At 40.7% G+C, this 72089-nt stretch overlaps 1 protein-coding gene across 1 annotated transcript; it reads right to left on the bottom strand.

Annotated features, from left to right (window-relative positions):
• Positions 1–39879: 39879 nt before the first annotated feature.
• On the bottom strand, positions 39880–61622 carry ANXA1 (annexin A1). The gene is made up of 13 exons (XM_067568649.1): positions 61501–61622; positions 57029–57108; positions 54167–54260; positions 53240–53334; positions 51298–51411; positions 50304–50394; positions 49668–49747; positions 48601–48657; positions 47067–47160; positions 45792–45887; positions 44188–44246; positions 43100–43222; positions 39880–41342 (listed from the first exon to the last, which is right to left on the bottom strand). The coding sequence occupies exons 2-13, from the start codon at positions 57092–57094 to the stop codon at positions 41283–41285; spliced, it is 1029 nt and encodes a 342-aa protein (XP_067424750.1). The 5' UTR covers positions 57095–57108; positions 61501–61622; the 3' UTR covers positions 39880–41282.
• Positions 61623–72089: the final 10467 nt, after the last annotated feature.

The raw sequence follows: 72089 nt of genomic DNA, 5'->3' as shown, positions 1-72089 counted from the left end.
CAAGCTATGTAGAGTAGATTACATATCTCCCATCAACTTACTAGCTTTTACTTACTGCAGCATCTCCACTGCACTGCGCCGACAGGAAATGCCTTCTGGTCAATGCAGCATTACTCCTCTTACAGGGGTGGATGTATGCCGTCAACCCGAGGGCACTTCTGAGATCAATCCAGCGGCGTCGACAGTGCCTCCAGCAGTGTAGACAAACCTTAAGAATGGAACCACAGTATAAATCTTTAACTTTTGTATTCATACTTGTACATTCTTTCCTTAGGGCACAATTGGGACTCTGGCTATGTACCTGCACAGAGAAATGAATGACTTAAGACAGCGTTTTCCTTCCCTGTGCAAGTTACAAATATCTCCAGTAGCAGTGCTGGGGATAGAATAGCCTATGGTAGGCCCACTGCATGGGTGAGAAGTGGGTGAAACCTTGTCTGTGCCTGATTCCTCTACAAACCAACCAACACTAACCTGGGAAATTATCGGACCCAGAAATAGGGCTGGCGCAGATTACTTCTCCCCTGAAGCAAGGGGAACTTGGGAGTCTGGGACCAGATCATGACTCTGTGTTAGAATCTGGTCCCTGGTCTGCTCTCAGAACAGCATAACTGTCTGTTGCTGCTTACTTGGGGTTTCTGGCAAAGTCATAATTGAGCTCATAGTTATGAAGTTAAGTCACTTCATCTATATACTTCTGAGCTGTGTGTCTATGTACTTCTAATCAAGCAGTTAATAAGACATGTCATTCAGTTCTTATCACTCTTATTGATTGGATTGACCTTAAAGATTATTTCACATTGGCTTTTCAGCACATCAGTTACATGTTTTGCCCAGTCTCTGATATAATATATCATTTTCTTTGTGTTAAATGTGTTCATTAATCAGCATTTCCTATTTATAGTAAAAACACATTATCCTGACACTTTGTGGTTACGGTGTCCTAGGTATGGAACTCCCTCTTAGGATAAGCCTTGTCATTTGTGAAGGTCTGAGTCCACATTGCTTTAAATACTCTTGATTATCCATATAGTTTTTCAAGCATTATTAATTTATTGTCTTTATATAAGTATGATTTCTTATCAAAATGGTTTATTCCCTCAGTCTCTCAATAGGGTAATGATAAAGTACAATAGCATTAAACCATCATTCTATAAATTAATGTGAAATCAGATCCCATGAAGGTAAAAGTAGCTCCTTGTTCTCAAATACCCCAGAAGTTTATGGTTAGCAGGCTAGTTCTCAGCTTGGAAACTTATCTACTGTGGAAGATAGAAAATACATTCTCTGTGCTGCATCAGGGGTTCATTCCCCATAGTTGATTAACTTTCAAATCCACATTTTATGGGTGTTGTAATCACATAACTCTAACCATGATCACACTCTGATACCTCAGATAACTTTCTACCTGAAGTTCTCATAAACAAACAACTGTACATGTAAGGGTTAACATCTTGACCTTACCAGTTCATCTATGCTCTCGAATGAGAAGGGGTCTCTTTGCCCATTTTGCTGCTATAAGCAGCAGCTAATCATTGATGAAACAGAGTGACATTTTACCAATCTCAATAACACCTGGTAAGTGCCTCCTGTTGACAGTAGTACTGTGTTTTAATGAACAAATAAATGGCTTATCTACCATTCTTGGCAAGAAACCCCAGCTATTGAGGCAAAACACCAGCTCTCCCAGTGTTACTTGGGCTAATTGACTCCTTGGATGAAGTTAAATCACACTATCCCCAGTGGGATGTATGTTTGTCAGTAATCAATAGCTCAACAAGATCCACATGGCAGGTAATTAAGTGGAAAGTAATTAATACCCCTCAAATGTTTTATTAACTGCCATTCCTTCACTCAAAAGTCCAACTGTACTGTAAATAAGGTTGTAAAGAAAAGAATAAAAACTGGGTGCATTTTGTCACAAGCTAAATACACTTGTTAAATTCCTGACTGGTTTGTCTAGCATGCAAGCATGGCATCATCCCACAAAGGAGTATATGAGTATATGCCATTCTGAATCAGACCACGATCCCTCTAGTTTGGTGTTTCTCAACGTTTTTGTCCTGGAGACCCCATTTGAACTTTTAAAAAAAATCACAATCCTCTCCCTCCCCCCCAGTTAGAAAAAATTTCAACCCTCTACCTTCATCTCCATGGGGCTTCAGCCCCACTCAGGGCGAGGGGCTTCAGCCCAGCTGGGCATGGGGGTCTGAGTTCAGCCCTGCTGGAGGTTCCAGGATTCAACTCCCCACTCAGGGCTTCAGCCCCCTCGAAGTACGGGATTCTGGGCTTCAGTTTGACTCAGGACTCAGCACTTCAGTCAAGCTTGAGGCTTTAGCCCTCCTTGGGGCTCCAGGCTTCAGCTTGGCTTGGGGCTCCTGGCTTGGGTTTCAGTCCCCTGCTGCCTGCAGAGCTCCTCCCTGCAGCTTTCTGCCCTGGCAACCCCATCAAAAAGAAGCAAGGATCACAACCCACAAATTGAGAACCGTTGCTCTAGTCTAGCCTGTGTCCGACATTGGCTAGTATAAAATGCTTCAAACGATGCCACAATCCCCCTAAACGTGTAATTATGCAATAACAGCTAAGAGGCAAGTTTCTTCCTAATCCCAGGCAGTTAGCGGTTTCCTTATAGCCTGAAGCATATAGAATTTTATCCTAGATAGCATAACTGTGGTCACCCTTTATTTTTCATACAAATGTCTAATCCTCTATTAAACCTTACTGAACTCTAAGGCCCAATGATATCTTGAGGCAGTTATAGGAGTGAAATATGCATTTTCTAAATAAAGGATATTTCCTTTTATCTATTGTAAATATTTCCTTATAATTTAAGTGGATGTGCCTTGCTCTTGTATTATAAGAAGGGGAGATATTCTATACTTCTCATTATTTTGTGTATTTCTATTATGTCACCTTATTCCTCTCTTCACTAAAATACACAGTCCTAATAATTTTTAATCTTTCCTCATACAGGAATCTTTCCATGTCACTGATCATTTTGATTGCCCTTCCTTGGACCTTTCTATTTCTGCTATGTCTTTCTTGGGATAGAATGACTAAAACAATATTCCACATGAGGGTGTATTACTGATGCATATAATGGCATGATTATATTTTGAGTAATATGTTCTGTTCCTTTATTAATACAAACTAACATGTTTGCTCTTTTAAACACAGCAGCACATTGAGTGGATATTGAGCTGTCCACAATGACAGCTAAATCTATTTCCTGAGTGGTTACAGTTAATCTAGAATTTATCAGTGGGTATGAATAGTACAAATTGCTCTTGCTAATATCCATTACCTTCTATGCTGAATTTCATCAGCACTCATGATGTGAATTTTATCTGTGTGATGACATGATACAAGTATATAAAATAACAGATGGTCAAAAGTGAGCATCGTTTTCAAGTATAATGGGTTCCCAGTGAAATTAAAAGGCAACATGTGATTAACTGACTGGACTGAGACTCTGGAGATCTTGGTCCAGTTCTTGACTGTCACAGATTTCTTGGCTGACCATAAGTAAGTCACTAGATTTCTCTGTGTCTGAATTTTCCATTTATACAATGGGAATAACAATTCCTTCTTTCTCCTATCCTTTGTCTTTTTTGTCTCAGTAGATTGTAAATTCTCTTTCCAAGTATTTGTATAACACTGAGCAAATGGGACCCTGATCTCATCTGCTACATCTATGAACTATTGTAATAAAATAATTTCATAAGATTAATGCTATGGATTGATATAAATATATTGAAGTACTTATATAACATATTGGTGATGAGTGGAATATATATACCAGAATAAAAAAGATTGTATCCCAGCTGAGGATCTTAAAATCTTCTCTACACCAATTAATCTAAATTTTGTGTCAGCTACAAATTTTGCCATCTCAGTGCTTACCCTGTTTTCTAAATAATTAATAAAATATATTAGATAATACCTGTTCAACAGTAGGTCCCACTGTTTATTTCCTACCATCTGGAAAAATTACCCTTTATTCCTACTCTTTTCTGTCTTAGTCAGACAGAATGTTTTTATTCCATAATGGAATTTTGCCTCTCACATGGTAAGTGCTTAGTTTGCTTAATAGCTTCTTGTGAGATTTTTCAAAATGTTTTTTTAAAGTCCAGATCACAGTGTGGTGTCCTCAACTCCATAGGTCAGCAGCAGTGTGGGAGATGGCCCTGTTCCCGGTGCCCTGACTGGCTAGGAATGGATAGACAGGAAGAGTTGACTTCCACACCCTATTAGATTAGAGATCTGGCAAGAAATCTGCTGTTGTGTCTCCTCCAATTTGAGGATGCTAATGCTATTTCAGAAGTTCCGGTGCAGGCGAGAACAGGTGCTACTGCTGCAGGGACACAGCAAACCAAAATGGAGATTAACCTCAGCTGTGGGGGATGCGATTGAGTGTGTTTTCCCAGTGAGCCTGCACTGCATTTAAGAACTGGCCACTTCCCAACGGACTGGGCTTTAATCCAAAACTAAGGATCTGAGGCTGGATGGGCCACCAAGACTGTGACTGCTGGAAGCGGCATTCTTTTGAGGCATTTTGGATATTTGTTATACTCCTACTGACTGATTTCAATAACACTGGGGCTCTGTCCATGCTAACAAAGGTGTTGGGATAGATCTGTGCATTGGAGTGATTCCTGAGTGGGTTCCAGCCTCCCAAAGGTTATCTGAGTTTGAAACAGTCTAGGAGAGAAGGAAGATCCCACCACCATGACATTGCCTATTTCTTCTTTATCCATTGTTCTGACTCCCTCAGACAAATTACGGAAACACATTTGCCTTTATAGAAACTGTTAGTTATTTCCTACCATATTATGCTCATCTAGGCATATTATACCTCTCTTTAATTCTTGCTTCAGTTAATTTACATTTACGTGAAGACAAGCTCACTGTAATTCCGAATTCCTAGAAATTTACTTTTTAAAGATAGGCTACCCTGCAGTCCTATGGCATGTTAGCTGATTTTAATGATAGATTATATACTTTTGCTTAGCAGTTCAGCCACTTTGTTCTTAAGTTTCTTCAGAACTCTTGAATGAATACCACCGTACCCAAGTGATTTAATGTATTTTACATGATCACTTTGTTCCACCACCTCTTTTGACATGAACTCTTCCTTGTACAGTGCCTCATCCTTATGACTGGCCAAAAGTAGCTGTGCATTAAGCATCTCTCCATCATCATTCAAGCTAGTTGGTATTACTGAAACCTGGTGGGATGCTTTGCACAACTGAAATGTTAAAATCAATGGTGATAACCTGTTTTAGAAGGATCAAGTGGGCAAAAGGGGAGAGGGAGTGGCACTTTGTCAAAAACGCCATTACTTGTTTCCAAGCCACTGATAACGTGGAAGAAAATGACCATGAAAAAGCACAAGATTGGGGTATTGGTTGGTATCTGCCATAGATCACCAAGTCATACTAGGGAACATGATGACTGCTTCTTTATGTACCTATCTATAGGTAGGGTGTAGGGAGAGAAAAGTTGTGACCATGGGGGACTTCAATTTGAGTGACATTTGCTGGAGGTCTTATGTTGCTCGTATGAAACGTCCTTGGAATTTCTAACTATTATAGATGACAGTTTCCTAACTCAAAAAAAGGGTTACAGCCAACAAAGGAGAATTGTATATTAGACTTTGTCCTAACAGATAAAGAGGAACTGATCACAGAACCAAAAATTAATGGTAACTTTGGTACAAATGATCATGAGTTGATCACATTTACAATGTGCAAGCAGAATAAACCCTAGACAATTATATATGTACACATACACACACACACTGGGTGCTTTAACAGAACCAATTTCACAAAGCTGAAAACAATCATGAGCTAAATCAGCTGGGAAGTAGAATTTAATCAGAAAAATGTGAATGATAATTGGGAATCATTTAAGAACACTGTACTAGATTCCCCAAAACCCACAATCCCACAACTGAGGAAGAAGGCTGTGCTGGTTTGGAAAAGAGAATGGTTTAGAGGGGAAGTGTAGACAGCAGTTAAAAAAAAAAAATATATATATATATATATACACACATCGAAGGGAAGAAAGGAAAAGTTGGTAGTAATGAATATAAATGAGAAGAAGTTAGGAATTTAGAAAATTAGTAAGGAAAGCAAAGGGATACCAGGAAAAAGTATGGCCAGTAGAGTTAAGGACAATAAGAAAGAGTTTGAAAAATATATAGATATATGTAAGGAACAAAAAGGATCATGACAATGGTAGTGGTGCATTACTAGATGTAAATGGTAGAAATAGAAATGATAATCAGAAAAGGCAGAAGTGTTCAATATATATTTCCATTCTGTATTTGGGGAAAAAACAGACATAGTCTCCTCTGACGGCAGTGATAACATTCTTTCCACTTCACTAGTTTCTCTTTAGGATGTTCAACTGAATCTACTATAGTTGGACATTTTAAATCAGCAGATCCAATTAACTTGCCTCCAAGAGTTTTAAAAGAGCTGGTTGAGGAGATTTCTGGACCATTAATGTTGATTTTCAATAAGTCTTGGCACACTGGAAAGTTCCAGAAGGCTGGAAGAAAGCTAATGTGTCAATTTTTTAAAAGGGTAAATGGGACAACCTTGGTAATTATGGGCCTGTTGTTTCTGCAAGTTAAGGAGCTAAGGCTGAAATCCACTAATCTCTGCAACAATTCACAGAGCAGCTGTTGCTAGCCTGGCTGAACTGCCAGCAGTCACAGACCTTTCCAATCCATGCAGAAAGCCAAACAAAACCTATACATTAGTATGGTCATTTTTTAGCACATCGCTAAAACATCTTAGTTAATGGCAGAAAGAGGGAGAACTGAGATATCTTTGGTAAATGCAAAGTAATGCACACTGGAAAAAATAATCCCATCTACACATATATAATGATGAGTTCTAAATTAGCTGTTGCCACTCAAGGAAGATCTTGGAATCAACATCGGTAGCTCTCTGAAAACTTCAGCTCCACGTCCAGCAACAGCCAAAAAAGAAAATAGAATGTTATGAATTATTAAAAAAAGAGATAAAATAAGACAGAAAATATCATAATGTTACTATATAAATCCATGGTGCACCCACACCTTGAATACTGCATGCAGTTCTGGTTGCCCAATTTAATAAAGATATAGTGGAACTGGGAAAGGTTCAGAGAAAGGCAACAAAGATGATCAAGGGTATGCGATGGCTTTCATACAAGGAGAGACGAAAAAAGGTTAGTGCCATTCATCTTAGAAAAGAAAGAACTAAGGAGGATATGATAGAGGTCTATAAAATCATGAGTGGTGTGCAAAAATTGAATAGGAAAGTGTTTACTCTTTCTCACAATACAAAAACCAGGTGCCACCCAATTAAATTAAAAGGCAGCAGGTTTAATACAAGCAAGAGGAAGTAGTTTTCCACACAACACATAATTAACCTGTGGAACTCATTGCCATGAGATGTTGTGATGGCCAGAAATATATCTGAGTTCAAAAAAGAACTTGATAAATTCATGGAGGATAGTTCTATGATGCTGGCAGATCAGATGCCAGCTCATGCCAAGACCCAGGGCCTTACAGACAACTGAAAATGCATACCTGGAAACATGTGGGTTAGTATGACAAATGTATAGTCTAGCTTACCTGTGCATTAGTATAGTTAAAATAGATATTAGTGTTACAAGAATGCATTTAGTCTTTATGGAATACTTGTAGCATGCAGTGTGTATTAATCCTACTTATAATATCTGTATCTCATAGTGCAAAGTTATACTGAGTGTTTGCATTGTAAGTCTCTGTAACCATTTAACTCACCAAGCAGGAAAAGCAGCATTAATTAAGATAAAGTGCTTGTCCTGCACACAGGATGGCCCAATGAAGGAGAATGAGGCGCTGTGTAGCATGAAAGGATAGAGACCTTGTTGATTGCAATCCTTACTTCCTTCATGAAGGAGAGGCCTGCGCATAAACTCAGCCAACCATCTTGGATTCTGAGGTGAAGGGAATAAAAAGCCCTGACATTGAGAAACTGGGACTCTTCATGCTCTCTGGATGCTAAAAGTGGCAACTAATAAGCAAGAGATCCCCATGTTATTTGGCCTGGGTCAGCTCTTAAGGACACATAGAGCTGTTTATTATAGAATCTGATATTACCTTTTCAAATCTAAGACTGCAACTCATTTGTGTGTGTCTCTTTTCTGTTTTCACCTTGTAAATAACTCATTTCTTTTCTTAATAAATCTTTAAGACAAGCATTGTCTTTGATTAGTGATATAAGGTTCAAATTGACATTTTTAAGTTCACTGTGATATTTACCCTGAATTTTCTATAATGTTGTGTATCACCTATCAGAATATGAAGAGGTGGCACCTGAATCCATCAAGTCTGTGGTGCTCGCCATATCATAGACTATATGAGGTCTAATATAAAATTATAATATAAAATTAACCTGGAGTAAGTGACTGGTCTTTTGGGACTGGAAGTAACCTCAATATTGTTATGATTTCTGGTGTAAAGTCACCATCTATCACATAGTCCAGTTTGCCTGAATGGAAAGATAAATTGGATTGCCCAAGGGGATTATTTGTGACTCCACGGTAAGACTGTAATAGTGCTTTAGGAGTTCAAACATTACTGGGTTGGTGAAATCTAACACTAGAATATATAACCAATTTGGGGTTTTCCCCTATTTTTTGACAATCTGCACTGAGGATGGCACACATGGTCATGGGCCACTCCAGATAATGTGACAGATTCATCAATGGCTATTAGCCAAGATGGTCAGAGATGGAACCCCATGCTTGGAGCAACCCTGAACCTCTGATTACCAGAAGCTGGGAGGGGAAGACAGGGTTGGATCATTCAAGCTGGACACTCCCCCTGAATTTCTGGCACTGGCCACTGTCAGAGATGGGATACTGGACTAGATGGACCATTGGTCTGACCCAGTGTGGCAGTTCTTATGTTCTTATCTGTTTGGCTTTTTTTTAGAGCAGAGTCAGAAACGGCAGCTCAAGCCCCAGATGAGAATTTGGCCAGATTACCAGGCCAAGAAGGCTGCTCTTTGGGAAAGATTGAATGTCTCAGAGGGGCAATACTATCAGAAATTTCAAAGAGAAACCTGTTCCTCAGGGTTAAAGCCACGCACCTTTTACCTGGAGCATGATAAGCTGGGTGGCTTGTTGGCTCAGGCTCAGGGTTCAGATGATAGAGATGCTACTAGACATACTAATAACAGAGCAGAACTTGAACAGTCTGCCTAGCAAGGTGCATATTTGGGTATTCCATCACCAATCGCCCATGGTGGCAATAAATCAAAGACTAAAGGCTGTGCTGCCAAGCCCTAGACCTGCAGGACAGTCACACGTACAGAAGAAAGAGCCACCATATAGAATAACAAAGGGACTATGGAACTCCTGGAAAGGAGCCAAAAAGGACCGCGTCATTGGCAAAGTGCTCAAGCACTCCAATGAGCAGTGGAGTTAGGAATCCATGGAGTCAGGTTTCTTAGAGGCTACAGACCTGTGGTACAAGTACTCCACTCAAACCCATCCAACCCATTCCATAAATTCACCAATATCCCATTAATGTATTGGGAGAATATAACAAACAGCAGAGATATATAAACTGTTTTCCTGTGGAATTTTCTGCAGGAGGGGATAAACAGGGTCAATGTCATTTTTATTTGAATAAACCCGCTACCTCATTTCCTCAGCATTTAGTGGTCAGTAGCCACCACTAAAACTGCTTAAAAGAGACTCTCTGCTGCAACTGCCACAGGACAGGGTGCTGAAATCTCCATTCCAGTGCATTGGTTCTGCTCTCTGTAGTTCAGCAAAGGCAACTTCATTTAATCTGCTTTAGTGACGCTACACAAGAATACTAAATGATGATTACTTACCCTGTAACTTAATATACTACCAAAGAGGATGTCTTAAACAAATTTAAATACAAATCCTTGACTCTGAGAACAGAGGACTTGGAATGTTTTGACAATATATATTACTTTTCTTAAACCCCATCCTCAAAGTTTCCCTGTCGAAGGATAAAAAGTTAAAACTCTATCAATTCAGTGACGCCAGCAAACTTTTAGTCCAACTATACAGAGAAAATGACAATGACTGCCGAGGCTGACTGCCCCATCTGCCAGGGGAAATGTTCATAGGCAGCTGTGTTGCCCAACATTTCTTTAAATGAATTAACCAAGTACCATTTAGTAGCAAAATGGGTGCCTCAAGTATATTTTTTGTTTCTGCTCCAAAGATCATGAAAATAGTTCCTCATAAAAGACCTGTACATTAACAGCAAATATGGTTTTGTGTTGGCTACCTGTGTTTCTACACCTATATTTCTTAACGTCAGAGCTGGGACTACTGTGAGAAACAGGAGGCAACTACATGCAGGAAGCAAATACAGAGCAGCCACTAACAGGAAAACTATTCAAGATTTAAACTATTCTATTTTGGTGGAAGAGCTCTGTGAGGGGGGTCAAGTATATCAAATAGTGCTGGATCTGTATCCAAATTCGCTTTTAGCAGCATGAAACTTAAGCAACTTAACGAATGAATAGGAAACTCTATCTTAGGCAGAGGGGAAGTCAAGATGAATGGACAGGGTTTCAAGTAAACATTATCATGTGTGTGAAACTGTAAGACAGGAATTCTTAGTCTTTAGGAAGATTAAATAATCCTCTGCATGTTGCTGTTCATGACTGTTGTTTAAGAGGAAACAGCATGTCACTTTTCTGCAACATTGGAAAGCACATAGGGGAATAGAAGAGTGGTACAGTAAATGTATGTGTCCCCCCTTTTTTACAGATTAAAAACATAGGGCCAAACACTACTTTCAGCTACACCACTTTAAATACAGAGTGACACCCTTATCTTCACTGAAGTTATCAGCACTTACATTGGTGTATTTGAGAGCAGAAGCTGACCCCTTAGTGAAATGCAAGTACTGTACTGTATCTGGGCACATCGTATGTGATCTGAACAATTTTACTACAGAAAAGTAGAGGGAAACCATGCAATTCAATAAGCTAATGCTTGAATCCATCTAGTTGTAAAGGAGAAGATTCCTATTACATACCGTAGGTTTAGTTTCAAGTGCATTGCTAGTACAAGGGCGTTCAACTGAGAAACTGGTATCACTTGCTCTGTAGCATTAAAAAAGAATGTGTTTCAGAATACTCCTCTGCATCATTACCAAGCTTTCTGTTTTTTAGACTATTAGCTTTATGGTAATAAGGATCTGCATTGTCCGCTCCAATCAACAATAAACAGGAACATAACTCTCTGCAAGCTGGGTAGTGAAAATGCAATCCTTAATTGAGAAAATGCTTAAAATATCTTGAATTGTTTAATTCTAGCATGTCCAAAGTGTCCTGGACAGAAAAGATTTGACACCCAGGAGGACTTGTAGGTGTACATTTAAAAGCTGATGAAACAAATGAGGCACAAAAACCTGCAGCACAATTAAACCTGTAGCCTCAAGTGGACACACTATTTGTGTCTGACATTTTTAAGTTCACTGTGATGTTTCCCTGAATTAGCTATAATGTTGTTGTGTACCACCTATGAGAATATGAAGAGATGCATCTGAATCTGTCAAATTGGTGGTGTTCTCCATAGACTATATGGGGTCTGATGTAACTGTGATGAAATTGGCTAAGAGGAAATTGGCTAATTTAGGATGACTACTGATGGTGCAGCCTGACACCTTGTGCCTGAAGAAATTCTCCTTAAAAACTTTGTCAGTGGAACTGTCAAAGAACTGCCCTGGCTCTCCTGGCTACACCCTCTGCCCAGTCAGAGCTGCTCATTTATGGGGGATATACTGGTTGCCTGCAATCCCCCTCCCATACTGGCTGCCTGCAGACCTCTCCAGACTGCCCAGCCCAGCCCAGCCCTTCCACTCTAAGGGTATGTCTTCACTTACGGCGGCAAATTTACCGCCACTGGATCAATTCTCCAGGATAGATTGAGTGGAAGTGAAGACCCATTCAATCGATCTAGAAGTCGATTCAATAAATCCAACCCTGGAAAAAGAGTAACACTGTGTCGACAGGAGGGCATATTTGCTGTCAGCACAGCACAATGGGGACGCCGCGCTAATTAGAATTTAGGAAGTCGACGGGAGATACGCAAGATACTCTATGTAGCTTGTGTATCTCCCTTCGACTGCCACCTAATTGTGTGGTAAGTGTAGACCAGGCCTAAGAATGACACTCACAACCCTGACGCCCTCTTCTACCCCTAACCCCTTTTGATCCCAAAAGTAGAAATTAATAAAAAATCTTTTATTTTAAAAAAAATCACACCCCCAGCAGAATTTTCCCCTTGAAAAAGGAGAAGGGCAGAGATTCCATGAAGTCCACTAGGGACTTCGTTACTGCTATTGATTTTACATGGAAGGTGCTCAAATACTACAGTGAGGGGTGACAGCATAAAACTCTAAGATAGAGAGATAACATGGTTATAGCTGAGCTTTATAATAACATCTATCATACAGAAGTATCCCAAAAGGACATCCAAAATTAGTCAGATACTGTGGGCTACAGTGATTTTAAAGGTGGGCCATAGAATGATCCGGGTAGGCTCCTCCAAAACTGCGGAAGCCTGTTGAATCAATCACAAAGAACACATGTTGTGGGAGACCATTGTCATTGTGTATCATGAACATAGGTGATAACACATTGTGGAAATCCTTTAGAGCCAGATTCTGCCAGACGTGTGTGGTACCTTACTACACCAGAGGTCCCATTGATTTCACAATGCCTCCTAATGGGGTACGCCAAGCACCAATTACATTTACTTGATTCTCAACTTTATCTATTTCAGAGTCCTTGAGGAGGGTGGAGGGAAAAAGCAGGCTGGCCTCTCAGCTTTCTTGATGCTTAGGAGCCATCAGTGTTTTTCAAAATCAGGCAGTCAGAACTGACACTTGATTTTCAGGAGGGCTGTGCTTTTGGTAGGCAGTTTCCCAGTAACACGGGGCATAGCAGCAGAAGCCTGAAAAATGGGATCAAATTCTAGTTCAGATTTGCTTGATGTTACAAAAGCTGTCTGGATTTTTACATGTAGGCTGTGGCCCATTTTCTCTTTTTTGTGATTTCCTCTTAGGAATCTTAAGTCTTCTCACCTAGTCAGTGGTGGCTTGTCCTTTAAGGATTGGAGGTCCTCTGGCTAACCCTAAGCAATATTAGATGTTTTCCCTACCAGGAGCAACCGGAAGCTTCATGAAGAGGAAGGAAGCTCAGGAAACTGTAAGGGGTGATAAAGGAGCCAGCAGAAAAGACCCTGGGGACATAAGGGGAGTTTAAAGTCCAGAGCCAAGTGAGTTACTGGCTCCTGTGGGAAACCCTGTGTGAATTTGGACCTAGAGACCAGAGACAGAAATCTGAGCTCCAGGTAGGAAGAACTGGGAGGACTAGCTGTGAGAACAAACTGGGACAGAAGAAGAGCTCTGGTTGTGATAGAAGATGCCAGAGATGAGTGTGAATTCTTGTGTTCTGGTGGGTAACGGCACACCTTCACACTTGTCCTCTTTCCCCACAGAAACTGCCCAGACTCCACCAGTTTTGCATTCACAGTGCCATTTATTTTGCATTCTCTGTTTACTCCCTACACGCAGTCACAGACTGACTGACTTCATTGTGAGACCCATAAGAACATAAGAACAGCCATACTGGGTCAGACCAATGGGCCATCTAGACCAGTATCCTGTCTTCCGATAGTGGCCAGTGCCAGGTACTTTAGAGAGAATGAACTTTAGAGAGCAATTATCAAGTGATCCATCCCCTGCCATCCACCCCTAGCTTCTAACAAACACACGTTAGGGACATCCAGAGTTGTATCCCTGATCATCTAGGATAATTTCATATGCCAGCAATCTGGTTCCATTTTGGTTTAAGTGGATTCCATCCTGCCTGTATAGGTTCATCCTTTCCCAAAAGGTTTACCAATTCATAATAAACCTAAACCACTCCTCCCTACACCATCATCTCACCCACACATTAAGATCACGCAGCTCTGTTTGTCTAACTGGCCCTGTGCATGGAATGTCAAGCATTTCTGAGAATGCTACTATAGAGGTCCTGGACTTCAGTATCTTACCTAGCAGCCTAAATTGGGCCTCTCTGCTACTTTTCCCTATGTAATTGGTACGTACATTTACCACGACCACTCCTCCTCAGAACTCTACAAACGCCCGTCTAGATGCCTGGAGAGAACCTTCACTCCTGGCAGACAATTCACCATGCAGTTCTCCCTGTCATCACTAGCCAGCTATCTATATTTCTAATGATTGAATCTGCTACTACTATTACCTCTCTCTTCATAATAATTGGGATTCCCTCCCATGGAGAGGTATCCTCAGTGCAAGAGGGTACTATGACATCATTTGGAAAGAGGGTCACAACTATGGAATCATTTCTCTCCACTCCAATTTGATGTTTTCCTTCCTCAAGACTTTCATCTTCCTCAATAGCACAGAGACTGTCAGACTGGGGTGGGACTGCTCTACTGTGTCCTCATCTGTGCATTTCTCTTTCTCCCTTAGCTTCTCCAGTTCAGCCATCCTGGTTTCCATACTCGGGCTCGGAGGGGCATGATTTCCTTGCACCAAATGCACGCATACACTACTTGCCCACAAAGAAGACTGATTTGAACTGTTTCTATTATTAAACCAGCCCCAGGAAGGGATGATGTTAACCCAGACAGGAGCCTAAGTTCAGTTCTTAAGGGTCCCTGAAGAGGGGGAAACAGAGGCAGGGTGCTGCAGAGTAATCTCTGACTATGAGGTGGTATTCAGAAGATCTAAAGGATGATACAGCCTAAACAGTCCTCCTGTATACTTGAACGTGAAAGAAAAAGGGGCATGGGATCCAGAGCAATAACAACAACAAAAGGAGATGGGCAAATCCCAAACGAAAGAAAGAGGAAATAGGAAGAGGTGAGGATGAGGAGGGAGAGGAGAAAAGCTGTGGGAGGAGGTTTAGGATGGAAATATTTCAAAGCAAAGAAGAGAGATGGGATGTGGATGGGAGTTTAAGACATGGGCAACAGCTAACTGCTAATGAAATAGTTTGCAGGATTTTGTCTTAGTTGTACAATGGCTTAACATTTAAATTAAAAAAGCCATCCTGGCAGCAGGGCCAGGCAAACAACAGCAATTTCAAAATCTCTTTTTATAATGATGTGTATTGTAATCCAAGCCTGCTTGGGGTAGCACTATGTCCTCTTCTAGTGGCAGCTAGATCAGCTAGAGATTGACAAGCCTGCTACAGGCTTGGCAAAGAGACATGTGTCTTTTAGCTCATGCAGTAGAAAAGTGGTTCTCAACCTATTTACCATTGCGGGCTGCATATGCTGCTCTCAATGTGTTATGTGGGCCACATCCACACAATATATATATATATATTGCCAGATTTCTATGGCATTAATAACCCAAAGTCACTTAAAAACTAGTCCCAAAGTTGCCCAATTTGTTTACTGAAATAAAGGGGTTTTTTTTGATTAACACATTGGTCTATCCAGGTGTGGCTGAGCGGGTGTGCATGTGTACAAGAATGAGCGAGTGTGTGTAGATGAAAGTTGTGTGAAACAGACAGGAAGTGTGAGTGAGAAAGAGCCAGTGTGAGAGTCAGGGGAGACAGATAGTACCAGTGCCCATGATATATAATACTTGGGGGGGAGGGGTGAATCAACCGGTTTCTGTACAATAGTTAAGATTGTTCTGGCCTCTTGATCCCTGCAAGATAATTGTGAATCCCTGAGCTCAGCGCTTAAAGTGTCCTGGAAAAAGCATTTGTGGAGGCAGAGGGGAAGGTGTATGATAATTTATGCACTTTGTAGGGCAGCGCTTAAAGTGCACCATTCAGTAACTTGACTCCATTTTTAATTCTTCTTTTGCCTGGACTGTGATGCCTGGCAACTCTGCCCACTTTAAACCATGCCTGAGCTGGGCCCACAAAACAGCTGCAATGTCAGCAGCGTCCCCCACTCTGGGCTGCTGTGCTGTAGTGCGGGGGGCACCATGCAGGGTGTGCGGCACACAACAGCTCTGTGCCTTGGGCACCGCTCATCCAGAGCTCGTCTGAGACGGCGGCAGAGCCCTGGAGGCCACCCAGCTGCTGACTCTGTGAGTGGGTGAGTGGGCCCTGACCTCCAGCTAGCAGTAGTGACTGTGGAGGGGGTACAGCTGGGACAGAGAGGGCTGCAGGCTCTGAGCGCTGCTCAATGCAGTGGGCACCAGAAGCGTGCACTCAGCCCCATAGGGGCTCAACACTGGGGCACTGTCCAAGCCAGAGAGGGTCACTGTTGTGGAGGGCATTAGAGCCCTGGAGCAGAGATTGCACAGAAGGGGGTGGGGGAGAGGGCTCCTCCCAACCGTGCCTGCTATGGCATGCCCAGTCGGGCACATGTCCCGCCACGCCTGCTCCCAGACAGTGAGTCAAGGGCAGGGTTAATTCCACCCACCGAGCCATGGGGGTCCCTATCTGGGAAGCCAGCCATGGGACAAATTTCCAGCCTACACCAGCTGGCCCCGCTCAGTCACATGGTGCAGCCGGGCCCTCTCTCTGCATGGCAGCTGCTGGAGCTGGCAAGCTGGTAGCAATGACCAGGGGCGGGAAGAGGCACCAGTGGCAAACAGCTGGGAGCTGCAGGGAGGGGACCACTGCTTGAGCTCCACCACTGGCGGGAAAGGCAGCAGCAAACAGCTAGGAGCTGCGGGACAGCTGCTGCTTTTTGCTGCCTCTCCCCATGGAGCTAACACCTGGGAGCTGCAGGGCTGCTGAGGGTAAGAGGGGTGGCGTGCTGAGGAGACGTGACTCAAGATGCTGGGGGGGCCAAACTTTCATATTGTGCCTCCTCAGTCCCCTAATCACCTTCCTCAGCAAGCACCAGTCGTCTGAGGCAGACAGCCCAGGACGCGCTGCAACCCGGAGCATGCTAATTTCTCCAGGCAGGGCAGGGAATGATCTAGCAGGGCTCTGTAGCACTGTCTCCCATTCAGCCCTCAGCCAGCCTCACCCCAGCCAGGACCCAGGAGTAAGGCAATCGGCATGGCAATCTTTGAATTCTTTTAGCACACAGCTCAGCCATTGCAGTAGAGGCTCATGCAATAAGCTCCAGAGGTCCCAGATCCCAGGCGATGACAACTGGGGTCTGTCAGCATTACATTATCTCGAGCAGTGGTTCCAGATTTACTGGTTCCTGGACCCACTTCTTGAAAAATTAAAAAAAGATGTGTGAAGTGCTTCATACAATTTTCTCCTTTTTTGTGCTTATTTATTTTAGATTTTAGAGGCTTGAGTATTTATAGGCACATAGTAAAATAAGTTTTTAATTTGGCTGGTGGAGATCAGTCTGAAGGAAGTTAAAAGAGAAGGGAGTTTGGCTAGGAGGGTTAGAGGACATAAGGTTTAGAGCTGGTCGGGAATTTTTTGACTAAATGGTTGGGAAATGCCATCTTGTCAATACTAAAATTTGTCACGGGAACATATTTGTTTTGACAATGCTTTCACTGGGAAAGATTTCAGGGCTCCAGGATGGAATATTTGGTCAAAACCAAAGAGAGAAAGAGACCCACCCCAGAATAGCCTGGTAGTCAGGGCAATCACCTGGCATCTTTCAGACCCAGGCTGAAGTCCCTAATCTGTCAGGGAGACACTGGGGTTATGGCAGGCATTACTAACGGACAACAATAAAAGCAGCAAAATAAAATCATACAATGAAATAATCAGTATGACAGTAGGGTGTGTGGGGTGGAGAGAGGCATGGGGGTGGGTGAGAGCATGGTGAAATGTCGTTTCAGTCTGACATTTAAAAAGGCTGTAAATTGTATTAGCTGCAGCTTCCAACCAGTGTTTTTGTAAACCTGTGAGCACTTGGACAATACAAATTTTGACATTTCTTATAATATAAAGTGGCTCAAACGATCATTACAATCAACAATCATTACAATCAACTGCATGAAATTGATGGAAGATCCTTAAATGACTTTTCTGCCAGCTTATCATTCACTGAAGCAGACCACAGACCATTTTTTACCACTGATTAGACCATCTCTTACTATAACCAGAACCCTGATTTGATACACAAGAATAACAAAATAATTCATTGTTGTTGGTGGTTTTGTTATTCTTGTTGTTCCAGACATCCAGGATTTTACCAACATGTCAAGAACATAGCTCAAAGATGCCCAGGGTGTTTAGCCATGTTGGGGGTATTTCTCTTGTAAGTGGTTTGCTCTTTTTCCGCTGTAATTCAACACCCTGAAAAAAGACACAGGCAATGGTTTTACACAAGCACGTGGACACTCAAAGTATCTAATTTTCTCAATGTGACCTCGTACCCCCTGTGACTATTTCCAAACACTTCTGTTGTATCTGAAAATACACACTGGGGTCAGATTGAGCTGCTATTGGCCTGGATGCTGTACCAGTAACAGCTTCTGCAGATTTTAGAGTTTCATTTTTTCACAAAGGTTTTTAACCTTTATAATACTGTGAAGATAATATTCTAAATAATGAATCAATGTTGTGTTGTCTTCATAATTCTATGAAAAGATAGTCAGAAACAGTGGGTCTAATTTTCCTGTCAGTAACAACAGTTTTACATTAATGCAATTCCCTTGACTTCAGCAGTTACTTCTGGCTTCTCTCAGTGGGAGAAGAGAATTGGGACCTTTGGCTTTAAAAAAAAAGTAAGCTTCTCAACCTGCACATTCTTCACCACAATGTGGTATCTCTAAAGCCTAGTGGCAGCAGTTTAAATGTTAATGTAGCCACCTGTATCTCTTCTGACCATTTTAGAAGAAACGTCCAGCTATTCTGGGAGAATGGATGGCGTTTGGGATCATGGACTGAAGTCTTGCTGTCTGAGGAATAGTCTGTTTTCTTAGTGCTTTGCCAATTATTGGATTGTCAATGGATTGTGACATCAGGGTGGTTTGCTCCTACATCTTTCATTGACTTTAGGGTAAGATGAGAGTGCTCAGGTCTTAGGATCAGGGCCCAATGAAAGAAAAATGTGGAAAGAAGGGGTTGTAGACAGTTGCCTAAGCACTGTGAAGCATTTAAGCATACAATGTTCACCATCCCTATTGCATTTAAGAGTCTGACAGGTTTATATTATATATATTAAAACCCAAATTATTTCTCTATTGAAACTTTATGGTTCAAGCTCACCATTACCAAATTAATTGGCTTTTACTTAGTATACACTGACTTCAATTGAAGCTTTACTGTGCAAGGACTGAGAAAAGTCTGAATAAGGACCTCAGGATGTGGCGCTATTTCTAAACGTTACTATCTTACATTTGATGGATAACACCCAGTGCAATAGGAGCTATTAATCTAAGTACAAAATGAGACATGAAGAGACGAGGGAATGTATAAAAGCTCCCAGCCCTGACTGCCCTCCACAAAGCAACCCCACAGCATACCTTAAAGGGTCCTCTACATACCTCACTCCAAATGCTCATTCCCTCCCTCTGCAGGAAAGAGCTGCTCAGCACTGATGTCTGAAAGGGCAATAAGGATTATAAGGATGTGCCACCAGAGAATGTTTCACCTCCCAGGCTTCAGACCCCTGCAAGGTGGAGGGAGTTTCTGCCCCACCTGCCTGCCTTGGGCGGGATGGGATAGTTGCTGGGGCTTCACCTCAGATACTTGGGGATGAGAACATGATGGATTCCTCCTAGGTGGTGCTGCTACTGCAGCAGCCACCCCAAAGTCTGTGTTTCCTCCCAGAGATCAGCCTCCATACCTAGGTGGTGATAGGAGCTTCTGCCCCACTGCTGGGATTTTCAAAAGAACCTAAGGAAGTTAAGCACCCTGTCCCGCTTCAATTCAATGGGAGATGGGTGCCCAACTCCCTTAGGTCTGGTCTTCACAACAGTTTTGTTGACAAAAGTCAGCTTTTGTCGACAAAACAGTGGAGGTGCACACGCTGAAATTCTCCTATGTAATTCCCATGCTAGGCCGACATAATAAAACCACCTCAACGAAAGGTGTAGGAATTATGTCGGTGTAATTAGGGCAACGCGGTGTCAACAGGCTGTTGACTGTCATTCTTGTCAATCGTGAAATTGACAAGAAAGCCGGTCAGCTAGAGCCCAGATGCCTCCCGCCCCCCTGGAGAGTTGAGTGGCTGGACCCTACTACTAGGCAGGAGCAGGGCGAAAAGCCCTGAGTGGCTTCCCCTAGTTCCCAACTGGAAAGCTTCATTTTTTTTCCCAGTAGAGATTGGCAAGGGTGAATTTAACTCCTGTTTGGGGGTCCAATATAAGGGCTATGCACCACTTAAGTCTCACAGAAATCTACCAGAAGTCCCAGTTAAGTCCTCCTTTACAGAAGGAGCAGACACAAATCCCAAGTAAATCTGAATACATATACTTAGATTGTACCTACTCTGAAGGACCCTCAAATTCTCAGCATGTCAGTCAGTGGTGCATGTTTTCTTCTCTTTTTTACCACCACAGGAGTGTTTTGTTCACCCCATAAAGATTAAATGAGACATAAGTAGTGTAATACAGTGGTTCCCAACCTTTTCTGTGCCATGGCACAACCTGATACCTTTAATTATTTTGAGACACCACCATATAGTCTCCAAATGAATTCATGAATATTCATGAGCCAATCCAGAACTCTTCAAGTAGTTTTTCAAAAAATTCCATGGCACACCTGCTCAGGCCTGACAGCACACTACCATGTCGCAGCACACCGGTTGGGAACAGTGGTGTAATAAAGTGGTCATGACAGAGTTAACTGGGTTATCCAGAGCCTTATGGGAAGAGGCCATGATCCAGCCCCTCCCTTACTTCCTGTTTACTTAGTGGCAGTTTTCCCCCATTCTATTGTGATTCAGTTAAATGAAGTAGCTAATTTTCATCCTGCAGTCCTGTGAGTAGACTTATTTTTGTTGCACTGAGCAATCCCTTTACAATCACTAGTACAGTAGGCCTAATGCTTGACCTCTGCATAGGACCAGATTTCACCACAAATAAGTATTCCATAATGTAAGCTCATCCAATTTTATAGTTCAATATTTGAAAATGGATTTAGTGTCAATGAAAGGTGTCAAAAATGTGACCTAGGCCTCTGTTTGTCCACAAATCAGATGCAGCACAGAAAATGGTAATGAAAATGTTCCCCACTCTGTCCCTCCTGAACAGGGAGTGTGACTAGGAGAAAGATATGGTTAATACATCTCAGGGATCCCAGCTTCTGGAATGGTTCAAATGTTGACAATCTAGCATGTTTCAAGGGCAATTTTCAATCAGGCATCCATGTGTGCACATGCAAAATTGTGCATGCACATAACTGTACCCAGACTTCACAGGTGCAAATATCTGCTAAACATTCCAATTGTATGTGTGTGATTTAACACCTGTAGAATGTTAGAATTTGCCCCCATAAAAACCCATTGAACTCAAGGATTCATATGGTCCCAAAGCCATTGGAGATTGCATGCCCTGTAATGGAGGCTACATTTTGAAAATGCACCCCTCACTGTATCTGCTCCTACACAAAAAATGTTTTAGAAAAATAGATGCCAAGTCCCTGTTTCTGATACATTTTGTCAACGCTAGTAACTTATTGTGTGTGGTTTATTCATCCTGAACTTGCCTTGGGAGAAGGAGTATACAAATCTAAGGCAGAAATCAGCATGAAGAAAAAGAAAAGTATGACATATTGTAAAGCAAGTTACAATGATTTAAATAATAAAAATTCAAATGCATGCAAGCTTATGCATACAGTATCATTCCTATCTATTTGTCTGTTGTTGGCACCATGCAAGCGTGAGCTGTGCATATTTTTCATAACAAAAGCTGAAATCAAGCAAAACTCACTGCTCATATTTTGTTACAAACTTGAACCGATATTTTTTAAGAATCTGTGTGAATTGATGATTGTCGGCAGATGCTATAGATTATTATTTGTATTGTGGTAAAGTCTTGGAGCCTCAGTCATGAACCAGCACTCTATGATGCTAGCTGCTCTGCAAACACAGAACAGAAAGTTTACAAATCTAAGTATAACAGTAGAATCTAAGAGACAACAGCTGGATACAGACAGCTGGAGGGAGAGTGCAAGGAAACAATGACACAATATTAGTCAGCATGATTGGCTGTGGTCTCAGCACACTGGCTGCCTAATCATTGTCAATTTTTTGGTAGGCATCACAGCAAAGGAGAATTTTAAAAAGGGATTGGAAAGAAGACAATGAAATATCTTTGTGAATGTTTACAGGAAACTCCTCCCAAGCATGGAGAGCAGTGTGGAAGAAAGCACAGAAGTGCTTGTTTGAAAATTTAACAAGGGGATAATGAAGGCTGCCATGACTGGCCACTCGGGGCTGGGAATCAACATCTTGACAGTGAACGAGAGATGACAGGTAGGATAGGGATTGGACATGAAGGGTCTTGAAAGTGAAGACAAGTAGTTTGTGCTTGATGCCACGGGGAAAGCATACAAAGAAGGGGTGACGTGGTCAAAGCAACGACTTAGGAAAATTATCTTTGCAGTAGCATTCTGAATGGATATGAGTGGGGCAAGACTGTATTTGTCAAAGCTAGAGATGAGGATGTTGTAGTGAGATGATATGAGCACAGGGAAGAGTTTTAGCTATGTCAAAAGATAGGAAAGTTAACATCTTAGAGATGTTGTGCAGAAAGAACAGCCAAGATTTAGGCATAGCCTGGAAATGTGAGGATGTGGAGAGACGCCTGAGGCAGATGATGCCCAAGTTATGGGCCTTAGTGACGGGGAGGATGGTGGTGGTATCTGTAGTGACTGAGAAAGGTGAGACAGGGGAAGGTTTGGAGAGACAGGTTAAGCTTTGATCTTAAACTGAGGGCTGGACATCCGCAAGGAGATATCAGAGAGACAGACCAAGATTGTATTTAAACAGAAGGAGACAGTACAAATTGAGTAGGTAAATCTGTTAGTCATCGGTACAGAGATGACAGTTTAAATTATATTTATGAATGAGATTGCACAGTGTCAAAGAGTAATGGGAGAAGAGAAAGGATCAATGAAGAAGCCTGTGGAACTCTCACAGAAAGTCAATGGGAGGATTAGTAGGATCCTCTGAACAACATGCTGAAAGGTAGGAGGAGACCCAGGTGAGGACCAAGACATGGAAACCAAGTGATGACAAGATTTCAAGAAGAAGAATATGATCAACAGGTGGCTGACATGTGAAAGAGAATTAGGATGATTCTGAGATTTGACTTACAATTTTTAAAGGATGCCTTTTTGCTTCTAACTACTTCTTTTACTCTGCTATTTAACCATGTGTGACAGGGTGTACAAATCCTGCACTGGGAAGGCAGGAGTTAGCCAACTGCTTTAGGCCCAAGAGGACACACCCCCTCGCCCTTGCAGGGCATGCTCTCAGTGGAGGGAGAATATAAAAGGAAGCAGCTCAGCTCAGTCATGGCAGACTGAGGAGGAAACCAGACGTGAACTGCAGGTTCCTGCAGAAGAGCCATCAAGATTCCAGACTGGTGAAGCTGAGGACTAGACCATGGAGAACTAGTTGACCACAGGAACCAAAGGGGACACCACGCCACTGCCAGCAGAGAAGATGTCCGAGGCGAGCCTAAGGGTAGGAAGCGACCCAGGGAATGTGTTTGGAAACATGAAGACCTAAAACCTGCCATTGGGGTAATTGGTTTCATAGGGCCCTGGGTTAGAACCCAGTGGAGTATAGTAGGCCTGGGTTCCCCTACCCACCCAATCCCACACTTGCTGTTAGGCATTGCTGCCCCAGAGAGAGGGCAGACATGTGGACTCTTGCCACTAGGCATTGCTGCCCAAGAGAGAGAGAGGGCGGTTTTGTGGACTCTTGTCATTAGGCCCCACTGCACTCCTTGACACCATAGTGTTATTTTTGGTCCTCTTACTATTTTTCTTTTTTGTTTGCTTGGGGTATACATTTTGTCTGAGCTTCTGTGATGATGTTTTTAAATACTGTCTGAGCAGTTTACAGGCATTTCACCCTTGTAACTATTCCTTTTAATTTCCTTTTAACTAGCTTCCTCATTTTTGTGTAGTCCCCCTTCTGTGGTGGGCTGCGTTGCCATTTTCCCCCTACAAGGATGTTGAATTTAATTTAATTTTATTTTATTATTATATTTTAATTAATTACATTAATTATATTAATTACGTTATGCTTACTATTATGGAATGGATCAGCTATATTCATCTCTTGGACCAGAGCCTGCATTCTACTTAGAACTAAATCAAGAATTACTTCTCCCTTTGTGGGTTCCAGGACAAGCTGCCCCGGAAACAGTCATTTATTGTGTCTAGAAATTTTATCTCTGCATCCCTTCCTGAGGTGACATATACCCAGTGAATATGAGGTAGTTGAAATCTCCCATTATTATTACATTTTTTGCCTTTGTAGCCTCTCTAATCTCCCTGAGCATTCCACAATCAAAAAATCACCATCCTGCTTAGGTGGTCAGTAGTATATTCCTACTGCTACACTCTCGTTGTTCAAGTATGGAATTTTTATCCATACAGATTCTATGGTACATTTTGATTCATTTAAGATTTTGACTTTATTTGAGTCTATGATTTTTTTCACATATAGCCACTCTCCCACACCCACACACACTCTGTCATTCCTATATATTTTGTATCCCTGTATTACTGCGCCCTAAACCTCATTCCACCAAGTTTTCATGATGCCTATTATATCAATAGCCTCATTTAATGCCAGGCACTGTAGTTCACCCATTTTAGTATTTAATCTTCTAGCCAGATGGGAGCCAGATTGGAGAGGATGTGGGTTGGAACTGGAGTTGAAGAACTCCAGACAGTAACTGTAAAGAGCATGTTCAACAAGTTTAGAGGCTGAAGGGAGAAGGGAGCTAAGTCAGTAACTAGAGATACAAGTGAGATCAGGGTGGGTTTTTGTGAAAATGGGAGAGAATAAAGCAAGTTTGTATTGTGAGGGGAAAGAGCCAGAAAAGAGTGAGAGGTTAAGGAGGAGAGTAAAAGAGGGGATGGGAGCGGGCATAAGAAATGGGATGGAGTCACTGGGACAAGAAGAAGGACTAAAGGAGAGCAGATGAGAAACTTCTGTATCTGTTACAGGAGAAGAAAGGCAGGGAGATGGGGAAGGGTAGGTGAGCTGAGAGGAGAAGGCAGGTCACATCATATTTGGTCAATTTTCTCTTTGAATAGATTGGCAAAATCATGTGAAGAGAAAAGTGGAGGTCAGAGGGTTTGAGGAATAAGTCAGAGCTGGCAAAATGATGTGTGGGGGGTGGACTCAATTAAGTTGGAGAAGTAGAGTTGTTTTGCTAAGGCAGATGGTAGAACTGAAGGCAGAGAGAACAAATTCGTAGCAGAGAAAGTCAGCCTAGGAGATTTCTGCCAGAGAGACTGTGCAACCTGGGAGCAGGAACAACGCAAGCGGATGATGGAGATGCACTGGGGGTTGGCATGGGCAACCTCGCCATGGGCCAGAAGCGCCAAAGGGTCTAAGGTGGAGAAGAGTCAAACATGGAGAGAATCAAAACTATATCAATGGAAGGAAAGGAAGAGAGGGCAGGGAGAAGGGGACTGAGATCAGAAAAGAAGTCATCAGCAGTGATGGACTGGAAGTCATGGAAGAGCTGGGCGAGAGGGCAAAGGGTGATGCTGACAGAGACCAATGATGGTCAGAGAAAGGGAGCTGAGCAAAGGAAAGATCAGATAGATTGGTGAAGATCACATTAAGTGATCAGCCCTTTTGGTGAGTAGGAGAACTGAACCACAGCTTCAGGTCAATTGAGGCGGTGAAACTGAGGAGGTTTGTGGCTAAAGAGTTGGAAGGTGATCAGCATAGAAGCTGAAGTCATCAAAGATAAGTGTGGGAGATTGTGATGAAAGGAAGAGAGAGAGCTGGGAGTCAAAATTAGAGAGGAGGGCTGCAGGAGAATCTGAGTGGATAGTAGATGATAGCGGTAGGGAGAGGGAGAAGAGAGACGGGTTGGATGCTGCAGTGCTATTCAAAGGAGCAGAAGGAAGGAGCTGTAAGAAGCAGGACTGGGGGAAGAGATGCCCAACACCCCAATCACAGAGTGATCCAAGACAAGGAGTGTTAGACAAGGGGAGGCCTCCATAAGAGAGGGGTGCTGCAGAGCCAATGTCAGATGCAGGAAACCAGGTTTCTGAGTGCCAAGACCTGGAGAAAGTAAGATATGAAGAGGTTGTGGATAGCTGTGATCTTTGGAACTCCCACTCCATTTCTCAAGAGACAGCAAGAGAAAAGGAAATTAGGGGGAAAAGGCGGATGGGTGTGAGGTTAGAATTGGTGGCAATAAAGAGGTGAAGAGAGTAATGGGAAATGGCATGGGAGGTGGAGTTGGAGAGAATGCCATAATCGGGACAGAGGTCACCAGAGGAGTGGATGTGGTGCCCTGGATTTGTCTCCTGGTGGGAGGAGAGAGGAGACAAGGATGGAGATAGGAGAGAGCAGGTAGTTGGTGGGAACTGTAGGGATGTGGGTAACAAGAAGGGGAGATGGAACCAGTGAGGGGAGAAGAAGGAACTTGACAAGGAGGGTTGATGCAATGTTGCAGAAGAGGGATATGGTGAGAGCCCGGGGTGACATGATTTATAAGTTCAGCAATGGAGGAATACATGGGAATCAATAGCAGTGAGCTGACAATCAATAAATCAATCAAATGAGCTATGAGGTGAATCAGTTATCTCAGCAGACAGACGTGATGAATGGAGATACAGTGAGTAGCCGGATTAGTGGGGCTCTGGTAATGGTGAGGGGAAGGTATTGAGATACTCATGGGGCAGCTCAGTGAAAGCAGGAGTGGGACAATGTCAGCAGTCACACAGAGTAGTGCATGGAGCTGGGGACTCAGCAGCAGAGGCAGGTGTCAGTGAAGGATAATTAGAAGGTCCTGACCATCGAGGATAGTAAATAAAACAGCAGAATTTGAAAAAGGCAAAGATACGACTTGCTGGCTAGGCAGCTGGAGAGTGTTGCTGCATTCCAGAGGGAGAGGAAGATGGCAGATGGACTTGTGTAACTCAAGTATAAACTTGGTGGTTTGGGGATGAATTTTACTTTGAGATCTAGGGTTTGCCACAGCAAAACTCCGGGGACCAAATTCTGTTCTAATTTACACCCCTGCAATTCCTCTGAAGCCTATGGAGTTGCAAAAGTGTAACTGAGAACAGAATATGTCCCCATGGATTTGTGTAACAGTAACTGAACAGAATGGATATTGGTCCCTATCACATGAAGTGGTATTAACCATTGTAACAAATGACTCAGATCAGGCCTCGGGACAGTAAATAAATTTAATTCACTTTTATGAGCACTCCTATGCAGCACACCCTTTGCTAATAAAACTGGAAAAAGATTTCCACTAACCACTGAACTAAAACTGCCAGTCTTCACAAATCTGTACCAGCAAACATTCGTAGATATTCCAGCAAGTATATACTTGTCATTGATTCAACATTAATGTAGTGTATGTTAGCTGTTACTTTATAGCAGTTTTTATGCCTGTCAGTTAGAAATTAGAATATGCCACTTGACCCATTGCTTCGGTTCACTACCATTCTCAGGTCATCGTTCACATATGAAAACAAAAAAGAGCATTATTCAGTCCACCATCTCATTCATTCTCTGTCTCTCTCTCTCTACACATGAATTTCCGAGTTTTATATTGCTTCCCATCACTGCAGTATGAATCTAGATGTATGTACATACAAATATACTTCATTATTGCGGGTACAAAAAAAAGCAATACTATTTGGGACTTCACAGCATTTTCATTGCTAAGAAATGTCATACTTTTAAATGTTGTGTTGTAAGAGTTAAACTATTGTAACAAAATATATTTAAAAGACGGAGTGCCACTATTAATTAGGTTTTTTTTCATTTTTGCTATAGTTGACTTAATTGGAACAAAGCTTAAAAGGTAATATGGCAAAATCAGCCTTTTTTGGAAATGTGTTTTACATGAAAACAGTAGCACTGAACATGGGAGCATTTGTGGAACTCTCTAATACAAACAGAATTTCATGACATGTTTAAATCCAGTTCTGCAACTATTCCCTGATTTGTTGCCAGATAGTCATTGAATTCAGTTATCTAGACAGATTACATAGGGCTTCTATTTTTAGGGATCCGTCTGGTATTGTGGCAATTGCAGCTGATCGGATTACTGCTATATCCGAGCCATGTAAAATGCATTGATGCTGCAACAGAAACCTGCACTACACTACTGTAGTTACAATGTCAAGCTGATAGCTGGAAACTTATATCCTAATTTATTTTGAAACACCATTGCATTGGACTTCATAATTAATTCATGAGAACTCATGTCAGGCTTAAGTTTTGCACTTTACTTTTTGACATCCTGTTTTTTCTTATTGGGAGTGAGGGACTGGTAAATGCAGGTTGAGTGGTTTACTTAGGAACATTATGGAGCCCCTCACACAATTCCTGAAGCCTTGCTAAAGGGAAAAAAAAGTGTTTTCTAGTAACAAAAAAGACTCTCCTTCAAGCATCAACAGCTACATCTAGTGGGTATATATCATACAATCAGTTTCTCTTCTAAAACCAATTGTCTCTTAAAACAACCCTCATCTAGGAACACGCTCTTTACTCCACATTAGGAGGAAAGGGAGAAATATTTTCCTAGGCTGAAAAGGTGCCAAATTAACAACCTTGGTGCTTCAATGAAACTACCCTCTGCTGTAAAGTTTACGAATGTGCTTAAGTGCTCTGTTGGCTTGGGTTCTTATTATTTTTGTATGTTTTTGTGTTTTGTGTACTTGTACATGTCTTGTATTTTTCTTATTAAAAACTTTCAATAAATATAATATATGAGAAAAAATTGGCATGATAAATTCCCAGTTTTAAAATTTAAATTCCAGCCATTGGGGATTAGATGTTGTAATTCTGAGTTGGATGTTTTAGGCTTCTTTCTTTTTATGTGAGAGTTGTTTAGTTATGTTTGTTTCTATGCTATAACCTGCAGATTAAGGGCTTTAAAAAAAGTAATTTAGTCATTGAAAGTCAATGGGACTTTAGGCTCCTGACACTTAGACTCCTAAGGCCTAAGTCTATTTTGAAAATATGATTTAGGCTTCTGAGTCACTTTGGTGCTTTTGAAAATTTTACCTATATTCAGGAAGTATTAATTGAGGCACCAGCTCAGCAATCAGATCTTGCAGACTGAGCCTTGCCCCTATGCAAAGTGCCACTAAATTCAATGGAACAACACTCAAGAGTAATCACATATTTATCTCTCTGCAGGTCAGGAGCCTAAATTTGTACATGTGCATCAATATAAATACATAAACTCTTGATTAAGCTAACATAAAGGAACCTTTTTGTAGAGTGTAAATATTACATACAGTAAACTGATGTTTATTTGTAAAAGTGGATTCACTCCTAAAAACTTTCTTATTGATTTATATCCAAATTTGCTTTGTATTCATTAATTAAGCTCTCATAATTATTATCATTAATACTAACATTAAATAGTACATACAAACCCCATTCAGGGATCAGTACTCCAAGGTATTAAGTGATGACTTAGAGATGACTAAGGGGAGATATGATAAAGGTCTAGAAAATCATGTCTGTTGTGGAGAAAGTAAATAAGGAAGTGTTACGTATTCCTTTTCATAACACAAGAACTAGGGGTCATCAATGAAATTAATAGATAGTAGGTTTAAAATGAACAAAAGGAAGTATTTCTTCACACAACGCACAATCAACCTGTGGAATTCTTTGCCAGAGGATATTGTGAAGGCCAAGACTATGATAGGATTCAAGAAAGAACTAGAGAAGTTCATGGAGGATAGGTCCATCAATAGCTATTAGCCAGGATGGGCAGGATGCAAAACCATACTCTGAAGTGTCCGTAGCCTCTGTTGCCAGAAGCTGGGAATGAGCGACAGAGGATGATCATTAGATGATTACCTGTTCTGTTCATTCCCTCTGAAGCACCTGGCACTGGCCACTGTTGGAAGACAGGATACTGGACCAGATGGACCATTGGTCTGAGCCAGTATGTCCATTCTTATGTTCTTATGTTCTCAATTAATAATAATTAATTAATAATTCTTAATTAATAATAAATTGGCAAATTTCAAAGTTTATTATCCTAGATATTTCATCACATCCAGGGTGCAATTAGTCAGGCTGTATCCATTTTATAAATTAAAAATATATATATTAATCATTCCCATTTTAAGGCAAATAATGGTTTAGTAATAATAATCTTTAATCTCTGCATGCCTTAATAAAAGGCAGAAGAAGGCTCAGTGTGGGAACTAAGTCTACAGGGAAGAAGGAAGACTAAACAAAACACAAACAAGCATTAGGATCTGATCCTGCTTAGAAAGTAATGGGAACTCCAAAACTAGAAAGGAACCACAAATTCTTCAATCTAGAGATACAGAATGCCACCACTATACTTTAGCACTGGGATTTCCAGAGCCACAGGCCATCAGCAGAACAGCTTCTGCCTCCCATCTTCTGAAAACTGTAAAGTAGGATGACTAGCCCTTCCAATGTCACTGATCTCAGTTGTCACAATAGTGTAGTGTAATGACAGTGCCTTGCGTGTTCAGGTCCTGTATTATTTATTATTTTAAATATTACTAATAAAACCTGAATCTCATTCTCTAGGCAGCTAGTGCAAAACCTGGCCATTGGTGAAAAGTCCTGCTGTCACATTCCCTGATAGTTGTAGCTACTTAGAAAATTATTTTGATCTGAAAATATTTTCAGCAGGAAATAGGAAGACATTTCTGACAAACTGTTTACCCCATTTTGTAACTAGCTCTAAGAGTGATTTTTTTCACCCAGGATAGACACAAATAAATTATGTATACAGTCACCCAACACAGAAAGCATAGAGCACTATGGCAAATAGTACAACCTGACGAGAAGAAGGAAATTCCCAAATAGCCCAGAGAATAACATAATTCAATCAAACCATCCAGAAGCAAATATCATAATTTCAGGTAACAACCAAACTCCAATAAAAGTATTATGCTGAAAACTATGAACCAAAGTGGTATCTCTTAAAATATGATATTGATATAATAATTTGCACTGGTATGGTTTGCTCTCTAGGAAAGAGGAAGTTAAGACACAATCAAAATATCCCAAGTTTGAAAAATTACTACAACATATGCAGTAAATTAGCTGAAATGATCATTAAAAATAGACTTATAAAACACCAAATCAACAACACATGATAGGGACAAACCTACATGACTTCTGCAAAGGAACTATATACCTCTCTCATTTACTAGAATCATTTGTATGTGTCAGTAAAATAGTAGTTGAAGGAGAAGCAACTGACATAATGTATTTGAACTTTCTAAAAGCCTATGACATGGTCCATCTCCAAAGACTATTAAAGAAACTATATTGTAATGAGGTGAGGGGTAAGGTTCTGTCATGGATTAGAAAATGGCGAAGAGATAGAAAAAATGTAGGAATAAATGCTCATTTTCAATATAGATAAAAATTAACAGTGAGGGATTCCAAGTTTCTTCACCAGGACCAGGGTTGTTTAGCATATTTATCAATGATCTGGAAAAGTGAAGTGGCTAAATTTGTAAATGACCCAAATATTTAAGGTAGTTAAGGAGAGGAGCCTGTGTGGAATTTCAGACAGACCTAGCGAAGCTGTGTGAATGGACAGCACGACTGCAGATGCAATTCCTTGTTTACGGAAATAATTGGAAGGAATAATTTGAACTATTCACACTCATTGGTAGGTACTAAACAACTGTAACTGCTCAGAAAAAAATATCTTGGCATCATTGGGAACGGTTCAGTGAAAACTTATACTCAATGTGCTTTGATAGTAAAACAAAACACCCCCACACAAACAAACAAAACAAAAAATCCACCAACCACAAGCCCTCATTCCTGCAATGAATTATTCACAGGAAGATGCATAAGCAAATTATGCTCGCTCACAACTCATTGCAGGAACGGAAACCATATGTTAAAGATGCAGAAAGAAGGGGACAGAAAATAATGCTGAAAATATAATGTCATACCACTCAGCGGAAATACTATATTAAATTCTGGTCACCCAAATGTATATGGCCCCATTCCTGTAGTATCTGAGCACTTCCCAGTCTTTAATATGTTTATTCTTGTTTTAGATAGGGGAACTGAGGCACACAAAGACTCAATGAGTTGGTCGCACAGGAAATTTGTTGCAGAGGATCCGAAGTGCCACGCTAGTAACAGAACTAGTGGCCCATCTTTCTTCTCCATCAAAAATTATGATGACAGAAACAGAAGGGCTTCAGAGATGAGCAATGAAAAATTACAGGCTGGGATGGTTTAGTTTAGAGAGGATATGAATAAGAGGGGGGATGAAAGAGGTATACAAAATATTAAGAGAATATAAACTAGACATTCTGTTTACCTTTTCCCATTATACAAGAAGAGGAAGGGGATATTCAAGGAAACTGTGAAAGGCAACAATTTTAAAACTCATAATAGAAAATACATTTTTCCACAATACGTAATTAAATTGTGGAATTCATTGCCACAAGATATTGTTGAGAACAAGAGTTTAGTGGGATTCGGAAAAAAAGATTAGATATTTACACGAGAAACAAATACATCCACAGCTATAGTAAACAGGAAAAAAACTGTTTGAATGATTGTAAACTCTCGTGCCGATACAAGGCATAGGCTAACCATTAGTTGCCAAGGATTAGAAAGAAACTTTACCAATACACAAATTATTCTATAAATGTGTCACTGCACGGTTTCTTGTATTTTCCTCTAAAGCATCTGATACTGGCTGCTGTCAGACAGAGTACTGGATTAGCAGGACCACTGATCTGACCCCATATGGCAATCCCTATGTTTCTATATACCTGTGCTGTTCCCCAATCATGAGAAGTCAGTATCACAATAGTTTCATAATAATACTAATGATAGTCTATACATACCCACTTATATAATGCTATTGTCGCTCATCTTTTAAACCCACAAAGCTATTCAGGGTTTCACCATATAAACCAAACACCATGTCACCTGAATGCATAGCCCCAGCTGGCAGATGATCTCTAGTCAGCTCTTAGCTAGGGACTAGAGCTCAGGGGGAGCCAGGCAGAGAATCAGGGAGCTTTAATCGCCTTACTGACAGCCACAACATCTGCTGTGGAGGCTGGTGACACAGGAGCTCTGCCTATTGGAGACTCTCCCCATTGTGGAACCTCCAGCCGGAGAGATACAGACAGTTTATGCTCCTTTTGCACCTCCTGAGCAGCACAAAGGGAGCAAAGCAGGACTATGTCTTTTCCCTAGTGACCAGATTCTGGCTACCCATAGTGAACATTCTTTTGAGCCAGGATACGTTTACACTGGGTGTTGTCGTACCATAACCACTTTTTCCAAACCATTTTCTCTTTTCCTGACAAGTCCTCCTATTTGCATAATAAGTGTAACACTGTGGGGCACAGCAATATGTGGTTTACTTTGCTAAACACATTTTCCATTTGATATGCAAGACCAGGCTAGCAGGTGCAAACTGTCCTAAGCAATATTATTTAACCACCCACATCACAATGAGTGATTGTATTTGAAATAATGGTTGTATATGAAATAATGCTCATGTAGGGTAGACAGTTTGCAGAGGGGAGGAATAGGCCCTTTTAGGATGGCATGAATCTAGTTACATCTCCCCCAGAAAACGTTTTTGGAAGCATTTGGCATCTGTGCATCCAAAAAGGTAACAAAAAATCATTCTTCATAGTTATATTTCTGAGGCGGAGAGGAAAAGATGGTTTAGTTTCCAGAAGGGAGTTGATCTCCATTCATGCACTCAGCACATATGCACACACACCACTATTTAGGTGTATTTTGGCATTATCTTGACATTCAACTTTCTATTAAGTTGATTAATAAAAATTAACTCTTTCTTACCCTTATTCCTACTATCCCAAAATTCTAGTTACAGCTATCTACACATCTCTCCCTAAAATCCCCCCCAATAATAACCTCCTTCCCATAATAACTTAATTCCCAAACACACACACGCCACATCTCCGTCTCTCATATCTTCAGTGTCTCATGTGGCTGGGGATTCTCTCCATTTAGTTACAGTGCCAAATTCAGCCCTCGTGTGAGCACAGCTCTACTAAGATAGTAGAGATACTCCAGGGCATATTTTGACCCACAATAATCTGTAATTTCCACGGCAGTTATCTCTCTTTGCCCCAAAATTGGATGCTGGCTATATTTTATTTATCTAGTACTAGTTCACATTTTTTCTTCTTTCCTATTAAAGTTCATGACTATAAACAAAAGTACTGAAAATAATACAAATGAGTTACAATTTCTACAATATACTAAATATTTTAGTTGAATCTATCACTCAGATTGTATAGAAAACAGTGTCTGAATCAGATGTACAGCTCTCCGTCAGCCCTTTTGACTTTTAAAAACACTTGTATTTAAATCTCTGCTGTAATATAGCATTTTCTTTTCTTATTATGAAGATACCCCACTAGATGGTAGTACAGTACAGAAAATGGGGAATAGCTATTTGGAAAACCCTGGGCCTGACTCGCTGTTGCCCTGCACCTTGTCCAGTCATTTAAAACAGTGTAGAGTGCTACCATTCAGGTCCAGTAGTGTTTTGTGCTGATGTAAATGACTATTTAGGGGTGCAACACAGTGGTGAATCAGGCCCACTGAGTCCATAAAAAAATGAGCTAAACACATTTCATTACCACTGTCATTGGCTAATTAATAATGAATGAATTAGACAGTGCTATTCCAAGACACATTTCTCTATACACTATATCTATTAAGAACCTTTTTCTTCTAGATAATCAAAAATTCCATTTCCTTAACATAGTTCTCTTTGTCCTGCAGCCATCTGAGACAGACTAATTCCCTTCCTTCATTTATATGTTGCTCCAAAGCTGTGACTGTCCTCTTGCATCTTTCCTTTTTTAGACTAGAAACTTACACTGATGAATAAATGCAGATTGAGATACCTTTGTTTCTTTTGCTCCCTTCTTTACGCTTGCTAATGGTTTGCTTCCTTAGTTCATCCTCATAAATCTCCTCCTCATCTTTGTTGTCTGCTATTCTTTCAGTTTTTTTCCTCTGCTCTCCTCATTCACTCCCTTTTAACTCCCAAATACCAATGATTGTTTCACTTCTTTTCTGGACCCTTAGAGTTACAATATGCCTTCCAGTCTTCTCTAACGATGTCATGCTGCCCCTTGCTCGGGGTTTATGAAAAAGCCATGACTGGGCCTTCAGTATGTTTAATCTTACATACACACTTTCATGAGAGAATGACCACTTTAAACCAGGATTTCTTCTCCTGCAAACATGAGACCAACACTTAGGCCATGTCTACACTTACAAGTGTACAGCAGCACAGCTGCACTGATTCAGCTGTGTGTAGCCATGTTATGCCGGTGGCAGAGAGCTCTCTCATTGACATAATAAATCAGCTCAATGAGCAGTGGTAGCTATATCAGCGGGGGAGCAACTCCCGCTGACATCGCTGTGCACATGAGCGATTAGGCCAGCAAAACTTATGTTGCTCCAGGGGCTGTTTTTTTCAGACCCCTGGGCAATAAAAGCTTTGCTAACATAAGGGCTAGTGTATATACGGCCTTAGTTTGAATTATTTTTTTACTGCCTTAGCCGAAGGGAGATAAGAAAATATGTGCGGTTTATTCTAGTGACATTTTATAATAGCTTTCCTCTTCTGGCTGATCTCGGTGCTAAGATCCTTCAATAGCAGAGTAGACTAATACCATAACATTGATGGGAAAACTATTTGCAGAAAATGTGCTAGCACACTGACTTATGGGGAGTACTCACAGGTTTAAGGTTAGGCACACACTTGAGCATCTTGCTGAATCAGGGCTGTGACAATCTGACAAATTCCTGTGATACCTTGAATGAACTTTATTGAATTAAATTAAACTTTATTGAATTAGGTGAATGCCTTTAGGGTCCATTATATCAAAAAGGCAATTATGTATGTGTTAGTGTGCAACCATATGTATTTCCATGGGAAGGCTAAACAGGAGAACTGCAGGACGTGATTAGGCAAATTCACTCAGAATCCAGAGAAGCCGCCCCCTTGGAAAGGTATGCATAGACTAGTTCGGACTAGATTCTTCAGGAACTGACAGACAAAGAAACAGTTTTTTGAAAAATACCCTGGGTTTAAACTCTCTCCTGGCCTTCTTCCTGACCCAGTAAGTGGATAGGACCCATGATCCATGAAAGGCCCCAGTCCTTAGGGTAGGACTGGAAGACTGGGCCTTCCAGAATCCATGTTAGGGTTGGGGTTAATTTTAGTAAGCTTATTAGCATGAGTGCAGGTTCTTTTACTGTTTTTAGTATATTTTTCTCTATAATGATTTTTATCTTAAGAAGAAAGTAGGCTTGCATAGGAAGTGCTGCGTGGTAACTTATAACTGTTGACAATCATTCTGTTATCAATCTCTGAAGAGAAAGCAAGGAGGTGTCTTTGGGCAACCCATCTGTGCTGGGAAAATACACAGTGAAGGCAGGGAACTACGCAGCCGGGGAATACCCTCGTCAGAAGGGAGGGAGACATGGCTCTCCCACCCAGAAAGGCAACTGCTGGGGAGTTGGAAGCTGAGAGTGGGTGCTCTTTCTGGACCACTGAGGGGAAATACAGATGCAATTGCCCTGGACTGCAGCAAGGGCTTAGATGTTAACATTACAAAATCATGGGCAGTGAATAAATAGATGAATCTACAAATACCATTTTTCCCCTTTGGCAGGTGGAAAGATTGGAGTGAATGGGATTTGAAATTACTTGTGTTTGCTTGGGCAACAATGATTGCCTTAGAAAAAGAGAGTCCTTTTTTAAAATCCACTTATGTCATGCTGCCAGTAAGGGATCGTCTTAATTTGTACAGCAAATTCTTTCTTGCTTTGTCCTTCTCTTACCCTTATCTACTTGTCTGTTTGTATATCTGTGAAGGTGAGCTCCTCAGGACAGTGGCTGTCCCTTCTCAAATGTCAGGAAAGCATCTAGCAAATCAGGAGTGCTACCACAAACAAAAATAATAAATAATAATACATCATTTTAGAAACAGCACCCCCAGCAAAATAACCCTTGGCCAGCAAAATGGATATTATAATCATCTCTGTTATGTACCAGTAATCTTACCCTTTACACCAGGGGTCCCCAAACTGTCAGCTGCAAGGGCCACTCCACTCAGTCTTGCTCTTATGGTGGGCTGGAGCAGCTGGGCCTATGCCACGTGGGAGACGGGCAGGGCCGTGAGGAGGGACCAGCCACTGTGCAGTGCTGGTTGGGGCCAGGAGTGGCTCCTGGCCAGGGTGCTGGGCCCATGTCACATGGAAGGGGGACGGGAGGATGGGGTGGGGCCGGGAGTGCAGAGCAGCCACCGCACAGCACGGCTTGGGGCCTGAATAACAGGCAACAAATCCTATTGCTTTAGCTGACCAAAAGTTACACATTTTGTTTGGCAAGAGAGGAAGTGGGAGAATCCTAACAAAAAGAAAAAGAACAGAACGCTACCTTTAGTTCTTTGAGTTCATTAAGCAAACCATTTCCTTCACATGAACCTGTTGTTTACTGTCAGATGCAAAATGTGTCACTTGCTGTATGTATACTGAAAGATTTGAGCATCTGATATTTTAAAAACGGTGTCTTCTTATGAAAAAGCAACTTTGCAAAGACACATTTGTGTGCAAAGACTTTTTGTGGACACTCCCACTTGTTCAAGTGGGATTTTCATGTGTAGCCTCCATCACCTACATATACAAGGTGTATGTGCAGGTGCGTGTGAAGACATGTTCAGGAATATTTGGTATTTGTTTCACCAAACTATTCCAGCCCAAAATCTTCCTGCCCACCTTTACAGAAAAGGATAAGGTTCACCAGCAGACCAAAATATTGGCTTCTCTGCAGCCTAGGAAATAAATCTGTTTCTCTAAATAAATTTTTTGGACAGTGTCACAAGGGCTAGCTCTCTGAGGGGTCAGGCACCCAGCCTTCCTGTAACAGGCTCTGTTAAGGAGACCGAGCCACTCCAGATCCATAGTTAATGGATAGTTAATGGCTAAGTAGCTGTGCAGTAGTTAATTACTTATGGAATACCTGAGCCTTTTGAAGGATTATGACATAAGGCAGGCAGGGACCCCAAAGAGGAAGCTTCTAGTGAGAGTGCTCTTGAGAGGAGTTGAGTAGGATGCCACTCCTGGTGGTGCTCTGTCTGGAGAACAGAGGCTCCTGGAGAGAGGAATCATATCCAGGACACAGCAAGACACTACAAAGGTCTCCAGGCAGGGAGGCCGAGTGATACTCTGAGTTAGCAGGGGAAAGATGAGCTGTCCAGGCAGAGAGGCATGGAGAGATACCCTGAGTCAACAGGGTAGCGACTGCAGAGCTCTAGGCAGTGGCGATGCCTGGGGATTTATAGCGAAACAGTAGAAGGAGAAGGCTTGTTTACATGCCACATTTAGTGATTGTTTAAATAAACTAGACCCCTGAAGGAGTATTTTTCACTGTATACAACCCCACTGAATTTGTTGAAAGCCCATTAACGGAACCTCAGGCAGTAACGTAACTGTGGCTCCACACCGGGCTGCCAGCGGTGCTCCTGGGGTGAATGCCCACCATTACTGACAGAAATCCATGTGGTTGAATCCATGGCACCATGAAGTCAATTGGAGTATTGCCATTGTCTTTGATGAGGCCAGGATGTGTTTCTCTTTACAGGCAGTCCACACTTTGCTGAAATCTAGTTCCATTATATAATTTAATTCCAGGACAACGTTAATGTGCTTGCAACAGGGATTTTGAAACACTGCAGATTCTCTGTATTTCATAGAAGGAATGAGTCACCATGACTTTTTTTTTTTAAATACTTACTGTACTATTTGTATGTTTTCTAAACCACAACAGGAAGCACCCTTTTTTCATCACTAGGAGCCAATATCAGCCCGTTAGAGGCAATGCCTACATTTCCACACCCAAATTCATAACAGCAGCCCTGTAATGAGTACTAATTGCTCTGACAATTCAGAAACATAAGCACTTAAGATTGTTCAGGTTTGCAAGAATAGACTTGAAAGTGAAAACAGAGCTGTAGTTATTCATGACTAAACACGGTGTGTATAAACTGTAAGATGGGCATAGCATTCCAAAACACTTGTTTTATTGCTGATCACTGTGTGGGTGCCAATGTGGGAGAGAGGGCCCTTCTCCTTCCTGCTCACCCAAACAATGTCAGGGTCCTTCCATGTGGGGGTATTTGATGGACTCTCCCTCCTACTATTGACAAGGAGGGACACAAAGGGGATGGGGAAGGTGGGTTGGCTTTGCCGCTCCTTTACACAGGCCTATGGAACTGGCTGGTGCACTTATCCTGCCACCCACGATCCTCTGGGCACTCCTCTGGGCACTTCCTCCTGAGGCACTACCCCTAGCGTTCTCTCTGGGACACTGTGGCTCTGCATTGCCTTCAGCATACGCTGATGTTCTGTGAAGCCGGCAATCATTGTCCTCAGTATCTGGCTTGGTTTGATCTTGTTACTCAAGAGGACCAGAAGTGGATTCATGGATAGATTTTGTTCACAAAAACGGGCTATTTAGGACAAACTGGAAGCTCTATATTTTGCATGTTGGGAAAACTCTGGAGAATCATTGCTTTATTTATCATCTTCCCTTAACATTTTTTCTGCCTGCTAGTCTAGTCCTGACATTTTTGAAGAGGGAGTGAAAGCCACCTTTGTCCACACCTAAAATGCTACAGAGAGTGCAGCTTGACAGACTGGAGGATCCAGTCCTAGTAGTTTGTTCCCCCATTGTGTTTGGAGGACCCCAAATCCCTTCACTTACTGGTGTCTCTTACAGGCCTGCTCCCTAATAATAATAATAATAATAAAAAAAAATTTGGGCATGATGCTCCATGCCACCACGTTTATGGAAGGGAAAGCTCTGACTTCCAAAGGCTATTACCTAAACGGCTTCTAGCTGTTCCTAACACTCCCTCCTGTGGCTCAGTGGCTCATTGGATATTGGCTTCTTGATCATGAATTGTCTACAGCCACTGAGGTCAGTTTCATCAAACATTTTCATAGGGACAAACATATAAAGCAGTGTCAAATCCTTCCTGTATAACCAGTCATACTAAGCCACTAGAGGGCCTCTAAGTGTACAGCAGGGTCTGCACTGAGTGTGCACATGGGGATGGTGACCAGAAGAGGTTATCAAGCCCAGCAATGAAAACTTTGGGTTTATTATTTAGATTGTAAGGCCCAGATCTTCAAAGGTATTTCGGTGCTTACTCCAATTAATGTGTGCACCTAGATTCTTTTGAGGATCTAGGGCTACAGTTTTTAGAGCAGAGCCATCTCTTATGTTTGTCAAGTGCTTCACACAAAGGGGGTGGGGCTCTAAGCACTACAAACAACAACAATACATATGTCACCACTGTGGAGTTATACCAGTGTAAAACGGTGTAGTTTAACACAATGGAGAATCAGGCCCTTCATGGGCTTTATGTTCAGCCTTGTGAGTTGCATAGTTGTTTACATGTGAAAACTTTGCTCAGTGCACAATTTGATATTTATTCTGAATTTTGAAAAATAATCTGAATATCACTCCCCATGCCCAGCCTTCACCATTGATGACAGCAAGACAGAAACAGCATTAGGTTTTCATGATGCTAAGAGCCTTCATTTTAAAACCAATACATTGTGTTGCTAGTTACCCTTATGTTCTGCTTTTGGAGGCTGATCTATATAATCCCATTCAGTGCTGGTTTATCTAAACTGTGATTTTAATTGTGCTGCAGGAAGCTGTTAAATTCTCCAAATTTATTTTCCTATGCAACAACAGCAGGCATAAAATGTAAAGCAGCCACAAAGGGCATACTAGACTTCTTCACAGGTTAATTTTATTTGTAAAGTTACACTTGCGTTGCTCAGATAAAAACTGTACCTTTGTATATGCTTAATCTTTCTCATGCAAATAGAACCTTTGAGTACACTCTTTGGCTTTGGATAAGTAGAAAAGAAGGATTAATAATGACACACACAGGATAGTAATATGAAAATACATTTTCCAGGCTACACATTTTCCAGATAGCCTGTGTCTGGACCATAGTCCAAACCAGAGATCCCTCTCTGTTTACAGCTTACATTATATTTTGTAAACAGATGAGGTGAAGGGAATGATAACCTCGATGACAAGGCTGGAATGCATCAGAAGAACGTGAAGCTTAGTTGTCACCACCACACAAAGCCACCAGAATGGTTTCATAATCTCCTTTGGTTTCATCCTGTCAATTTAAGAACACTAAAATTATTATTACAGTTCTTACTAAAGACCCCAGCTAAGATCAAGATCCCTGTGTGTTACTAGATATATCCATAGTAAGAGACAGTCCCTATCCTAAACTAAGGCCACAATTCTGCAAAGATTTTACAAACTTGATTAACTGAATGAACTCTGAGTAGTCCCCAAGTTAATGGGACTATACGAAGTGCATAAAATTAAGCACATGCATAAATCTTCAGGATCACAGCATTCAAATATGAGCTAGACAATGATGGATTATAATAGTTTTACAGATGGGGCACTGAAGCACAAACAGATTGTTATTTGCCCAAGCTCATGTAGGGAATCTGTGGCAGAGCTGAGAATATGCTGAGTCCTGATTGAGTGTACTGTCTTAACCTCCCTACAGTGGGTGAAATGAAAAATCCCCCTTTACCAATGAACATGAATGTTCATTGAAACTATCGATCTTAATGTGTTAACATAGCTATTCCTAACTTGTGTTAATGTAGGGTTCTTTTGAAGTAATTTTAGATGTACTAATACTTAGTTTTACGATGGGTGGAGGGCGCAGGACTGGAGGCTGAGGGGCAGCTACTCCCACTTCCGCTCCTGAGGCCCTTTTCTGCCCACGTGTGATGAAAGGCCACGCTGGGCCTCCCTCCCAGGCTGAGGGATAAGGCCGCCCCCCCATCCAAGCCAGCGACAGGCTGCAGGGTTGGAGCAGCGGGTAAGTGCGGGGAGGGGGGCGCCAGGCTGGCCCTTTGCAACAGGTGAGGGGCGGGTGGTACAGGAGGCTCTGAGTGGTACCCCTCAGCACCTCCCCCCACAGGTTGTGAAGGGCCAGCCCAGCCCCCCTTCCTATGCCAGGGGACTGAGGCCACCCCATCCAAGTCAGCTCTGGGTTGCAGGGCTGCAGTGGGAGAGGCGGGCACCATGCGTCAGGTAAGTGCAAGGAATGGGGGGCAGTAGAGTCAAGCCTGCATTTGCACCCCCCTGTGCCTCATGCCCCCCCTGCAGGTACAGACTGGGGGGGTGGCACTGGGATCACTCCTGCCCTGCACAAGGGGAGGGGGTGAGGCCCCGGGAAGAGGAGGCAGAAATGTAGGCTTGGCCTCCGGGTGCCGGAGATCCGCCATATGTCACTGCCGTGAGCATCTAATTTAGATCAGAATCGCTCTGTATGGTTGGAAAGCGTGTCTCTCTCTCTCACCAACAGAAGTTGGTCCAATAAAATATATTACCTCAGCCAATGTCTCTCTCTCTCTAATATCCTGGAACCAATGCAGCTACAACTACACTGCAAACAGCAGTAGAATTAGTAGTGGAAATGCTACCCAGTCTGGAGCCCTCTGTCTATCCCTGGAACCTTTACAAGAAGGGTTGGGGCCAGGTGAGCATTCCTGCCCTGCCACTGTCTCATGTGGAACCACAGTTCAGCAGAAGCCAGTAGTTCAGTCTCTATGCCCACTCAGTCCTTGGCCTCTAGGCTGTAACTGCCAAAGAGTGCTGCATAGTGCCATTTGCAATGCTTTTGTGACACAGATGCTTACCTACTAGGAAAGGAATCAGCCCCACCACCATTTTCATGTGGGTCTCTGCAGAACCATCAGCTAGTAATTATATTTCAGCCCTTCCTGAATTAAAATTAGTGACCTAAAGGATAGCCATATAGGCTATTACCAACCTCCTGAGCCACCCAATTGCATTTTACATTCAGTAGTTAATATAACTTCAGCTGAAAGGAAAAAAACATACCAAGATGGCCTGGCAGAGAGATTTGCCATATAGCTTATTATAATAGCCCTTGATCTCATTCATGTCAACTTCAGATCGTGAAACCATGACTCTGTTCAGTGTTTTTTCACGTGTCCCAGAGCCCTGTTAGAAATAAATCATGATTACATCGGCATATGAAGTATAATTCTTAAATCAGGATGGTACGTGTTTATTTTGGCAACCTGTATGATTTTCACATCAAAAGGAATTGCGTGTTAAACAAAGGGAAAAAATGGATTGTTGCAATGTAAATCAAAAATAGCTGTGAACTCATCAGACCACATCTGTTTGAATGAGCAAGGGCCTCAGGCCCCAGAACCTTCACTCCCTCTGATCCCCTCAGATCCTCCCTTTCAGGCCCCTGACAGTATGGAGACATACTGATAAGTCTTCCTTTGCTTTCTGCTGCCCCTGGACTGTCTCTTATAGTGAGGGTCCATAGAGAAGCAGATTACCCTGTGGTGTGTGGAGGACAAGTGGAATTTCGCTTGTTTTCAATGTCAGGGAAACCACAGGCTCTCTATTAATATTAAATAGAAACATGAGGAGGTGTCTTCTCGTATTGATATGCATGTAAAGCCAAGTATAACTCCTATTAATGCTAACGGAATTTATGTGAATAAACTTCTAAGCATGGGGATGGGGAAACATCCTCATGACAGTGGACTAGATGATTTCATGTGATCTCCACAATTCTACAGTGACAAGGACATATAAGTGACTAGATAGATACAGGTACCATAGGCATTCTTTTACAGTTCATGCCAGGCATAAAGACATTATCAGTTCCAATAGTATTCCTCATTTTATATAGTGTTAATATTGTTGAATCCAAATTAACTTTACGTATATCCACTGTAGATTTGTAGATGCAGATATATTCCTAGAGGGATAAGTCCCCAACCCTCTTATACCAGACTTGAAAGTATGGAAAAATCACTGATTTCTCTTCCATGACTCCCTCCTGAGGGGTTTTCCATGACAGAGCGCTTTTGGTCCAGTCTGTCATCAGCCTATATTTAAAAAAAATTATCCTTCCCCAAACAAAGTTTTTCAGCATACTTTACCTTCATTGCCAAGTAGAGCTTTTCTGCAAAGAAAGCCGGCTTGCTTGTGGCACATTTCACTGCAATGAAACAATGTGACAGTTACTTATGACAAAGTGTGGAAAGGGAACAATTTTTAAATGCGAATGCATTCTCGCCATACCGTGTGTAGGTGCCTCAGTTACCAGCACTTTTTTTTTTTTAAACTAATTTTCTATTTCCCTTCAGAACATATGAGAGACTTGTCAGTTGCTTTCGCACTCACTATATTCATACAGATGTAGATTCTCAGTGGGGGGAAGAGTACTGTAGACAGTGCTGAGATGGGATTTACCAGCATGAAGTTCAGAATGATGCTGCAGTTCTCAGGTGGCAAAGGGAAGCTGTTTGTTCAGTGTATAATGAAGTTTATGACAGAAACTGCTGGGGGTTGTAAACCAGAAGAAATTAACTATACCAACCACCTGACAAATATTTGATGTATTTTAGAGCGTGCCAATGATACTTTTCCATTTTTGTGCCCAAATTAAACCTAACAAAGGAATAAAGCTAGTTGGTGTGTTATGGTTGCATTAAACACTGAGAGCTAGGTTGAGAGTACAGTAATAATATATTTCACACCTTTGCAGCACCTTTCATCCATAAGCCTCAGTGTCTCCTGGAGCTCTCTGGTGCACAAGTGACATGCTCACTTCATCACACCTTAGGAAAATGACTGGCCATTCCACAGGCTGCAGTGCACAGACGGAGCATGGTTCTGCCTCATCTCTCCCTCTTTTTGAGTGGCATGTGCCCCAGGAGATGTTAGAAGGGAGATATTCTTGTCTATCAGCAATTTGTCCAAAGTCAGACAGAGTCAGAGGCAAAGTTAGGAATAGAATCCAGGTCTCCTGACTCCCAGTCCCATGCTCAGTCCACTGAGATGTGGTGTTTTAAGTGAGGATTATTCAGCCACAGGGTAGTCCCCAGTATTATAGCTCCCATCATTTGTACTGTTCATGGTGAATAGCAAGTTTAAAGGATATAACAAGACACGTGGAAATAATGTACAAATCTGCCTTGAGTCTTTAGAAAGATATTCTCCTAAGAAAAGCTTTAGGTGGATGCCTTGTAATATTTTATCAAAAATGCAAAGTAAATCAGTGTGGAGAATAAAAACTCTACAGCCCTGATTTTTATTTACACTGAGGCAACTTTATACCATTCTGGCAGCATAAAGAACCTTAAAGTGAGTTTAAAAATTACTTATGCTCTCTTTATGGTCCCTTTACATGGCCACAGAGGTGTAAAGTGACTTTAGTACAAATGAGAATCAGAGTCTATAGGTGGATTTAGACAAAAACATTTGTGTTTATGAAATGTGCATTTTCACACATTAATTTATATTTTTATTTATTTGAAATAACCCGTTTACTCCATTTTGTTCCAGTTGAACTTTCCAAAGTGTCAGCTACCAAACTGTTATGTACAGTAACAGTGTTAGTTTTTATTGAAACACAATAGGAGACCAGGATTCCTTCCCATTGGGGTGACAAAAGACAGTTTACTTCTGACATTCACATAGTTAATGTGGAAAGAAGTTCAGTTTAGAAGCAATGAGTTACTTGGCAAGCGGGATTACATACCAATTGCTGTCAGACAGTTCTCAATGTCGCCTTTCAACTCCAGGTCTAGTGCCTTGTTCATGTCATGTTGGCTGTATTTAGTATATTTCTGAAAGACTAAATATGGATATTAAGCTTAATGAAAACTGTGAAAACATGTTCTTGCTCTCTTTATTTTGTTAATGTTAGACAGTTCTCTGATGTCCACCATATGGAATGGACAGTTAGCTACGAGTTTGATGATATCCTCAGATCAGCAAGAGATATGCAGTATAGGAAATAAGCTATTTGAAGAGTTTGCAGCAGCTTGATTTTTTCCAGTTGCTGACACAGGAATTGATGTACACATGACAGAAAGTGTAGTTCTGTTCCAGGCCCTTTTAACCCAATATCCTGTCTCTGACAGTGGTCAATAGCAGATATATCAGAGGAATTGACAAGAAACCCCATTATTATACCTGCCCATATGGGAATGATCTTCCTAACTTCAGTCAGTTAGTGCATTGGATTGTTCCCTGAAGCACAAGCATTTTTCCAAAAAGCAAATTAAACCAGATACATGTCTACTGCATTTACTCTAGAAGATCCTCAAAATTGGATGCAGTTCAACCCATAGTGTGAAATGTGAACTTTATGCAGCAGTTTTTGTATATCATTGTATACAAAATGTGTGTATTGGGTATATATCTCATGACAGTAATTTATTCAGGCCTTTGCTAAAATAACCAGGCCATAAAAGTCTTCTCATGTGCATGTTTCTGTTCATTAGGTTATACAGTATCTGTTTATATGGATATAGCACCTTTTATCCAGAGGGATCCCAAAACACTTAACAAAAATGATTTATAAGTTATATGCTGCTTTACAACAATGCACAATGTTTTAGGCCAGGAGATGAAAATTACTCTCCAAAGTTTCCAGTTGAAATTGCAAGAGAAATTCTTAACAAGCAAAATAAAATGTCCCAGACTGTAATTTGTTTAGGATAAATTGAGATTACATTTCTACTTCTATGAAAAGTGTCATGGGATCTTCAGTGACAACAAAAGTTCAGGATCTTAGTTGTACATTTCATCTTAAGGAAGGCTGGGAAATTTCTAGTTCAGTTTGCCTGACTTTAGAAATTGGGGCCCAGCCCAACGTCATTTGAAGTCAATGGAAAGATTGTTTGATTTCCGTGAGCACTGGTTAAAATCCTTAGTTGTTTCAATATTTCTGGCACCTATTACTCCGATACATGAGCTGTGCATTTTTAAAACACAGTTCCCCTGAGGCAGAAAGCTTCATTCAACCTACCCCTTCGAAGATGTGGGAAGCTTCTCGTAGTAAGGATGGTAATGAATGTATTGATATCTGTTCCTTTTCTTTTCTCTCCTGCTTCGTATAAGGCCTATTGTAAAGCACAGAGGTTTACATATTATCCTTATAATGAGAAGACCTGAAATACTGTACATCCAATGCTGTCATCCTCAGCCAAACATAGGCCTTTGCACCATGGTCTTCATCAAAGGCTAAGGATATTCCATACATAATGTAGAATGCCTCACATTCCCACAAACTAATCCAGAGGATTGTTATTCTAAGCTTTGCCCACTAGTACGGCATTCTTGGCTAACATCATAACAGTCCCATAGGGCACTAGGCACCTGTGCTTGGCATTTCCAAACTTTTTTAACAGGACCATTCCTGAGAGAAATATGCTGTGTTGTGCTGTTTGTGTGGAAAGTACAGGACTGACTGGCTTTCTATTGCGGGACCCAAATGTGACATTAACTCAGACAAGAACTCCACATAAATGGGAAAGCTACACACTAGATCTTCCTTTTCTGGACCTTTCCATGAGGTCCATTAATGGAAAACCAGAAGAACCAAACTCATCTTCCTCCTTTTCCCCAGCTCTCCAGACATCCTTCACCCACTATAATCACCTGTGGAATGGTACCCCCTTATCATGGCTAAATCCATCTAGCAAAGGAATTGACAATATTACCCTCTTCAGAACCCAACAATGATACACTTTAATTGACCTGTAGAGATTCTACTGAGTGCTATAATGTACTCCTTCTGTTTTAAGGGATGAATGTGTTGTCCTCTCAGCCGTGCATGCGTTTGAAAGAGAAAAAGTGCTAGGAAACTGAACTCACAATTTGCAGGAATGAGGCTAACTGGCTGACCTTTATATCAATTTTGAGGTTGTTCTAGCTCGGAGTTAGAATAGCGATGACATGATTTCATCTACAGGCATAAAAGCTCAGGATAGACTATTATTTCTGTGTTGTTGGCTAGAGTGTTTACTCATAATAAAAATCACACTAACCTAGAAGCTGTACTATGGGAAATTTTTGTAGTATTTAAATTTTCATTAAAAAGATTCTAAAATCTAAAGTAATGACATACTAATAACCATCAAGAAATCTTGAAAGGCCTATGATTACAAAGCTAAATCTACAGCTAAAAGGAGGAGTGCTACAAAGTTTACTTTGGCTAGGATGCTGTAGGTGGATCTTCCCACCCATGTATGCTTCTTTCTCTTCTCAGAGATTGGCAGATATGTTGGTTTTTATAAATGAAAGGAAGAGGTCCTGGGTAACTTATCAGTCACACTACAAATCTCTACTTGCTCATGTATTAACAACGTTCTCCAAGAAAAGAGGCTCAGTCAACCCATAAACTATAACTCCCTAATAAAGGATCTTGGGTCGGGTAGGGAGTACAGCAGGTAATGTAATGTCCTCCGCCAGAGAGAATGTGCTAGTTACAATCTATGTTGAGCATGGAAAGAACTCAGAAAGAAAACATTTCTCAGGTAGAGTACAGAGCATTTTCTCACCCTTGCATCATTGTCAGCAAGCTCTTCATTCACACGAGCATCTTCATTTCGGTCACCCTAAAAAATTTCATTTTCTCACATTATCATTTATATAACCCTGGAATGAGTCTTGTTTCCCATTAAGCCATTTTGGCATGAAGTTTTAGAGTACTAAGGTAAAGTTCCAATAGGAAATTCAATCACTCTAAGAATGAAATCAAAGCATTTGCAAGCCAATCAGGTTTCCTTTATTTAGGACCAGATTTGAGTAATGCCTTACTTCTCGAATAATCATATGAGCTTCAGTGTGACTACCTGTGAAGTAAGATACTATTCACCATAAAATAAGGGGTGTCAGAATCTAGCCATTAGGTAGAAATTCATATACTGATTTCATCTTAAGACAGACCTTTAATAAATTTTATTCAGATGAAGGATTTTATCTCAAGATGATATTTGAAATCTCAGTCCTATACTGGGGGGGGATATTTCACACAGATTGTGACAGCTTGAGATCTCTGAATCATGGAGTCTGATATCTTTTGAGTTTACAGAACAATTTATATATCATGCCTACTAACGTTTTCTCTAATCTGCTTTTGAATATCTGCATATAGGGCATTCTGTCCACCTCCCACACTTTCTGCTTTTATCCAGTTATATTATTATTAAGACATATTTCCTAATATGTAGCTGAAAGTTTTACTTCCCTATTTCTTGGCATTGCTTTTTAACTTGCCATCTTTGGAGACTGAATAATTTCTATCACTTTTCATTATTACCTTCAAAATGCTTACAAACTCTGATCATGTGAAAAAGTTTAAAAGCAAACAGATGACAGTAAAAATCAAGATTTTTCTTGTTTTCATCCTACTACAAGTTACATTATTATAAATATCTTCACTTGTTTAAGAGAAATTTTGCTCCACATAGATTTCTTTTTTGGATTATTTTTAATATACAGTAATAAGCATTTAAAGAAGTTAACATGCTTTCTCTGGGAGATGTACATATATCATCTAATTCAACAAGACTATTATCTCTTATTAAAAAACAAAGTTTACTGAAAGTATTTGAACATGGCATACCTTGGCTAGAGCAAGTAAAGCCTTTTGGAAATCTCCAGATGTATCTGAGGCAATGTCTTTTGCAAGATCTCTCTTAAGCTCTATAATAAAACAAAATAAAAAAAAAAAAGCTTTGATATTGTAAAGAATTCTTTCATCATATTTATAAAAATATTCCCTCCAGTTCCAAATCTCCCACTTAAATGTGTTTATATCAATATTGGAATTAGTAATTTACTTTGATTTGTGCCCCATTGTTTTCTTTGTAGAAAGCAGTCTCTGAATAATTTCTATGTGCCGCCTCTAATTTGTTTACTAATAAATTGAGATGAACTGTGAAGTCTGGATTCAGATCTAAATGTCTAACCTTGGGAATAGAAGGTGGAAAATGTTTTAGATCCATCTTTTATAAATTCCTTGAGTGATATTTTCCATAAGGAGTCTGGTGTCTCCATGGGAAGAAGCAGGAGACAGTAAAATCTCTCCTGCCCCTCTGGAGTGAATGTTTTTATGCTATGAATTGAATTGCTCAGTCTCATGGGCCATCGATGCTTCAAAACCACCAACACTAAGGAGTAGAACAGCTTGACAGAACAAGCCTTTATTCCTTCCCCAATGACATGTCCTATTCATGTAATTTTACAACCTATGAATTACCATCCCTGTAGACTCTGTTGATTTCTCTGATTTCCCTGTTGCTCCTTGAAGCCAGAATCTCAATTAAGGTATCTTCATCAGTTCCAAGCCCCTGTTGGAAAACAGTTGAGTGAATTTTGTCTGACCTTATTTAACTCAGGAAACACTATATCTAAAGGCAGAGAACCACATGTGATAACTATAAAATCAATATCCTTGATTACAGAAGCATATATGTCAGGAAGGTTAGTGCAGCTGTGAGACCATACGCAGTAAGCCAGGCCTTGCAGTAAAGCAGAAACAAACATTTCACACCATCTTATAAATTATCTTTACTGTAGTTCCTCTTTATCATACTTAATGCTACTAGTGCCTGAGAGAGATATTACAAAGACTGAGCATCTTATAGGTAGGGCTTGCTGTGGGTAAACTCGGTGGAAGGAAATACAATTACTTTTTTTTTTAATTAGTAATTTAATAAATACTTTAGGGAAATAAGGGAAAGAGCACAATTTGTTCAACCCCTGTCCAGGGATGCATTTGCCAACTGAACTTTTGCTTTTTTACTACCTGGAATCTTTCTTGTTTAGTCTACAAAATGAACTGTTCAAGAACCAAATATTCAAGATGACTGTGCACATCAAACTAATGCAAGTAAAATCAGATGTTAACAAACTTGATGAAATAGTTAGTCATGAAACAGAACAAAAGGGAATGCTTTAGCAAGTTCAAATCGATAGCTTGGCTTTATTGCACCATGGTATTAAATAATCCAGTTTTCAGAGTGTGAAATGCTCACACTTAACTGATTTTCACTTGCAAGTTATCAATGCATTTTCAAAAACTTTGAAATAAATAATGCAGATATTACTTTTGTCTGATATGTTGAATTTATTAGCCTTCTTATTTGGCACTGCAGACAATATTAGAATTTGAATATAATTGCAGAATATAAGCAAGGATAGCAACAGAGTTTTTTTAAGTTGGAAGTTGTGCTGAAATTTTATTACCATACCTTCATAGAGGCCCTGAGCTCCTCAGCATCAAATTGGGCTGGAGTTTTCAACAAAGCCAGGACAACATTTTCAAGTTGACTTTTGAGGGCTTTTTTCAAAGCATCTTCCAGAGGCTACAAGGAAGGATACACAATTGTAAACTGGCAAGCTTTAAAGACTCACAGTTCAGAAGCACCCAGAAAATGAATGTGCAATCCTATTCCACCTTCCATCAGTACCTTAGGAAAAGTTCATCTTCCATTACAAAAATCATGTTATAAGCTTTGTGTACTTTGTTTGCTTTTATTCATGTTAATGATTCTTTAACTAGCTATTACAAAGTGTTCAGAAGTGCTCTCTCTCCTGCATACTGCACTGAAGACAAAATTAAACCAAAGCAAACTTTCTAGCTCTTAGAAGAAGCTAACATTGTTACTGTGACCATGACTTGCTTCCATGTGCATTTTGGGGGTCTTTTGTGTTTGCCTGGTCAGGGATATAGAAATTGGAAAACTACCTTAATAAAATGGAGATTTCCCAACAGTTCAGTACTGGGCAGTGTGAGGTATTGTAAGTTTAGGATTAGTAGTGGATCTTGACAAGCCCTATATACCAACTCTCCCTAACTTCAATGCAGTTCTTGATATTTCAGTGTGCCCCAAAATTATAGTCCTATGCCCCCCACCTGCAATACATTCATCTAATAATTTCTTTAAGAGCCTGTCACCTCTTTACTGATACACCAAGCATGGGTACTCTGTTCTGCAAGTTAGGGCTTCCTAAATCAGTGGGGTTACGAAGGGAGCCAGCACTACATTTAATAGTCAGTGTCTGCTGAATTCTGTTTAGGTTCTGATGCTCCACCAGTCACTAGAGTACATGGTTCCCTAGTGAATATTTTTTTTAGTTTAGTTTTAGTTTAAAATTCTTATTGTCTCTGGGGTAGGGTTTAGGCTATATAAACCACACTGAGGTTTGCTGAGCAGCAAGACAGGAAACCTACACAAAAAAGAGGCACTTTATTATAACTGTTTTCTTAGTGGTTCTCTGCAGGCTGCTTCAGAGTGAGTAACTTGATTGCTGGTTTCCTGGTGACTTAGCAGGGGAGGTAAGAGCTCAATAATTTAGGTGTGTTGATTGTTTAAATAATATTTCAGTAAACAGCAAAGTTAGAGTAGACTGGAGAGTTTGTTGCGTGGGAGGGGCGGATGCCGAGCTAAACACCTTCTCCAGGAGATACAATAATCCCCAAACTCCCTCAGACCACATGGGGAAGTGTGTGATCTGAACCATCCACTATGACGGAGCAGCCTGTGCATCAGGCTCACTCAATGGCCTAGTGTAGCAGGAGAAGGTGTCCTGCTTCTTCCCTCCCCGTTTGGAATAATGAAATGCAATAATGGACTGGCCACAAATGGAAAGATTCTCCCTAGTTCTCCAAGCTGAGATATTGTGATTGGAATTGGCCCTTATGCAAGTTGCGCAAGATTTCTTGCATCCTCACCCTGTACACCTGCACAAGGGCTAGTCACAGTCCTGCCCTTTATGTCTACTTTTCTATATGAATAGCCAATCTAATTGTATATAGATACCCAGGATAAAAAGTAAACACATCAGCTCTTCTCATGCTGAGAATTGCCATGTTGGAGCATAATCCCACAAAGTACTAAATGCCTCCAAAATATTAGTGAGAGCTCTCTACTCCCAATGACTCTAAATGAGTCCACTGGGGCTTTAGAGTGCTCATTAAGCTAAAAGATTTATGGCCTTTGCTCATTTAACTGTGCAATGTAATTGCAATACAACATTATCATCCCCTGCCACAGCCTTCAGCAACTACATGGGGAAGATTTTTTATAATATTCTGTTTTGGGAAGCTAAAGCCACGTGGACTGTTTGGACTAGCTGCAAAAACTGAAAACCACAAATTGCATATTAAAGGCAGCTTGGTCATTACTGTACCTTTCCTTTAGATTGCTGGTATGCAGCTTTGATCTGCTGGCGCTGTCCATTGTTTCTTTTAGTCAGGATATCAATGATGGTCGCTTCATCCACACCTGAAAGTGATGGAAAGCAAAGCTTTGTAAACCATTTTCATAATCCTTCCATTCTGCTTGCCATTGTTATGCAAGTTAAATTATGTAATCAAATCATGATTTGTATATTATATTCTCTGAAATTTGTTTTGTTTAGACACATTTACATTTATCCAAGAAGACAAGGTAGGAATTAATTTACTAAGTTGTGATTCCATTCAAGAAAGCAGTTAAATAGGTTCCTTAAAGGTTGTTGAAATCCATGCTTGCTATGGGGTCACATACAAAGTCATTGAAATGTTCTGAGGGAGTTACACACAATAGGCCATAGCTAAACAGAATATATGCTATTAGCTGTCACACTCACATTTAACTTCAGTAAGTCTAATTGAAAAAGAGGTCATATTCTGGACAAAGCACCCAATGTGAAATTCATTAAAGCCAAAAGAGTAATTGGAACAGCACATAGCACAGTATCAGCAAATTCACTTCTTAATGTTAGGGACATTTTATGGGAACCAAAATCATTTACTTGGCATGTAATAAAATTCCCCTTCAGTTCCCTAAAGATTCAATTTAGAATATTGTTAGCCTTTGTGCAATAAATGCAAGAACTGTTAATGCAGCATTATAGTGTAAAACTGAAAAACAAAAGTTAAGTAATCAAAATGTTCAAGTTTTTCCCCATGTGGCCCATTCAGAATGCAGCGGTTTTGATAACTCGCTCATCTTTTAGTTCTGTTGAATGCTGTTACCTCTGGTTCTGTCATTTTATTTAAGGTTATTCATTTTCATCTTCCCTGGGGAAAAATCCTAATGCTGTACTTGTGTGTTATATTTTTACTCTTCTTACCTTTAGCAGTTATAGCTTTGTCCAATGCGGCAACATCAGATGATGGATTGAAGTTAGGGTAGGTATGAACTGCAGATCCGCCTTTTGAATTTTTCTAAAGGAAACAGGATTTGGTCATTTCAGAGACTCACTTTATGCAAAAAAGAAACTTCTGTGAGTTTCCTAATTGGGAGAACTGTGCTATTCCATACCATTATCAAGGAAATGAATGTTATCCCTTTGTGACCCCATTATTAAGGAAAGGAAAGAGTCGAGCACAAGGCTATTTGTTTATATTACTACCACCCTACCACTGACTTGTTGTGACACCTTGGGCAAATCACCTAGGACCTGTTTCTGGTGTCACAACACCAGTGCACCAGGAGCAACTCCACTGAGGTCAATATGTTACACCAGTGTAAGGGCATGTCTACTCTACAAAGAGAAGTCAACATTAGGCAGTTTATGTGACCTAACTATGCAAGCATACAAACTACAGTGTTCCTCCTGCCGCTGTAACTCGCTTGTTATGCCGACCTAGTAAATCCATCTCTACGAGAGGTCTAAGGCTTAGGTTGACATAGTTCCAGTGACACAGTGTCTGTTTAGACACTAATTACTTGCATCTCCTGTTGGCTGTCACAGTGGCTGACAACCAGAGCCATGAAATTGACATTCTTGTCAATTCTTGGCAAGAATGTCAATTTCACTGCTGGTAGGGTACCTCTTTTGAAATTGTGTGTGCGCATGTGTGTGTATGAGGGGGGGAAAATGTTCCCGCTGTGAGTCCCAGCAGAGATGACAGCTGAAGCCTCACTGCCTGGCACTGAGAGCCTGGGCTGTGGGATCCCTATAGAGCTCCCAGCTGGAGCCCGCTTGCAACCCAGGCTCTCAGCTCCTCACTCTGCACAGAGCTCCCAGCTGGAGTGTAAGAATACCTAATCTTTCTATGCCTTAGTTTACCCACAGGTGAAATGAGATGAACAGTTACCTAGCTCACAGGGTGTTTGTTGTGAAGCTTCATTCATTAATGAGTGTGAAATGCTTTGAAATCCTAGAATGAAATAAATAATAAAAGTGCAAACTATTGCAATTAAAATCTCTTTGGGTTGCACTTATACTACTGCATCAGTCTAGTCAAATGCAAACATCTGAACTTTCATAGAATTAATCATCTGTCCTCTATTTTCAGTTTTATCTCTTTTGCCTCTCTCTCTTTACTGGGTATATTTTAATGAATTTTGGAAGTGAATGATTAAGGAAGATGATATAAGAGGCAACGTGCTAAGTGTACATGCATCTGATGCATAGGACAAAATGAACTACTTAACAGACCTGAAAAGAGCTGATATCTCAGTAAGCAACTATATGGATGGCTTTCTTCCATAATTTATATCATTATGTGTTTTTATTAACGTATACCTGTATCTTGACAAAGCTAGGCTAGGGAGAGTCACATGTACTTAATACCATTAAATGTGCCCCCAGAACCACTGTTGGTAGTCGTGGCACATTAAGAGGAGGCAATGCCTGTTTCAGTTCCCTAGCGTCTCAAACATGTCCTATGATTTATTTTTTTACACTGACTGCCATGGCAAATCTTTTGAACCAAAGCAACTGCTCATGAAAAGTGGTCTGGGCTGTAATGGAGCAACTGGGGATGTCATGCTGGCAAAAGGGGAGCCTGGCCAGAAGGCTGCTGTGCACAGGCAGCCCTTGGATGGAAAGGTCGTAGGACTGGGGTGCCACAAAATGGTTTAAAGCCATCTTAGCCCACCGTCTAGACCAACACCAAGTACAAGTCAGCCAGCACAGAGGAGTTGTGCAGAAAACCCCACTTCATGCTATTACAATCTTTCCTAGGTTCCTTTCCTCTCCTATTTCTTCAAGGAATGTTACATTCCATATGCACCGGTGAGAAATCACAGTGTATCACTTTATTTTTACTGACACTGACATCAGTTTGCCCACTGCCCTAATAAGCTTGGTCATCTTGAAGATTCTCTGCACCCTCCCAGGGGTGCTGGAACAATTTGTATAGTGGGGGCGCTAAGAGTCATTGAAAAATTGTAAACCCTGTCTATGATGGAAACCACTTCAAGCCAAAAGGTGCAGCAGCACCCCCAGCAGCCCTAGTTCCAGCACCTATGTATCCTCTTGGCGTATCAACAATGTTTCATATCTCTATCACCAGAACTTTTTAAGATGATGCAACATATTCCGTTTTGCAAATCTGGTATCATTGATGAGACTAGGTCCTTATTTTCATCCAAATCATGCCAAATCTGCATGAGAACAAAGAATTTATGTTGGTTGCCTCAGTTCCTCCATCACATAACTAGTCTTAGACTCTTGGCTTCCTGGTTGTTGGTTTGGGTTTTTTTTTAAATTTTCATGTTACTATGTCCTAGGAGTTCCTGTGTCCTCTTTAAATGTCATTTCATTCTGATAGTTTTAGGTGTTCCTATTCCCTTGTGTGGCAAATGGACTCATTTTAGCCTTGCTGCTTACAGCTGGCTAAAGAGGACAACATTTCATTTCAGTAACTGAAACGGTTGTCCCAAATGGGTGTTGGATACAAACTGGAGACTAGATGTTACTTCATTTAAATAAGAATAATATCTGTTATCTGATACTGGACTTGCGATCATAGACTCATATGCCAGAAATACCTATTGTAAAATCCTGGCCCATTGATGTTAATGAGAATTTTGCCATTGTCTTATATAAGGCAATCATTTCATCCCTTGTATGAAACAAAACACTGCCATAATGTTGGAATCTATCTATCTATCTGTGCTGATGTTTTAAAGCTGTTTTAAACTGTATTTCTAAAGTCATTTGTAAGTGAAAGTTATGCTCTTGGAGGGTCACAGTACTTACAATGCATTCCTGCTCCTGATTGTCCATAAACCAGGCCTGCTTCAGAAATGCTTGCACCATCGACATGTTGGCTCAAGTTTCTGGAGGAAGAAAATGAAACATTAGAAAACAGAATTTGGTGAGGAGTTAAACACTGGTGTGAGTGACTGTATAAAGGTATGTATGGCAGCCCTTATGTTATTAAGCAACTGCTCATACACAGCCTTAGATATTGAAACATGTTTTCAATACAGAGGAGATCATATCAGTGGCTGAACTAGTTTGGTATCCTGTTTCCAACAGTGGTTAGTATCAGCAGTTTCAAAGGAAGGAGCAAGAAACCCACAGAAAAATTTCTTCCTTGACCCCCATTAGTTAGAGGTTGCTTAAACCGTGAAGGTTTGTATTCTTTCAAAAGAAACTTTTTATACACAGTGCACAACAGCTTAGCAGAATTCATAAAAGAATTAGACGTTCATATGGCTATGAAAAATCCAGCATTATAAAGTATCCTTTTAGCAGCTTTAAATTTGCTGCCTTTCAATTTTATTGAATGTCCCCTTGCTCTTGTATTATAAGAAGGTGAATAGGAGTGCCTAGTCTACCTTGTCCACACCATTCCTTACTCTGAACGCTTCATTCATGTCCCTCTTATTCATCCTCTCTAGTTTTTACTGAGATGGGAGAATTTTCCACAACAGAAGAAGAAAATGATATTAAATATCATCTATTTTTTTTCCCCAATGAAAAATTTACTGGGTCAGAATAAATGTGTGATATTTTATAGTACATTTATCATTCTATTTGGTTTGGCTTTTGAGTACATTAGAGCTGGGGTTTTTATTATATATAGTGTGTTATTTTAATCGTTGTTTATCAGATTTTAACTGTGTGGCACAAGTGCCTCTGTGAGGGTGCACTTGTGCATGTGGGTGTGCGTATGTGTGTATGCGTAAACCACTGTGAAAAGACTGAAAAAAATAAATGTTCTGATTTAGTCTCCGAACCACAACAAATATAGAATTAAAGGCTGAAACTTCATCCTTATACTACCTTACTTATTGTGACTATAGGAAATTAATTAAGAGAGCTTGGTTCAATCCTGTTTTAAATAAATGGAGACAAATGACCATTTCAGGATTTGCCTGAAAGAGTAATTCAATGTGTGGTACTCAATAGAAAAAACAGCACTTGAAACATATATTATAAAGAGGGGATTGATGGGTAAACCACACTGAGCTACATTTTTGCTCAGATTGTTGATATTTAATGAAGGGTTTGATCAGATCCTACTGTGGCACAGTAAGAAATAGTATCTAAATAAAGTATCCTGTACACTTAAGTTAGGAAAACAAATCAGATTAGAGGATGTCTGAAAAACTTCTGACAGAATGTATGATGTTGTTGAAGCTGAAGATTTACTTTATATTTTTTTTAAATTTATTTTTGCTGAAAGCCCCATCACATGAATGACATTTGTGTCATTGCATCTCTTGGGTATAATGTTGAGACTATAAGATTGACATAATACTTAGAGGATTGAAGAACAATGTGAAGTTTGGGGGTGTATGGAATTTGAAGAGAGCTGGTCAAAAATGGGAATTGCCATCTTGTGGGAAATGCTAATATTTTGAAATTGCAATATAAAAATATTAATTTTCTCATGGAATAGAAAGTTCAGAAAAAATTCTATTTGGAAATATCAACACATTTTGTTCTAGTCTTATTGGATATTGAAAAGTATCTGCCTAAGCTGCCATGGTACCTCTTGGGAGTTGTAGTTCGGGTGCCTCAGACATCCATTTTCCTCTATGGGCTGGGCTCACTCCCTGGCCAGACTACATTTCTCATGAGGCACTAGTGTCATGTGACTCTCCTGGTTCACAGTGACAGTTCAACCAGAATGGAGACCACGGCGCATCATGGGAGATGTCAATCAACTCAGGAAACCTAGTCCATAAATGAGAATGGGGCCACAATGCACCTGAACTACAACTCTCAGGAGACACCATGGTCGCTCAGGCAGACAAGATTAATGTCAAACAGACCTGAAAATAAATGTCCGTTTGATTCAAGAAACTGAAATCTTTTGATTTGAGACAGCCTGACCAAGAACAAAATACTTAAGTTCAAATTTTCCTAATGGAAAATTGCAGTTTTCCATAGAGAACAGTGATTTTGGGGCAATTGCATTTTCCATTATAAAAACATTTCTACAGAATATACCTGAGCGGAGCTAATGTTAAGCATTTATAAAAACAAATAGATTAAGGATTGTGTATTAGCTGTTCATTTGGATCAAGAAAGTGCAAAGGTAGCTTAAAATTACCTTTGCAATACCACTCCTGAGTTGCACTTGGTGAGTCCAGATATAAGCTGTAATCTCTACTGTGCTTGAAATTAAATGGGAACGAATCAAACATTTAACTACAGTTAAAAGTTCTTGGGCCAGATTCTCTCTCACAGTTCCTGACACTCTGCTTTCTGAGAGGCACAAAAGGTAACAGAGAGCTCATCATGCAGGAGACCTCCTAGCTGGCTTAAAGTTGGTGGAGATGGCTCCTAGACCAACCAGTCCCCACACCACAAATGCCCTAGTGTAAAGGCTGTGATGCAGGTGAGATGAGGCTAGGTAGAGCACAGCCGTGTTCTTCACATTTCCAGCTACTGTAAGATCCTTTCAGGACCATAGGCAGTTGCTATAAATCTCTAGGCTGCTCTAACTTACAGCGAGAGTGAGTCAATAAGGCATGAGATTCAGTTAGCCATAACTAACTCCCTCTCTCCTCTGCCAAGCAGATCTTGGTGCAGGAGAAAATCTAGCCCCTTATTTCCCTTTTCTATAGAGACACTTTGATAAATAAAGCCATCCATTTTCTTCTAATAAACAATTCATATTTTTTTATTCGACAAGGTAAACAGCGCTCTTTGGTTTGTTCCTCTTGATTCAGAGGGTTAAGAAATAAGTGAGTCTACGTAATGAAATTCCTTGTTGACCCAGTTTAAACAAAGTATGTTGATTATAGCTGATAATAAAAGATTGCATGAAGACACTTCTCTGAGGGCACTCTTCAGAGTGAGGAGCCTAAGTTAGCAGTTGAGGTGGGTAAGAAAGGAACAGCAGCAAGACAATCTGAATTTGCTATGAAAAGAAGTGGGGAAGCTGGCTGGACTCCTGCCAGGATCATTAAGGAGAGGCACATTCTCCTAAACTTCTCTCCCCACTCCCCAGCTCAGGCTAGGGCACTATCTAGAAAAGACCTAGATGGAGAGGGAGAAAAAATGGCCAAGCCACAGGTGGAGGTGGGGAGGAGAGATTTTTTCCCCCTAACTATTCTGCTTCTAATGGGCATTTGAAAAGTTATTTGGCTGAGCATCAGACGTTTGGCCAAATTTTGTCCCACTATCCAAAAGCTGAATCTCTGTAGTAATATTAAACAGCAGCTAAACACTTTTTTATTTTCATCTTTGGAAACAAACCAAGAGATTGAATTTGATCTTACATTGCTTTTTTACACTCCATTGACTTCAGTGGAGTTACTCATGATTTACACTGTTGTGAGATTGGAATCAAGCCAAACCTTGGCATACCACATTTCATATAGGGGTTTACCTTGCCAGGAACTATAGCAGACGGATTAGCATGAGGGGTTATGTAGACACGCTAAATTGGTCTTGAAAGAGAGTCTATTAACAATGTTAAACCACATTAGCAAACAGTTTTGATAGTGTAGAAACCGGAAAAGTTTAGGTGTACCTCGTGTCCATGCCTACTGTACACTCCTGCCCACGCTCAGGAAATAGTGCTTCACTTTATATGTATCAAAAACTTGAAAAACCTGTCCTCAGGACACAAAAGTAGTACAGACTAGAGAGAAACAGCCTCACCCTTGGAGAAAAAAATTAATGGAAAGTCTGAGCAGACCAAGAACCAGATTCTGCAGCCCTTACTCATACTGAGTTGCTCTTCCATCAGTGTTTAATTATAAAAACATATTGTTTTCTTAGCTCTCTCTTTAAGACTATAGTCGAGGTTTCTTTTTCACTTACAGCTGAAGTTTGTGAAGCAGTGAATAATATATTGTTTTAAGCAGCTAATTATTGTTGAAGTAAAAGCAGTTTAAAAAAAAAAAAAAACATGTCCGTATGAGGGAGATTAGTTTCCTGTGATTCATTGTTTTGCTGTAAAAATAGCTTTCCATAGCAACCCATTAAAAAACAGAAACGAGCTCATTTCAAGCAAATTTGCTTTCCAATCCTTAATATTTATTAAAGACTTCTTTTGCACCTTAAGAAAAGAAAAACAACCGAGACGATTAACCCCTAAATGTAAATGCAATACTTTAAAACGAAGAAATGACCACACCCATCTCTGCCTGTGCCAACCAACACAATCTGCAGAAAACTGCACAAAGTCATTTGGTAAATGTAGAACACATTTATTAAAGTTTTCTAAATCAACAGAGACCCACAAAAGACTAAAAAATACATACCTTTTGCTTCACACTGCTAAAAAACGTTACTTCTCTGGAAGCTGCAGCCTGGAAGAGCAAGGGTAAGGCTTGTGACTTTTATAAAGCCTTTGGGTGACCACACCTAGCAACCAAAAATATTTCTACAACTCCAATGATTGGCTGCAGTTTGTCTGAAGGCTAAATAGTGGTTCTATGCAAACACACACAAATACAAATGCCTTGCAAAACTATTCGTTGGAGTGAACTAAGAGCAGATTTCAGAGTGAAAGAAAGAACAGGAGCAATGTTTTGGTACTGTACTTTTTTTACACTTCTGGGGTCAGACCTTCGCTGGTGTAAACTGGCATAAGTCCATTGAAGTCAATAGATTTTAAACCAAGTAAGCAAGATAAAAAGGGAGCTCAATGTTGAATGAAATCTTAATCCTTTCACGTTTTGACATACCTGGTTGTACAGCTTAAAAATCAAGACAGAAAGCAGCAGCAGCAGTTTAGTGCTGCAGGGAATCTGAGAAAGGGGTAAGAACAACAGATGTCTTCAATGAAAACTGGTGGCCATCAACCTTGCCTCCACTGGGGTCGATCTTGGATCAGAAATGGGTCAGTTTACATAGATGATTTTTTTCCATCTCACACCTTTTTATGTGCAAGAGAGGTTATTGGCCATGGACATTTTAGAGAACCAAGATCTGAAAACAGACAGGTTTAATGGGTGTGCCATAACTTGTATTTTTAAACATACAAATGGGCTGGAACGGCAACATTCAGATTTAGCTCTGGATTTCAAAGTCTTCAAAGTGTGTGGGGTTTGGTTCTGCACATAGACAGAGGGACCACCAGCTACAATGGATAGGAAATTGGTGTGCTGTGACTACTGCCTATTGTGCTGACCAGTAGTGTCTCATCATGTTCTTATGGTCCCCCTGTCTGTCTGTTGTAGCCAAGTGTCTTGTGTTATATTTAGAGTATAAGATCTTTGGGGCAGAAACTTTTTTTTGTTCTTTGTTTGAACAGCACCTAACACAATGGGGTCTTGGGCCATGACTGAGGCTCCTACACACTACTACAACACAAATAAATAAATTAAATAATAATAATGCAGTTGAAATTTATATATAAAGTTTGGATTTTTACCTCAAATCCCTCTCACAAATTTGCTACAGTTTGAATGCTTTCAGGTTCGGGTATGTTCTGCTTTGGGGTCCATTTTTAGTCAGAAGGTGCATGGAGGATGGAAGGGGGCGGATTTTGTTCCCAGAGAACCAACAGAGATTCAATGTTTTTATAAGCTTTAGCAAAATATTACCTAATAGCAAGTCACTCAAGAGAAAAAGAGACATAAGACAAATACTTTATGCAAATACTTTATGCAGTGTAAAAATAAATACAGTGGGATTCATTTTGAAATGTTCCTTGAAGAAACATATGGAAAAATGTGAAATGCAACCAAACCTACCATTTGCATATTGGTAGTTCTCGCCCTTATCTGAAATGAAGCAAACAGGTCAGGTAGCTGAGATATGGAAAGTTTAGATTATCCCCATTCTTTCTTTCTTTCTTTTTTAAGAATGAAAGAATAAGTATCTGCCTTCCATCTGGATTGGAGGCTTTAAACCACAAAAGTGAACAAGTTAGTAAAATTAGGCTGTATTCTCACAAGTCAGGCCCTTTTCAGTATGGGACCCACATCCATAATGTCTCATGCATATGAGATGTAAAAACACAGACTGTGGGTGAAAGTAAAGTGCAGTTTTCTACTGAGGGAGATCCATTGAAGTATGATATGCTTTAGTGCTAGACGAAGCAAGAAAGATCTGGATAGGCTTGGTGAATGCATTACCCTTCAGAATAGAGCAAAGATTTTCTGAACAAATCAACAGGGATATATATACTTGCAAAAACAAGAGCTTATACTGGGATGTAAGGTGAGGTCATCTACACCATTCTCCTGCCAGTGAATAATTGTCTCATGTGTACTTTCTCGAGTTCTATCCTTTATATTTTAAATGTCTCACAATTCAAAGCAGCAAAAGTATTTTTGTAGGAAATATCTTTTCTAACCAAAAATTCATTGACTGTTTTAGTCAGTTTTTCCACTTCCCTTTCCCCTCTATTTCATCATGCTGCTGAAAAGCCAGGAGATCAAATTTCAGAGCTAGTGAAAGAGAGACAGTCTAAAAACAAAGAAAAAAAAGGGGCCACCCATAAAGGAATCTCACACACAACATGCAGGTCCAGTTATAAAAATGGAATGGAATCCCAGCATTCTAGTTTCAGCAATGTCAGTAGGTTCTGAGCTCTCCATGGGTCTCTCTGCAGTTAGTACTGCAACAGGAGACCCCCCTACGCAGTGCAGTGTATTGGTGGAGGCAGAAACATTTCCAGCTGGAAATTTTTGCTGCTCTATCTCATCAGCTTGTGACATCCTGTGCTGTTTGTGCCTGTATTATAATTAAGGGCAAGACTCTAGCTGGCCTTTACTCCCTCCCCCTTCCAACTGCACAGCCACATGCAGAGCCACTCCTCAAATGATGTGGCCTGTGTAAGGGCCAGCCAGAATGGCAAGCCCAGTAGTCAGGAAGTGCAGAGGCTACTACCAAGTTCCTCCCAAAGGGAGGCACAAAGAGGTGGGAAGTAGGCAGAGCTATGGGTTAAAAAGATGTCACAGATTGTGCTCCTGCACCCCCATGCACCAAGGTGCTCCTGCTGCAGCAATGCAAGTTCATTCTACCCTCAATGCAGGGCTAATGCCACTGTTTAGCCCTTAGTATTGATATTACAGTAGGGCCCAGCAGTCTCAATCATGCCTGGACTCCCCTTAGGCTAGATTAAACATTTCATGAGTGGCTACTGTTTGGATCTGTTTGTTTGTATCTGAATGCAAAAGAAGGCCCATCCTTAGGAGTAAATTCTGCTAGTTCTTCAAGGGAGGACACATGGTTTCAGTGATTTTCTTCCCAATATACATACCCACATCTGGCAGAAGCAGGCACACAGGGAGCCCAACTGCTTGTTTCTGAAGCAGAGATAAGGTATGCTGCTGAGCACACCATCTCCCTCCAGCTGTCAGGAGCCATTCTGTTATTGTTTGCACTGTGCTGCCAGTAGAGGGAAACTCCATTCACTCCCTATAGCCTGGCTTCCCATTCCAGGCACCCCATTTCTGCGGGGGAAGCAGTATCATAATCACTTAGCACAAGCTTTGAAGCAAGTGTGTGTGATTTTGTATGCTGTGTGTGACTATAGTGTGTGTATTAGATGAGGATAAAAATTACAAGAGGGAGAACATTTGTGTTCCTTCCTCTATAACTTGTACCATGTCAATAATGTCTGATTCTGAATATTGCTACTTATAAATAAACAGTCCTAGACTATGAGCCTTTGCACACATTATAACAACTTCATTCTAGAAAAGAGTGATGACTCAGTTAACCAGCCAACCGACCAGTAATCTGTAAAACAAATTACTGCATTTTTTTATGGTCACGCTGACTGTATCGTACAGTACAGCTCGGTGAGAGTGACTCATTACTCCAATTTCAGGAAGCGGATGAGACAGCTCCACCCACAAAAAAGAAGTAACTGCAAACAGCTACAGAGAGAAAAACTTAATAAAATGCCACTCTTTTGATTTCAATATTTTCTGCAAGTAGAAACAAAAGGTGGTGGGACATTATAGTAAAAATCACTCCTGGAAGGAAAAGTGAAAAACTTATTCACAGAGCAGAAGAAAAATAATGGCCTTGGTAAAACGCTTGTGTATGCCTCATCAAATACTCCCAATCCATTATTTCCTGTTCTTACAGCCCTGTATTAAATATTTCTCCATTGTTTCCATTAATCAGAAAATTTCAGCAAGAACCAGAGAGTCCCTGGGCCATTCAATTTTATTCCTGGTTTATTTCAATAATACAGAATAAAGTGGTTTGGGAACACAGAGGACATACATAGATTTTCAGCTTTTGAAAATTTGAATTGAATCTAATTGCCATGCTAATTAATAGACAATGAAAGCATTCCTCAGAGAGGCCAGAAAACAAAAGTTTTGACCATAATTGAAAACTTTAAATAAGAATATTAGTCTCACAATACAGGATTCAACTACTTTCACACAGAGAAATTAAATCAGAGACATCACTGTTAACTGATAGCCCCTTTAATTTAGTAGCATCATAGCTAGAAATAGCACATTTGTCTGATACCATCATACCAGGGATAACTATAGATGAGAAAACGGAGGACTAGATAGCAGATCAGGTCCCTATCACATATAGTGCTAGATTGTACCTTTAGACACAAATCCTGACCGTAGGCTCCATGACTTTAGGAGCATCCCTAAGAGGCTCTGTACTCCAGAGACACCCATCAGATGCATAGCTCCCTCCCTGCTTCCCCCGTGTTTTGGGAGAGATAGTATTTTGCTGTTGGCTATATCAGCAGCAAATTATAGCTGTACTAGCTAAATCTCTGCTGACCAATGTGTTGAGGATAACAGGGCCTTAGCTCCATTCATTTCCCACCCAGCCCTACCCACTCTCTACTTGTTTTCTGCCTATCTACTCCGAGGTATGGGTGGGCAGAAAGCAAGCAGGAGTACAGCACCTCTTTGTATTTTACCCACACCCATGGTCCAGGTAGCCTTGGCAGGGACTTCAGGGGGATTCTCACTCTGCATAGGCATATAGTCCAAGTTAGAATTTAGTCCTTGAGCTTTATTGAGGAGGGGGATTATCCTAAATATAGATTAGTCTCTGCAGGATGTTCTTTCATTCTAACCAAACTTATAGGTAGAACTATTCTCCTGTCTGGCATGTATAATCATTTCTGTGAGATTAGAGTATTTTAAAATGTGGGGGGAAACAGTGAGAGTTCTAGAGAGTTAAGGAAGAAAAATGTATTGTCTTTCTACCTTTTTTATTCTGGAATAGAGAAGTGGTATTAGTCCACACTTGTAAGTGAGAGGAATAATTGTCCTTTACTCATCTGTCTATATTCCAGCACCACTGCCTTATCTAAAAAGGACAAGGAACCACTGCACCAGAACATTAATTAACACTACCCTGTAATCCTCATGATTAACTTAACTGCATTCAATATATACTGTATCTCAGAAGATTTCTAAGAATATGGAGGTGTTCTTTAAACCTCATGATAAACCACCACTTGACCATCCAGGATCACACAAAATGCTAGTGAAATTTCATGTATTCAAAGCAATAAATAATTATTAATAATAATTAGCCCATATTGTGATGGAGAACGGTGATTTTACCTATGTGCTATGACATGACTGATATCTTAGGATCATCTGAGAAACTAGAAGTGAAATCTTGGCCCAATTTAATTCAATGGGAGTGTGATGGGGTGTCTACACCACAGAGGTAATGTGGGCCAGATAGGCCAGTTAATGTACCTGGCAGCACTACACAGAAAGCCAGACTTAATTGATAATGAAGTCTAGCTGGGGAGAGGCTGATTATAAAGCCAGGCAATTTCTAGCAAAAAAAGGTGCTTTTGGGAATTGCGACAAATAACATAGCTATGCTTACTGAGTATCAAGGCCAAGTAAATGTCAAAAACATGAAAAGAGTTCCTGGCTGGAATTTCCAAAAAGTAGGGCCTTTTCAAATTTAAGTGTGATGAATGTTTATGTAGTAACTGCACAAGAGAATTCTACAAAAGCATAATAAAAGGAATTACAGCAGCAGCTGATCCAGACGTACAAAGCATCAAACTGCCCCTGATTTACAAATCTGGTTCCCTGGTGGAATGTGGACTGTAAATTAGTAATCAAGAAAATAAATAAGCATACAAATATGCAAAACACAAAATGAATAGTAAAGATTTAATGGATTAGAAAAGATGTAAGGCAGTGGCACAAAGGGCTATCAAAAAGACAAAAAAATGAAAGTTGGAGAAATTTCGGTGGGAAATTGAACCAAGATTCAAAACTTTCAAAAATATTAAGCAAATTCAAAGAATGAATGGATTTTAAAGTATATGTATAGCTGGTCTTACTGTTAACAATGGAATTGAGGTTTCCAGTTTAGGAAAGGCAGATATTTTGGCAAAAGAATTCCAAATCGTCAATAGTGATATGAATCAAGCTCAAGTCTGGAAGTCTACATAGCAATGAAACAGCCTCACAGCCAGACTCTTTGAGCCCAAATCAGTTGGCACAGACCAGCCACAGGTTTTTCTTTGCTGTGTAGACAGACTCTTAGAAGCTTGGAATTTATCCAGACCCAAGTTCTGTGATTGACATGTGGCTCAATGATACCAACACCAATGGGTGTGCTGCAAATAGCCACTGGAGAAGCATCTATAAATCTAAGGATGAAACTGTTAGATCTAACTTTTTGGGCAAAGATAAAAGGGAATCGTGAAAATAAAAGTACAAAAGAGATCTATGAAGATGGCTGGGAGCTTAGCAGACAAAATCATAGAATCCGAAGTTCATCTAGTCCAGTCCCCTGCACTTATGGCAGGACCAAGCATTATCTAGACCATTCCTGACAGATGTTCATCTAACCCGCTCTTAAAAATCTCCAATGACAGAGATTCCACAAGCTCCCTAGACAATTTTTTCTAGTGCTTAACTAACCTGACAGTTAGAAAGTTTTTCCTAATGTCCAACCAAAAACCACCTTTGCTGCAATCTAAGTCCATTGCTTCTTGTCCTATCCTTAGAGGTTAAGGAGAACAATTTTTCTCCCTCCTCCTTGTAACAGTCTTTTATGTATTTGAAAACTGTTATGTCCCTCTCAGTCTTCTCTTTTCCAGTCTAAACAAACCCAATTTTTTCAATTTTCCTTCATAAGTCATGTTTTCTAGACTTTAATCATTTTAGTTGCTCTTCTCTGGACTTTCTCCAATTGTCCACATCTTTCCTGAAATGTGGCACCCAGAACTGGACACAATACTCCAGTTGAGGCGTAATCAGCATGGAGTAGAGGTGAAGAATTACTTCTCGTATCTTGCTTACAACACCGTATTAAACTATTGATACATATTTAACTTGTGGTCCACTATGACCCTCAGATCCCTTTCTGCAGTACTCATTCCAAGGGAATCATTTCCCATTTTGTATGTGTGTAATTGATTGTTCCTTCCTAAGTGGAGTACTTTGCATTTGTCCTTATTGAATTTCATCCTGTTTACTTCTGACCATTTCTCCAGTTTGTCCAGATCATTTTGAATTTTTCTCCAAAGCTTACAATTCTCCCAGCTTGGTATTGTCCACAAACTTTATAAATGTACACTCTATGCCCTACTAAAGGTTAAGATTCTGTCATGGGTATTTTTAGGAGAAGTAAGAGAGAGGTCACAGGCAATAAACAAAAATTCATGACTTTTCCTAAAAATACCCAATCAGCTGTTCCATGGGCCCCCTGCAGGATCCCTGATCAGCTGTTTGTCAGTAGGCCCCTGTGGGCCTGATCAGCTCTTTGGTGGCAGACCCTGCCAGCTGCAACTGGTGGGCTGACCTCCATCAGCTATTACATGGAGGCAGCAGGGCCAGCCAGCTCCCACCCCCCATCAGCTGTTCCACAGTGGTGGTGGAGTTGGTGGGCCCACCCCCCCATCAGCTGTTCTGCGCAGCCAGCTGGCCAGTCCTGCCTCCCATCAGCTGTTCTTTGGCAGCAGAGCTGGGCCTGTCCCCCATCAGCTAGGCGGGTCACCATCAGCTGTTTGGTGGCATGGCTGATAGCTGCTCCAGCCCTGCCCAAAGTCATGGAGGTCTCAGAAAGTCACAGAACCTGTGACATCTATGACCAAATCGGATCCTTATCCATTATCTTACTCATTAATGAAGACATTGAACAGAACCAGACCCTGAACTGATCCTTGAACTGAACCCCGAACCCACTCGATAAGCCCTTCCAACTTGATTGTGAACTATTGATAATTACTCTCTGGGAACAATTTTCCAATCAGCACCTCCATCTAGGCTGTATTTCCTAACGGTATGGATTGCATAGACTTCCTTGTACTATCAGGGTAAAAAAAATGTGTAAAATAGACATGTAAAAAAGAAAAATTGAGAGAACTGAAACATTTTAGTCATGGGGTATCAAATTACAGCTGGTCAGTGATTCCCCTATTTGTGAATTTGGAATTGTATGAAAAAATTGAGAAAAGGAAAAAAAATCAGATTTTGATCAATGAAATTTCTGAATTTATTTATGAAAAATGGGGCCAGCTTTGCCAGGTTTATACAGACAGATCAAAAGATGATAGCATGGGTTGAATGGGAACAGCCTTCTGTGCTCCTACTCTTGGAATCCAGAAATCTAAATGGCTATTGTGACCATTTTGATGTCTGAACTAATGGGATAATATTGGCACTAACCTGGGTAAGTTTGACTGGCTGCAGCTGTACTTTTATCTGATTCTTTGTCAGGCATTATGACAATCAGAACAGGAACTTTAGAAGGCTGAAATGACATAATTAGTGAAATAATGTTCCTAACTCCAGAAAATAATGCAAGGAGTTACCTGTGTAATAATAGCCTGGATTCCGGCACATATTGGAATACCTGGAAATGAGATGACTGACAAAGCAGCAAAACAAGGTCTAAAAAAATGAGGAGCTGGATATTAAGATATCCTTAGGTGGACAAGAATTTAAAAGTGTGGTCACAAAAAAACTTGCAAAGGAATGACAAGAACTATGGACTAAGGAAACAAAAGGGCAAAGGTTTTATAATGTATGCTCAAAAATCGAAGATTATACTATACTCCACAGTCATGACAAAAAATGTGAAGTAATAATTTTTAGAGTGTTAACAGGTCATTGTGCCTTAAATGATAACTTCAACTTATTAAAAAGACATAAAGATGGGTTGTGAAATGTGTGCAAAACCAAAGAAACTGTTGAGCATGTTCTATGCCACTGTGGGCAATACTCTATGAAAAGAAAGTTTCTTTATGAATAATTGAGTCAGCTTGGTATCAGAGATTTGTCCCTGAAGGGACTAGTGAGAATGTCAGGGAAATGGAATAGTACAGAAAAAGCTTTTCTGCATTTCCTTAAGGGTACTTGACTGAGTGAAAGGATAAAAACCTTGGTGAAAAAATTAATAAAGTGGCAGTCATAGATTTATATGATGAGGCTGCTGCGCCAAAAAACGAAGACAAAGACAAAGAAAGGGGGCTGCAGGGAGAGAATCTGAAGTCACTCTCTAGGAGATTGAAGAGGAGGCAGCAAGGACTCTGTGGTAGTAGACTTTGGCCGCCAATTACAGGGTCCCTAGATTGCAAGAGTGAGGGCCTGGGTTCCCCACCAGCCACCAAGGAAGGTGGGGTGAAACCCCCTAAGGTAAGGTGTGTAAGGACCACAGATCCTAGAGACAGACAGAAGACCTGCTGTAAGGTCGTTGGACTATAGCTGGTTGGACTTTGTTATCCAGAAGGAGTGGACTAAAATGTAACCTGGTTGGAGGGCTAAACTGAGGGAAGAGAGACCTCCGCAGCAATGAAGCGACCATCAATAGGGGATTCCATATGGGGAGGCAGCCACTATGTCACACCTAGCCACAAGGAGGCACATCTGTGGTGGATGGAACCCCTTCACAAGGAGTTTTGCCATCTACTTCAGTGGAGCCAGGATTTCATCCCCGGGATGCAGGTGCTGAAGATGTTTTTCCATGTTTTCCTGGCTAATAGAGATCAGTTACAGACTGTCTTCCATGTAGAAGCGTGTGCTCCCGCCCAGTTGTGGTGGCGAAGGAATTTATGTGGGATGCACTTGGATTTTCTCAGAAGCTTCTAGGAAAGAAGGCGGGAATCCCTCATTGCACAAATCTCTTAGGATACTACACAAAGAAATGTATTCCCAAATTGCAGGAAAGCTAAGCAAACCTGATGTCAAGGTTCTAGATTATGCGTGCAGACACTTTATGGGCCCAGTTCTTCTCCCTTGAACTCATTCTGTGGTAGTGAAATCAATGGGAATGTTTTCAGAGTAAGATGCCACTCAGTCTGAATAAGGGTGTCAGAACTGGGTACTGAAAGAACGAGGCAGTTGATTTACAGAATGTGCTTGGTTTATTCATGATATATATTATTGCCTACTTGGCCAATCAGAATGATGATTCACTGGAAACCCTAGAAAATATTATATGCAGTAATAGAACTGGCTGTGACAAAAAGAAATACTGAAGGCAGAGCCTGGCTTTAAACAAAAGAAGAGATATGCTTGTGCAAGTTCGTCTTCTGTGAAAAGGACAATCAGGTCCACCTTTTCCCTAATCCCCAAGCAAAATATAATTCTGAAACATCAACAATACTAAAGAGAAAATTATTTAAAGTAATTGAAGGGCAGTATGACTGATGAACTGTCTAGGGTACTGGAATGCACCTAAAACCCCGAATTGGTATATATAAATTGGGGGGTGAGGGGGAAGAAAGAAAGAGGTTCTGTCAAGCCATTGTTTATCTCTTTATCATTCTGATAGTTTTCTTTGTTACTACAGAGTAGAGCCACAATTAGTTTCCATTATATTGTGTTTTCTTTTGTCTTTATTGAAAATGAATACATAATAATAAGTTACCACGTAAGTATCCCATGATGGAATCATTCTGCCTTGCTTGTCTGTCCATTTT

The sequence above is a fragment of the Emydura macquarii genome, unplaced genomic scaffold (genome assembly GCF_026122565.2).
Source record: "Emydura macquarii macquarii isolate MOO-44397 ecotype Brisbane River unplaced genomic scaffold, CSIRO-AGI_Emac_v2 contig_2897, whole genome shotgun sequence".
NCBI classification, from domain to species: Eukaryota; Metazoa; Chordata; order Testudines; family Chelidae; genus Emydura; species Emydura macquarii.
The sequence above is the reverse complement of the archived record's forward strand: the minus strand, read 5'-3'. Positions and strand labels throughout refer to the sequence as shown.

Excerpts from the sequence above, each read along its gene's own strand:
- ANXA1 (XM_067568649.1), bottom strand. The coding sequence starts at position 57,094 with ATGTCGATGGTGCAAGCATTTCTGAAGCAGGCCTGGTTTATGGACAAT. Across the intron at positions 53,335-54,166 it reads CAAAGCTATAACTGCTAAAG|GTGTGGATGAAGCGACCATC; the intron begins GTAAGAAGAGTA and ends CATCACTTTCAG. Across the intron at positions 45,888-47,066 it reads CTTCCCACATCTTCGAAGGG|TCTTTCAGAAATATACTAAA; the intron begins GTAGGTTGAATG and ends ATCCATATTTAG.